We start from the raw sequence: 72,089 nt of genomic DNA, 5'->3' as shown, positions 1-72,089 counted from the left end.
AAATGACTGCTGGTCGTTGAAAAGAGTGGTCGAAAATTTGATAGAGCAAGGGAAAATAGTGCTAAGGGACGAGGAGATCCCGAATGTAACTAACAATCCATTACCTGCTCACAATAATGGGCCGCTGATCGGAATGATTTGTGAAGACAAAGAGTTCGACCCTGCTCTGAAAGCCATAATTGCCATTGTCGACATGGGAAAGAGGCCCGAAACGGACCAAAAACCAGAAAGGGGGGAAGAGGCCAAAGCTATAAAGAAAGTGCCTGAAAAGAAGGTGGAGAAGAAAGTGGTACCGGTAAAGGATGAAGTTCTTTACATACCACGAGGTCAAGCTGAGAAGACGCAGAACTTCGGAATCAAAAAGATAAAACCTATGTACGTGCCAAAAGGGGCCTATGTGGTCCGGGGGACGATTCAACCACCTCGGCCGAATGAGCCAGTGGTTATCGGACGCGTGCCACAAAAGTCAATGACCAACCCGTCCACAGTGCTGTGGAATTATCAAAAGACTTTGGTAATGTACAAAGGTAAAGAGGTCATGGGAGAACTTCCAGAAAATACTTTCATAGGAAGGTATTCAAATACTCAAGAACTGAACAACGCCACACAAAGGCGCTTCCCGCCAAAGAAGCCCGTGAGTGTTGAAGAAGCGGAAATGTTCTTCCAACAAATGAAAATGCCGGATTACGAAGTAATAGATCAACTGCGCAAGTACCCCGAGCAAGTGTCCATGCTATCATTATTGATGAGGTCAGCCGAGCATCAAAAGATCTTACTGAAGACCCTGAATGAAGCATATGTGCCAGTTGAAACCTCGGTTGAGCAATTAGAGCGGATGACAGAAAGATTCTTCGCCGTCAACCAAATCTCCTTCAGCAAGAACGATCTACCCTCGGAAGGAGCGGCACACAACAAGGCTTTGCATCTAACAGTTAAATGTGAAGACTATTATGTCAAACGGGTAATGTTGGATGGAGGCTCAGGCGTTGACATTTGCCCGCTCTCCACGCTGTAGAGAATGAAAATTGGGACCGAAAGAATCCGACCCAACAATGTCTGCGTAAGAGCTTTCGACGGTATCAAGAGAGATACCATGGGAGAAATAGACCTGTTATTGGTCATAGGACCCGTCGAATTTCAAGTAACCTTCCAGGTACTCGACATGGATACATCCTACAATTTTCTCCTTGGCAGACCTTGGATCCATGCGGCAGGAGCCGTGCCTTCCACTCTTCACCAGATGTTGAAGTTCGAGTACGAAGACCGAGAAATCGTGGTCCATGGGGAAGATGAGCATGCTATTTACCGGGACCCATCCATTCCATATCTGGAACCGAGAGAAGGGAGCGAACACACGGTCTATCAAGCTTTTGAGATTGTACTGGCAGAGCAGCACGAAGAGGGAATACCCTGCCCCCAGCCTTTCTTGTCTAACGCCTCGGTTATGGTGTCCAAAGAGATGATCCGGCACGGATTTAGGCCAGGGAAGGGGTTTGGACGAACCCTTCAGGGAATAACAGAACCCATTACCTTGCCAGTCACAAAGAAACCTTTTGGACTAGGTTTCAAATCTACTCCAGCAGACGAAGAGTGGGCAAAGAAAAGGAAAAATGAGGGTTGGAAGTTACCTCGACCACTGCCGGATTTGTATGCAACTTTCATCAGGCCAAGGTATGCTGAAGAAGAAGAGGATGAGGTCTTCACAGCTAAGGAAATCGAGGAGATATGTGGGGCGATGAGGGAAATGCTCTACGAGGTCCACATGGTTCAACCAGGTGAAGGCACAAGCACTGCTGAGATGCTGTACATGGGGCCGAACGCCCAACTCCAAAACTGGGAGGCCACGCCATTCCCGACTAGACGGAAGTCCGGGTAGACCTGTCCTGCCACCTTTCCTGTGTCACAAGTTATCTCTAAGACATAACTTGAGCGTTTTCTTCCTTTCAATTGTTGTTTTGAATTCTTAAGTTGTAAACATTGTCGTCTTCCAACTTTCCAAAGAAAAATAAAAAAAAATCATCATTGCTTTCCCATTCTTCCTTTTGTTCTGATTTTTGTTATTTTTCCTTTTACCTTTCTTTTCAGTTATAATAATGCGGCTATAAATATGACATACTCGCGGACTTCACGTCCAGATCACAATGAGTTATTTAACTGCGAATTAATTGTGAGCACGTGATTTTTGCTTCACACGACAATCGCTCCAAAAAGAAATAAAAAATATATAATTGGCCCCGCTGTACAATTTCGGATTTCTGTGCGGCACCTTGTGGATTTATTTGTGATTTTGGCCCATTCTTATTTATTTACTTTATTAAAATAAAGTTCAAAAAATATATATGTGTCCTGCGTAATTCAAACCGTAATTCGGTCATTAAATAGAAAATCGTGAATAGGCATTTTTCGTCCGTGATTTTGTTTGGTTTGACTTTACCGGTTTTGAAATACTTTAGTATGTGCGCAAATAATTATATTTGAGTGTGTATTTAATTTTAATTTGATTTTTTTTAGTTTTGTTTTAAAACAAATAAGAAAAGAAATAAAAAATAAAAAAAAAAAAAAAAAAGAGAGAAAGAAAAGGCCCTTCCGGACTTGGGCCAATTTGTTAAAATTGGCCCAACGAACTCAGCCCAAGCGGACAGCCCAAGCCACCAGTCCAAACAGCCCACCCCCAGGCCATGAAACGACGTAGTTTAACATCAAAGCTACGTCGTTTCGATGCCAACCCATCATAACCGTTTAAACCGAGCCGATCCAACGGTCCAAGATCAATCCCCATAACCCACCAATAAACCCGACCCGTCTCACCCGGACCGACCCTAACCCTTCACCCTTGGAACGACGTCGTTCCCTGTTAGCCGAAGGATCCTGGCCCTTCATCTCGTCTCATCCAACGGCCAGGATCCACTTGCCCACTAACTATATAAGTACATAACACTACCCTACCCCCCCTATCCAATACCCCGGCTGCTTCGTCTCCCCAAACGAACAGCCCTAAAACCCTAGCCGCCTCTGCATACTTCCGCCATGAAAGCCGGCGGCATGGATGCCGGTGACCTTCCCTTGAACACCATAGGACCCCCAGGCCATCCTGAACCCAAATCTACCAACCCCATGTTTCGAATCACCCCCCAGGTCCTCGAATCTTCATTCGAAGATTCGAGTCAAAACTCGATCTGACCCAACCAACCCCAGTTTTGTACCAGATACTCCCCAGACCCCCCTCGTGACCGAACCATACTTGGTTTGGTCCGAATCTAACCAGGGAAACATGAATCCCGGATCTGAGTTTTGGAACTTTGTAGTTCCTCGTCACTAGTTCATACCCGTTCGAGCCAAGAAATTAAGGTCCAAGGGACCTTAATCGAAGTGTTTCTCATCTGAGAAACACTTCGATTAAAGTCCGTTCAGCCTTAAGAAAGTCTGTCCAAGTCCGGTTCAAGGTTTCCGATTTTTCAGGATTTGAGGTGAGTCTGCCTTCTTCCCTTATTTGTTTGGTCCATGTGAGGGATTAGATGTCTGTTCATGTTTTGTGTCAATTTGTGTTTTGAATTTTTATCAACTTTTGTTCGTCCACTCTGTTTGAACATCTGTGTTTGTCTGAATCCTTCTCCTCCTATTCTGATACGGCATGCGTATTGGTTGTATTCCAATTTGTACTAACTAACTGATTCCTCGGATGCACCATTCTATTTTAATCAGTATAAGTCGAGTCATGTGTCCCATACTTCTGAATGTTTGATTTTCGGCTACGATTGTGTACGATAATGCTAATATAGTCGAGTCGACATGAGTCGTCAATTAGTTTCAACTATCTGAGCATAGCAAAGCGATTTGTTTCTGTCGAACATTTTTTTTTTTTTTTTTTGAATCAATTGAGAAACAATTTTGTTTACTTATAGCTGTTGATTTAGATCAGTAATGTAAAAGGGATGTTTGGTTAAAATGCTGAATTGGATGGCATGTGCACTCCTGCACAACATTTGCATTGGTGCACCTCATGTGCATTGGTGCTCCTCATGTGCTTTGTGCACAACCTGTGGCCTGCATAAAGGTCCTTGTTTGATTTTAAAATGTTTTGACAGCATATGCTATCCTACTGCCCATACTTGGCTTTAGTTTAAAGAAGTGTTTAAACCTTTTAAAAGTAAAATCTGCCAGGGAATGTTGATGGGGTTTAATATTTAATTAGCTAAAGTTTGGAATTGAAAATAGAAGGCACATGGGAAGGGTACTGGATTTCTGAAAACAGGCTGTTTAAAAAAGAGTAGGATAGGGACTTATAAAAGGGGGAGATATACAGAATAGATAGATAGAGACTGGACCTTGAGGGCTGAAAAGAAAATAAACACACACAGTGAGGAATTTCTGGGGAAAGAGAGCTGAATAGATAAGGGAAAAGAATATAGACATACTGTGAGGAGTTTGAAAAGGAGAGCTGAAATACATGCAAAATAGATACACATAGATAGAGGGAGATTAAGGGATAGAAGGGATACAACCAATAATCAGAAACTTTCTTCCTCCTATTGTTATTGGGTTTTTCAGTTGTTTCAATTTGTTCAAACCAATTCTGATCCTCTGAAATCTCAGTTGTGTCTATTAGTTGAGTGCTTTCATTGGTTTACTACTGTTTTGATCTATCTGGAATTCTGATTCTACTCCACTGGGTGCTGCTGTTATTTGGCCATTTGTTCTCTATTGGCCATAGTTGTATCACTGCACTCGAGCTTGTTTTCTTGCTGTATCGCTTTGTCTGCTGCTATTCTGCCCTGCTGCTACTGATAGTGCTGTGATTGCTGCTGCATTTTGTTGTCATCATACTCTGCTGACTTCCCCCTTTCCTCCAATTGTCAAATATTTCCAGGTACACAACCTCTGAAACTTTGTATGGTTGAAAGTTTGAAGTTGAAGCAGAAATAGAGAAAAGAACAGTTGTTCATGTTATAACATTGGTGTTAAAAATAGGTCGAATGATATTTGGGATTGTATATTTTACTGCAAACTGCAAATACTTTGTATAAACTAGCATACATTCTGTTTGAGATGGATTGTCAGATAGCATTGTTCAATAGTAATGACAGTATGACATAGACAACATGTTTTGATTTAGTATACATTCAGTTCAGTATAACACTTGTTTGGTTTAGTTATGACTGTATAACATAGAGTCATAGGCACTTGTATGTATTTTGCCTAGACCACTGAATCAACAAAATTGTGGTACTGGGTCCGGGATAAATGTATCCCAAACAAACTCCCATGCAGTCACATTAAGAGTCTGGCTATGAATGCCAGTTCTCCTGTCAGTTCATTCGCCCAATGCAGGTTCGATACTGAGTTTCGGTATAGATTGTTTGTCTCGAAATAATGTGATGATTGTTGAGAAAAACTAATAACCATTTTTTGAGTTCACTTAGTAGTAATTCCCCTGGTAAAACAGTCGATTTCGTTTATCAATTTCAAATAGGTTAAAGTGTTAAAAAATAGAACTTGGAGGTCATTAAACATAACTCAATATATGTTGTTAGTTTGTTTGCAATCTCATTTAACGAATTAATAAGTTATCCACTCGATGAAGACAAAGCATGCGGTAACCCCCACCTTATGAACAATCAATCAGGTAATCAAACAAGTTTAGTTTCGGCAAACATAATAAGGATTCAGTCCGTATTTGTCCAAACCCGCAAAATTCGGCATCATCCTTCTCTTTAAAGATAAATGTAGTAGAAATGTAGTCATTGTAGGGTACCCTTCTTAAATAATGAGACGAGCCTCGCCGAATAAAAATGCAAACTGCGGGGCCCTCAATAATTGATCACGATAAATACTTAGAATTTGGGAGGGACTGTTTAGAGAATTCCACTACCTTCCCCAAAGATAATAACGCGTTTAGACTCTTTAGGCGCGACTTTAAGTTAAAATATATTCTCAAATTCAGGTGCACATTGATGTGACCCAAATCCAAATCTCAGCGAAGTCAAGATGTGTTGACGATCACGGGTGCATTGATTGTGACGTGGTTCGAGACGCATCTTCACGACGTTGCAATTCTATAAAAATAAATGATAATGATAAAAGCGGTTTAAACTTAATGGGAGCACGCAAGTCATAACATGTATTTAAATCAGATATTTAGCCATTATAACAATTTAAGTGACCGTGCTAGAACCACGGGATCCGAGGGTGCCTAACACCTTCCCTCGGGTCAACAGAATTCCTTACTTAGAATTTCTGGTTCGCAGACTTCATTTGGAAGAGTCGAATATTTTCCTCGATTTGGGATTAAAGATAAACCGGTGACTTGGGACACCAAAAGCCAAACTTTTCCCAAGTGGCGACTCTGAATTAAATAAATAATCCCATTTCGAATATTGTCACTTAAATTGGAAAAACTCCACCCGCGCATCTAACCCCTCGGGACGGGGCGCGCAAAAAGGAGGTGTGACAGCTCTGGCGACTCTGCTGGGGGACTAATGGACCCAGAACCACTGGTTCAGGGTTCAAGAATTCGAGCTTAGAATAATTGTTATATTTGGCTTTATTATCTGATCTTTATTACATGTTTTTGCATAATGTGCTAAATGCTGTCTTTTACCGCTTTGATATTATCTGAACTGTATATAAACTGTGCCGAAACCCTTCTCCTCTTACCTCCGGGGAGAAGCTCGCTGGTCGAGACTCCCTATTCTGTTAATGTCAATACCTAAAATAAGAAAGAGGACGGACAAGTTACAAAGCCGGACGATCTCGCGGGTCCCCGGTACGTAGCCCCCTCCTCGACTCGAGTTGTCCGCTCGGGTACACGGTCTAGAACAAATACCAAGGTTTAAACCTAGTATAACGAAACTTCATGCCGGATCCCTAATAGGAACGCTTATTTGCATCACATTGCATTTGACTTAGGGGGACTCAACACCGGGGTTGGGTCCGTCTAGGACAGGCAACCTGAAATGGAAAGACCATCATGCTGCATTCCTATCTGTGTTATGCATTTATTTGCTTCGATTCCGCATGTCGACCGGTTCCTAAAAAAAAAAAAAAAAAAAAAAAAAAGGGGAAAGTAACAGCGTAGGGGAGATAATTACTTAATTTCGGAAAAATAAAACCAATGTCCAAGTAGTGTCAAAACCTTGCCGAAATTTTCTTAAAAAAAGAAGAAAAAAAAAAAAACTGTCTTGTTTATTGAGAGTCATTAAAAAAAAATTTTTATAAAAATCTTCTTTTATCACTTTCAAAATCAAAAAAAAGGGTATTTATTTTTAAAGTAAAAAAAAAAAAAATTCATAATTCAAAAAAATGTGTTGTTTCTTTCGTAGTACCCCTTTTATGAATTCAGACTAAAGGTCCAAATTTTTCCTAAAAAGAAATACAATATAATCTTTATCTCTTTTCAAAAATGTAAAAAAAAATACGCATTCTTGATTTCTAGGTTTATTCGATTTTTTCCCTATTTTACGATATCCCCGAACTACGCCGGTTTGATTCTCACCGGATGTGAGATACGTAGGCAACCCTCGTCGGGTTCAACCCCCATTTTGCTAAAATAGCCAAAATCAAAAAAAATATATGTTTCAAATTTTTAAAGAGTCATAAATAAGTCAGGTGATGCTGTTTTGACATGAATAGCCGAATGTTCCCGAAAGGGACGCCGGAAGGCTGACTTTGCATAAATGGCCACTTTTGGGTTTTGCTTAGCGTTTTTAGACCCACACAGCCTTAAAATCTTCGTCCCCGAAGTGCTTAAAGGCCGTATTCAAAGCTTGGTCCCCTTTGAAAAATATTTTGAGTCATTCATTTTTGTTAAAATCACCTTAATAAATGTGCAGGATGAGCACGATGCAAAATGAACATTTTTCAATAATGACCAAAATCCCTATCAAGTTACGGCTATGGTGGAATGATCTAGGTGTTGAAGGGCAAAGTGAGGTTAAGAAAAATCTGAAAGGTCTTATGGGTCTGTTGGAAATCCAGCCTCGGGGAGATATCATAAGAGCTTTGGTTACCTATTGGGACCCGGCGCACAATGTTTTCCATTTCCCTGATTTTGAGCTCACCCCAACTTTGGAAGAAATGGCCGGATACATCGGGAATACTGAACTTCCGTTGAGGGAAAAATACTTGGTCGCCCCAAGAGTCGTCACGGTACATCGGTTCCTGGATTCATTGAAAATACCTAGAACAGTCCACAACCCGGATCTAGCAGCCGGATTCTGTACTCCATGCTTCATATATGATAGATACGGTCACGAGGGGGGATTCAATAATCCAATCAACAGACTGTGCAGCAAAGGAGTTCGTCAGAAATGGGACGAGCACAGACGGGTGGCGTTCATGATAACGTTTCTGGGACTTCTGGTATTTCCCAGGAAAGATGGAAACATTGATTTGAAGATATCGGGGGTCGTCAGCACTTTACTCACGCAAAGTGACAGTACTCTCGCGCCTATGGTGGTATCCGACATCTTTCGAGCTCTCACAACTTGTAAAGCTGGGGGAAATTTCTTCGAAGGTTGTAACTTGCTCCTGCAGATATGGATGACCGAGCACCTTTGCCATCATTCCGAGATTTTGAGCCGTGGTTCCCCGGGTAAGACCCGCATAGAAGAATCTTACGCAAGAGCCAAAGAGATCAGTTTGCCCGAAGGAGTCCTGGCTTGGACCTCGTTCTTTCAAGCTCTTACTGCCAGCCAAATACAATGGAAGTTGGGATGGTTGCCCGTTGATGAGGTCTTATATATGTCAGCGACTAAAACTCATTTCTTGCTGATGGGGCTTAAGAGCATTCAACCTTACGCACCCGGCCGAGTTTTAAGACAGTTCGGAAAATGCCAGACAGTACCTCATGAGGAAGATCTAAGCACTCAAGCAATTGAGATAAGCCCTAGCGGACAGTTCCCAGAAGCAAAGATTCGCCAAATCTGGAATGAGGGTCAATATTTGAAATCAGATACTTGCGTGCGGGATCAAGCCAAAGGAGAAACGGCGCCAGGTTACCTTGCATGGTACAGAAGGGAACTCGAGCATGAAAGGCCAGCTAAGAGACCCCACATCCGGAATTTTACCGAATCATCACAAAAGCAGTGGGATTGGTTAGCAAAAGAAAGAGGCTATTGCACCGAAATCAGCGGGTTAAAGCAACAAGTGGAAAAATTGAAATATGAACACAACGTGCAAGTTGCTACCGATCTGGGAGAACGGAACAGGTTGATTCAAGAAAATGAAATGCTCAGAGCCCAGATCAAACAGATAAGGTTGGATGCAGATAGACAACCAAGGCGTCGATCGGACGAGCAGCTGATAAAAGGGCTAAAAGGTGAAATCAGGGAATGGCGAGATGGTTTGGAGAAATCTGAAAACATCATAGCAGAGCTCAAAGCACAGTGGGATACAAGAACGGATAAGCATCGCAGGTACCTGAATCGATTGGAAAGCGACCATGAGAAGACTGTTGCTAAGATAAAAAGAGAGATGGCTGCACTTGAGATCAAAACAGCTAATCAGGCCAAGGATTTCCAAATTGAGAGCAGATACTGGTATGACTCAATAGCCCAGATGAAGTTGGAAGTACGACGACTGAAGCATCAGCATGTACAAGATGCTCAAGTTTTCAAGATATGCAGCGATCAGACAAAACGCCTGCTCGTAGAGAAGAAGCAAACCAGAGATAGGATCAAGGCCATTGCCCATGCCATCACCAGACGATGCCTACGATGTGAGAACATGACCAGCGCTACCGTCCTCTCGGCAGTAATGGGTTATGTCAAGCAGACTATGCACGAGCTAGAGCAACTTGAGAGGGATCTCACGCCTAGGACCGCGGCGAGGCCGAACGACGCCCCGCGGAAACCAATTTTTAAAACCATAATGCATTCATAGGTCAAATCTGTATCTTAGCATCTTCTGCCTGTTTTGTCATCAGGGTGATTTTTAGTCTATTTTTTGAGTCTAGGTTTATTTCCAAAGTTTGCTTTTTCTTTTGCAAAATGTAGTTTGTAATAGACTGTTTCAATAATAAAGATTTTGTTTCTTTCACGTTCATTCGTGTTTTCGAACTACGTAATGATCTGATTCACGTGAGTATCGTGATACGTAGGCAATCCTCATCGGATCCGATCGCATTTTATTTTGCTACAAAATATATATATATAAAAGAAAAATAAATGAAAATAAGATAAAAAAAAAAAAAAAAGAAGAAAAAAAGAGGGGGAAATAAGAGGAAAATACCGGAATGACGCATGCTCTCGTAGCAGACATATAGTAATCCACTTAACTGTATAGGTACATCATGCCCAACGTGAGATTAACTATCTGTTATCTGCTACAAATTAACCGTGCGCTTGTCATTGAGCATGTTTCCAGGGTTTTTGAAAAGACGGTTGGTTTGGTGAAAGTCTGGCCTCGCACTCATACTTCACGAGGTCAAGGAGAGGTGTTCAACTACCTATTGTTAGGACCAGAAACAGTACTCACACCTACTTCACCAGGTCAAAAGGAAGTGTGGAAATGTCTTCGGAAATTCCATTGCAAACAGTCCCCGTCTCTGAGGAGAGCTCAATCTCAGCCGTCCTCACGCCTGAATCCGCAACTGCAGAAGAAAATAGAATCCTGCGGCTCCGCATGTTGGAAATGCTGGATGATTGGAACAATGGGAAAGAGCCGCCAAGTGTCGTCCCCGGATTCCCTGAATTATTCTCCAGGTCAGGTGGGACTTCTAATGTCCCCATAAATTACCCTGCTACCCCATTCGGGTACCCAGCTAACTCCGTTCTCTCCGCCGGATCACCTTCTGAGCCTCATCCCCGAATGTCGGCCACCGATGCAAGCATGAATATCTTTACTGCATCGCCTTGCCCAGCTACGGCACAGCCTGCCACATACAAGCCAAGCTTTGACTCATCCTCTTTTACATTCCAAGCACCATCGTTCTCAATGGAACCAACCAGGTTCGCTACCAACAATAATCCTCTACCGCCTCAGTGCGAACTCGCACCGGGACAGGAACAGAACCCCAGGATTGCAGAACAAAATGAGATTGCTAAGAGAATGAGAAGCCTTGAACAAAGTTTGAAGAATATGCAAGGTTTGAGCGGGCAAAAGAGCGTCTCTTACGCCGACCTGTGCATGTTCCCTCACGTGCACCTGCCGACGGGTTTCAAGACCCCCAAGTTCGAGAAATACGATGGGCACGGTGACCCCATTGCACACCTTAAAAAATACTGCAACCAATTGCGGGGAGCCGGCGGAAAGGAAGAACTGCTAATGGCGTATTTTGGGGAAAGCTTAGTAGGGATAGCTTCGGAATGGTATATGGATCAGGAAATGTCCCGATGGCATATATGGGATGATCTCGCCAGAGATTTTGTAAAGCAATTCCAGTATAACATCGACATTGCGCCAGACCGAAACTCTCTTTCGAATTTGAAGAAGAAGCCTTCGGAAAGTTTTAGAGAGTATGCTATCAAGTGGCGTGAACAGGCGTCGAGAGTAAAGCCTCCCATGGATGAAGTGGAAATGGTCACTACCTTTCTCCAGGCTCAAGAGTCTGACTATTTCCAAAACATGATGTCGGCCATGGGTAAGCCATTCGCGGAAGCAATCAAGATAGGAGAAATGGTAGAGAATGGGCTGAAAACGGGTCGGATTCTGAGTCAAGCAGCCCTAAGGGCAACCTCTCAGGCCATCCAAAGCGGGTCTGGAGGGACGACAAGGGGGAAGAAGAAGGAAGAAACGGCTATGGCAGCCTCTGAAGCAAGGGAGTATCGTCATCACAGGCCCCATTTTCCGGAAAGTGCCTCACAACACTACTACCCCCACTCAAATGCGGCATATGCTCATCAACCTTATATGGTCATGAATGCCCAACCTTATAACCATTCACCACAACAAGCCAACCGAGGCCCAGCTCCACCTCCCAGAAATCAGCCTCCTTACCGCAACCACTATAACCCACAACCCCCGCAAAATAACTACCGCCCCCAAGAGCCACCTCGACGGCGGACTTTCACGCCCATCGGTGAGCCATACTCGACTCTGTTCCCAAAGTTGGTTCAGTTGGGTTTCCTACAACCCATCCCTCAAACAAGGCAAAACCCGACATCTCCTTCTTACAAAGCCGGAGTCAGATGCGCCTATCATTCAGGGGCCGAGGGGCATGATACAAACGACTGCTGGTCATTGAAAAGAGTGGTCGAAAATTTGATAGAGCAGGGGAAGATAGTGCTAAGGGACGAAGAGATCCCAAATGTAACTAACAATCCATTGCCCGCTCACAATAACGGGCCGCTGATCGGCATGATTTGTGAAGACAAAGAGTTCGACCCTGCTTTGAAAGCCATAATTGCCATTGTCGACACAGCAAGGAGGCCTGAAATAGACCAGAAATCAGAAAGGGGGAAGGAGGCCAAAGCTGCAGAAAGCAAGCCCGAAAAGAAGGTGGAGAGGAAAGTAGTACCAGCAAAGGGTGGAGTTCTTTACATACCACGAGGTCAAGCCAAGAAGACGCAGAACTTCGGGATCAAAAAAGCAAAACCTATGTACGTGCCAAAAGGGGCCTATGTGGTCCGGGGGACGATTCAACCACCTCGGCTGAATGAGCCAGTGGTTATCGGACGCGTGCCACAAAAGCCAATGACCAACCCGTCCACAGTGCCGTGGAATTATCAAAAGACTTTGGTAACATATAAAGGTAAGGAGGTCAGGGAAGAACTTCCAGAAAATACTTTCGTTGGAGGGTACTCAAATACCCAAGAACTGAACAACGCCACACAAAGGCGCTTCCCTCCAAAGGAGCCTGTGAGTGTTGAAGAAGCGGAAGTATTCTTCAAACAGATGAAGATGCCGGATTACGAAGTGATAGACCAGCTGCGCAAGCACCCTGAGCAAGTGTCCATGCTGTCACTATTAATGAGGTCAACCGAGCATCAAAAGATCCTGTTGAAAACCCTGAATGAAGCATACGTACCGGTCGAAACCTCGGTGGAGCAACTAGAGCGGATGACAGAAAGATTCTTCGCCATCAACCAAATCTCCTTCAGCAAGAACGATCTACCCCCGGAAGGAGCCGCACACAACAAGGCATTGCATTTAACAGTCAAATGTGAGGACTACTATGTCAAGCGGGTGATGCTGGATGGGGGATCAGGTGTTGACATCTGCCCGCTCTCCACGCTGCAAAGAATGGAGATTGAGACCGGAAGAATCCGACCCAACAACGTCTGCGTGAGAGCTTTCGATGGTATCAAGAGAGACACCATGGGAGAAATAGACCTGTTGCTGGTCATAGGACCAGTCGAATCTCGAGTCACTTTCCAGGTGATAGACATGGACACATCGTACAATTTCCTCCTTGGCAGGCCTTGGATCCATGCGGCAGGAGCCGTGCCTTCTACTCTTCACCAGATGGTGAAGTTCGAGTATGAAGACCAAGAGATCGTGGTCCATGGAGAAGATGAACATGCCATTTATCGGGACCCATCTATCCCGTATCTTGAACCAAGAGAAGGGAGTGAGCATACGGTCTATCAAGCTTTCGAGGTGGTATTGGCAGAGCAGCACGAAGAGGGAGTACCTTGCCCCCAGCCTTTCTTGTCTAACGCTTCGGTTATGGTGGCCAAAGAAATGATCCGACACGGATTTAGGCCAGGGAAGGGGCTTGGACGAAATCTTCAGGGAACGACGGAACCCATTACTTTACCAGTCGTCAAGAAACCTTTTGGACTAGGTTTCAAACCTACTCCAGCAGACGAAAAATGGGCAAAGAAAAGGAGAAGTGAGGGCTGGAAGTTGCCTCGACCACTGCCGGATTTACATGCGACTTTTGTCAGGCCAGGGTACACTGAAGAAGAAGAAGATGAGGTCTTCACAGTTGAGGAAATCGAGGAAATATGTGGGGCAATGAGGGAAATGCTCTACGAGGTCCACATGGTTCAACCAGGCGAAGGCACGAGCACTGCTGAGATGATATACATGGGGCCAAACGCCAAGCTCCAAAACTGGGAGATCACGCCAGTCCCAACTAGACGGAAGTCCGGGTAGACCTGTCCTGCCACCTTTCCTGTATCACAAGTGATCTCCGGGACATAACTTGAACGTTTTCTTCTTTTCGTTTGTTATTCCGAATTCCTAGTTGTAAACGTTGTTGTCTTCCAATTTTCAAAAGAAAATAATAAAAAAAAATCATCATTGCTTTCCTATTCTTTCTTTCGTCCTGATTTTATTACTTTTCCTCTTATCTTCCTTTTCAGTCCTAATAATGCGGCTTTAAATATGACATGCTTGCGGACTTCACGCCCAGGTCACAATGAGCTATTTAATTGCGAATTAATGAATCCAGAACCAGAATATGATGCGGAAGAGGCTTTTAGGGAGATAAACCGAGAGTTGGAATATTTCGAGAATAAACCTAAGCCGAATCTGAATGACACTGAACCGGTAAATTTAGGAACCCCGGAAGAAATCCGGGAGACCAAGATAAGCATTCACACGGACAAGAAAACGCGAGAGGCGATAATTCAACTTCTTCTTGAATTTAAAGACGTGTTTGCTTGGTCATATGATGACATGCCGGGACTAGGTGTCGATCTAGTGGTTCACAAATTGCCGATTCATCCTGATTGTCCTCCGGTTCAACAAAAGCAACGAAAGTTCAAAACCGAGGTCAGTGACAAAATTAAAGAGGAGATCACCAAGCAACTGAAAACAGGAGTGATCCGGGTAGTCCAATACACAACATGGTTGGCGAATGTGGTTCCAGTACCGAAAAAGGACGGGAAAACTCGGGTATGTGTAGATTACCGAGATTTGAACAGAGCAAGTCCTAAAGATAATTTCCCGCTGCCCAACATCCACATCCTCGTTGACAATTGCGCCAAGCACGAGATACAGTCTTTCGTAGATTGTTACGCTGGGTATCATCAGGTATTGATGGATGAAGAGGATGCCGAGAAAACTGCCTTCACCACGCCTTGGGGCACCTACTGTTATCGGGTCATGCCATTTGGTTTAAAGAATGCTGGGGCTACTTACATGAGGGCCATGACCGCCATTTTCCATGACATGATGCATCAGGAAATAGAGGTGTACGTGGACGATGTTATAGTCAAGTCCAGGACGCAGGATAACCACATCCAAGACTTGAGGAAATTCTTCGAGAGGCTAAGGAAGTATGACTTGAAGCTAAATCCAGCCAAATGCGCTTTCGGAGTTCCGTCAGGTAAACTTTTGGGTTTCATCGTAAGCAGGAGAGGTATCGAGCTAGATCCGACTAAGATAAAATCTATCAAAGATCTACCTCCCCCAAGAACGAAGAAAGACGTGATGAGTCTTTTGGGCAGGCTGAACTACATCAGTCGGTTTATTGCCCAGCTGACAAGCACGTGTGAGCCCATATTCAAGTTGTTAAGGAAGGATGCGGCGATTAAGTGGACAACGGAGTGTCAAGAAGCCTTTGATAAAGTCAAAGAGTACCTTTCGAATCCCCCAGTCTTGGTCCCTCCCGAACCAGGAAGGCCACTTTTCTTGTATCTGACAGTCTTGGAGAACTCCTTCGGCTGCGTCCTGGGGCAACACGACGTGACCGGGAAGAGGGAACAGGCGATCTACTACCTGAGCAAGAAATTCACCAGCTACGAGGCCAAATACACTCTGTTGGAGAAGACATGCTGCGCTCTCACATGGGTTGCTCAAAAGCTGAGGCATTATCTCCAAGCCCACACTACATTCCTCATAAGCAGGTTGGATCCCTTGAAATATATATTTCAGAAACCAATGCCTACTGGGAGACTGGCTAAATGGCAAATCTTGCTTACGGAGTTCGACATAGTTTATATCACTCGCACGGCAATGAAAGCCCAGGCGTTAGCAGATCATTTGGCCGAAAACCCGGTCGATGAGGAATACCAGCCATTGGATACCTATTTTCCGGATGAAGAGGTAAACACCGTAGAAGCGATCTCGGAGGAAGCTCATGTTTGGAAGATGTTCTTTGACGGAGCCGTGAATGCCAAGGGTATAGGGATCGGGGCAATTTTGATCTCACCTGCCGGTCAGCACTATCCCGCCACAGCTAGACTTCGTTTCTTCTGCACAAATAATACAGCTGAATATGAAGCCTGCATTATGGGCATACATATGGCAATCGATCAGGATGTCGAAGACTTACTGATTATGGGAGACTCTGACCTGATCATCCGGCAAGTTCAAGGCGAATGGGAAACTCGGGATGTCAAACTTATCCCATACCGACAACATGTGGAGGACCTCAGCAAGCGCTTTAACTCAATAGAATTCAGGTATATTCCGAGGTTTCACAATGAACTGGCAGATGCACTTGCTACTCTGGCTTCTATGCTACCCTACCCGGGCAACGCCCACGTCGATCCTTTGGAAATCCAAATCAAGGAAAGACACGGTTACTGCTGTGTAATCGAGGCGGGATCAAATACGCAGCCTTGGTACCATGACATCAAGAAATTCTTGAAGACACAAGAATACCCCGAGCATGCAACTGGAGATCAAAAGAGGACCATTAGGCGACATGCAAGTGGTTTCTTTTTGAGCAGTGAATTGTTATATAAGAGGACTCCGGACCTCAATCTCTTAAGATGTGTCGATATCGAGGAAGCAAGAAAGATCATGCACGAAGTACACGCAGGTGTATGTGGACCTCACATGAACGGGTATGTCTTAGCGAAGAAGATCCTTAGAGCAGGTTATTACTGGATGACCATGGAAAAGGATTGCTTTAGCTTTGTCCGGAAGTGTCATCAGTGTCAGGTGCACGGTAATTTGATTCATGCACCTCCCACAGAACTGCATCCCATGTCCGCACCTTGGCCATTTGTCGCTTGGGGCATGGACGTCATTGGACCAATTGAACCAAAGGCTTCGAATGGACACAGGTTTATACTGGTTGCCATCGATTACTTCACAAAGTGGGTAGAGGCTGTCACTCTCAAGTCGGTCACCAAGAAAGCTGTAGTGGATTTTGTACACTCAAATCTTATCTGTCGCTTCGGTATTCCTGCGACTATCATTACAGATAATGCAGCAAACTTGAACAGTCACTTGATGGGAGATGTGTGCGAGCAATTCAAGATAACACACAGGAATTCCACTCCTTATCGGCCAAAAGCCAATGGTGCTGTAGAAGCTGCAAATAAAAACATCAAGAAGATTTTGAGGAAAACAATACAAAGTTCCCGACAGTGGCATGAGCAGTTACCTTTTGCGTTATTGGGGTATCGCACTACGGTGCGCACATCGGTGGGAGCGACTCCTTATCTTTTGGTTTATGGAACCGAGGCCGTAATACCGGCAGAGATAGAGATTCCTTCACTTCGAATCATTGTCGAAGCAGAAATCGAGGACAGCGAGTGGGTTAAGACTCGACTGGAGCAATTGACGTTGATTGATGAAAAGCGGATGGCTGCAGTTTGTCACGGACAGTTATACCAACGAAGGATGGCCCGTGCTTACAACAAGAAAGTCCGACCTCGGAATTTCGAAGTAGGACAATTGGTACTGAGGCGTATTCTGCCGCATCATGAAGAAGCAAGAGGAAAGTTTGCCCCAAATTGGAAAGGCCCATACATTGTGAGGAAGATACTGCCGCGGGGAGCATTGTATTTAGGTGATATCGAAGGAAATGACCCCGACACAGCAGTAAATGCAGATGCAGTCAAGAGGTACTACGTCTAAATCATACTCCGGTGGTCCTGACACATTCGAAAATGGCAAAGGTTTTATTCCCCACTGCTCCCTAAACACTACCCAATCCTCTCAAAAAAAAAAAAAAAAAAAAAAAAAACAAAACATTGATTGAGGCCTGAACTACGTTTGACTTGATTCCGAAAGGATACGTAGGCAGCCTCTCCCTGAGGTTCAGTCACACCAACAACAAAATCCCATTCACCCTGAAATTGAAAACCGGGGCATGTCAGACACTTGAGAAGTTTAGTATCAGCTACCTCTCTTCACCAGGCACAAGCCTTCAAATCAATTACCAAAGATGGTGGGAAACCAATAAGCATCACCAAAGGAAACCAGCACACCCTGAGTTGAGAGAAATAAAATGAGAGAGTCTCGGCGGTGAAAACCTTCGGGCACCACGAGGCGACGGGAGAAGAGAAACCAAAATGAGAGAGCTTGTTTAGTAAAAACTCGCAAAGAGTGCTATCGAGCAACGACAGGGAGAGAAATGAGAGAGGTCAGCCAGCGAAAACCCGCAAAGGGCGCTGTCGGCCGAAAAGGATGACGCCACCCCAAGAAAGTCTCGGCAGAATGCCACCAGTTTGGAATCACAGGTCCGTTTCTGGTTCAGGAAAACGCAAGCTCTTAGAAGGTCAGACGTCCAGTCCAAAGGGCATGTCATGTCATTTAAAGCCAACGTTATCTTCCTCAGATAAGTCTTTCTCTCCCCGAAAAGGGTATTTCTTTTCTGATTTGTTTTCCCCTGCTTTGTTTCTTTTCGAATCCCTTTTGCATTTTAACCCCGAGTTCAGGACACACCGGAAAGGGTAGGTGGCATGGTTTGTTTACACGGAATCCCGTCTCATGAAGGAAAGCACCTCATCTCGTTGATATGATTACCCAAGCATGATGAATCATGACGTTTGATGGTGTTCCGGAGAAAAGGAAAAGAGAGAAATCTTGAAATCTTCCCCAGCAAGTCCACCTTCGGACGAATCCCCACAGAGTCTCCCCCCTGTACAAATCCCAACAGAGTCTTGTACAATCTCCCACAGAATCCCCCCAAATTATAAAATTATAAAAAAAAAAAAAAAAAAAGGGAAAAAATGGAACCTCCCCAGCACATCCCAGCGGGTCCTTTTGTAGACATCCCCAACAAGCTTACCCCAACAAATCCTAGAAATCCCACTTTGAAATAAATCCCCAGCATGCCCATTGTACAAAATTCCCCACAAAGAATCCACTTTGTAAATATTCCCCACAAAGCTTCCCTTTTGTACAAATCCCCACAAAATACCTCCAATAAAATCCCCGTTGAGGACCTCCAAGCAAAACGGGACAACAAAAAAAAAAGAGCCTTACGAGGCAAATCATCACAGAATCTGGAAATACAAGCCTAAGCGGTCTAAAGGTTTCGCCATTCGAATCAAATCAATGGCGCGATTTCGCAACAGAAATATGAGATGCAACAAAGCAATTGGGAACGATCAAGGTCACCGAACCAACCGTCATTTCCGAACTAACAATTGTTCTTTATCTGAAAAGTTGAAACAGGTATAATCCAAGACAACCGTGCAAGAAGCAGGTGTCGCCCAAAGAGGAAGGTACAAGAAACATTTTGGCAATAAGGAATTCACTCGAAAGGTAAGCTTCCACGAAACTCCCTTTTATCTAAAACAAGAAAACTCAAAAATAGATCGTGTAGTATTCTCGAGCTTTATCCCCAGCCAGTCAGCATTAGGGTTTTAAACCCTAAACTGAACTTTTTCCTTTTAGCCAGCATTAGAGTTTTAAACTCTAAACTGAGCTTTTCCAATGCAATCAGCATTAGGGTTTTAAACCCTAAACTGAATTTTCCTTTTAGTCAGCATTAGGGTTTTAAACCCTAAACTGAACTTTTCCCTTTCAGCCAGCATTAGAGTTTTAAACTCTAAACTGAGCTTTTCCATGCAATCAGCATTAGGGTTTTAAACCCTAAACTGAATTTTCCTTTAGTCAGCATTAGGGTTTTAAAACCCTAAACTGAACTTTTCCCTTTCAGCCAGCATTAGAGTTTTAAACTCTAAACTGAGCTTTTCCATGCAATCAGCATTAGGGTTTTAAACCCTAAACTGAATTTTCCTTTAGTCAGCATTAGGGTTTTAAACCCTAAACTGAACTTTTTCCTTTTAGCCAGCATTAGAGTTTTAAACTCTAAACTGAGCTTTTCCAATGCAATCAGCATTAGGGTTTTAAACCCTAAACTGAATTTTCCTTTAGTCAGCATTAGGGTTTTAAACCCTAAACTGAACTTTTTCCTTTTAGCCAGCATTAGAGTTTTAAACTCTAAACTGAGCTTTTCCATGCAATCAGCATTAGGGCTTTAAACCCTAAACTGAATTTTCCTTTAGTCAGCATTAGGGTTTTAAACCCTAAACTGAACTTTTTCCTTTCAGCCAGCATTAGAGTTTTAAACTCTAAACTGAGCTTTTCCAATGCAATCAGCATTAGGGTTTTAAACCCTAAACTGAATTTTCCTTTTAGTCAGCATTAGGGTTTTAAACCCTAAACTGAACTTTTTCCTTTTAGCCAGCATTAGAGTTCTAAACTCTAAACTGAGCTCTTTCATGCAATCAGCATTAGGGTTTCAAAACCCTAAACTGAATTTTCCTTTTTAGTCAGCATTAGGGTTTTAAACTCTAAACTGAACTTTTTCCTTTCAGCCAGCATTGGAGTTTTAAACTCTAAACTGAGCTCTTTCATGCAATCAGCATTAGGGTTTTAAACCCTAAACTGAATTTTCCTTTTAGTCAGCATTAGGGTTTTAAACTCTAAACTGAACTTTTTCCTTTCAGCCAGCATTGGAGTTTTAAGCTCTAAACTGAGCTCTTTCATGCAATCAGCATTAGGGTTTTAAACCCTAAACTGAATTTTCCTTTTAGTCAGCATTAGGGTTTTAAAACCCTAAACTGAACTTTTTCCTTTCAGCCAGCATTAGAGTTTTAAACTCTAAACTGAGCTTTTTCATGCAATCAGCATTAGGGTTTTAAACCCTAAACTGAATTTTCCTTTTAGTCAGCATTAGGGTTTTAAACCCTAAACTGAACTTTTTCCTTTTAGCCAGCATTAGAGTTTTGAACTCTAAACTGAGCTTTTTAATGCAATCAGCATTAGGGTTTTAAACCCTAAACTGAATTTTCCTTTTAGTCAGCATTAGGGTTTTAAACCCTAAACTGAATTCTTCCTTTGTTCGGCGTTAGGGTTTTAAACCCTACACTGAACCTTTCCCCAGCTAGTCGATATTAGGGCTCCAACCCCGAACTGAGCACGCATATCCTCTTTCATCAATTTTATGAACTTCCTGGTGATTAATTAACGAAATTTTCCTAGTGAAACTGGGGCAGAAAATTTCGTTCGTTTGTTTTCTCCCGCAGGTCTGACCTCGAGCCACATGAATCGAAATGACCCACGAGATGAATCCCAGTTCGGAATCAAAGAAAAAAAAAAAAAAAAAAAGATGTCCCGAGATATCGGAGTAAATGCAAGGAGGATTGACTCCAACGTTTAATTAAGGGCTTGAACCCTGCCAATCGCGTCTCACTCAGTATCCCAGAGGTTAAACAAGTCGCTGCAACTCGCAAGCATCAAGATTCAGATCGGAGTCTACAAGCAGAATCAGCTAAGACCCAAGATCAAGTCGTAAAAGAATCATAGATAGGAATCTTGTAACTAGCAGTTGACATGCATATAAGTAGTTAGCTCAGTTTCCAATTTCCATTTGGTTGTAATAAGGCGGTCAGTAACGTAGCAGTGGCAACAGCAGCAGCAGTAGCAGCAAGCATTGCAATCCCATGTTAGTCCCAGCTACCAAAACCTCCCGAACTACATTGACCTGATTCCTGTTTAGCCCAGGATATGTAGGAAATCTTTGAAGCAAGATTCGGTCAGATCTTTCAAAAAAAATGCTTCATACGGAGTGGTCTATAGGCAAAAATCGCTCATACACGCTCACTTGATCTTTGCACGAAAACCCTTCGTGTTTCCGAACAAAGAGGGGCAGCTGTGAGCACGTGATTTTTGCTTCACACGACAATCGCTCCAAAAAGAAATAAAAAATATATAATTGGCCCCGCTGTACAATTTCGGATTTCTGTGCGGCACCTTGTGGATTTATTTGTGATTTTGGCCCATTCTTATTTATTTACTTTATTAAAATAAAGTTCAAAAAATATATATGTGTCCTGCGTAATTCAAACCGTAATTCGGTCATTAAATAGAAAATCGTGAATAGGCATTTTTCGTCCGTGATTTTGTTTGGTTTGACTTTACCGGTTTTGAAATACTTTAGTATGTGCGCAAATAATTATATTTGAGTGTGTATTTAATTTTAATTTGATTTTTTTTTAGTTTTGTTTTAAAACAAATAAGAAAAGAAATAAAAAATAAAAAAAAAATAAAAAAAAAAGAGAGAAAGAAAAGGCCCTTCCGGACTTGGGCCAATTTGTTAAAATTGGCCCAACGAACTCAGCCCAAGCGGACAGCCCAAGCCACCAGTCCAAACAGCCCACCCCCAGGCCATGAAACGACGTAGTTTAACATCAAAGCTACGTCGTTTCGATGCCAACCCATCATAACCGTTTAAACCGAGCCGATCCAACGGTCCAAGATCAATCCCCATAACCCACCAATAAACCCGACCCGTCTCACCCGGACCGACCCTAACCCTTCACCCTTGGAACGACGTCGTTCCCTGTTAGCCGAAGGATCCTGGCCCTTCATCTCGTCTCATCCAACGGCCAGGATCCACTTGCCCACTAACTATATAAGTACATAACACTACCCTACCCCCCCTATCCAATACCCCGGCTGCTTCGTCTCCCCAAACGAACAGCCCTAAAACCCTAGCCGCCTCTGCATACTTCCGCCATGAAAGCCGGCGGCATGGATGCCGGTGACCTTCCCTTGAACACCATAGGACCCCCAGGCCATCCTGAACCCAAATCTACCAACCCCATGTTTCGAATCACCCCCCAGGTCCTCGAATCTTCATTCGAAGATTCGAGTCAAAACTCGATCTGACCCAACCAACCCCAGTTTTGTACCAGATACTCCCCAGACCCCCCTCGTGACCGAACCATACTTGGTTTGGTCCGAATCTAACCAGGGAAACATGAATCCCGGATCTGAGTTTTGGAACTTTGTAGTTCCTCGTCACTAGTTCATACCCGTTCGAGCCAAGAAATTAAGGTCCAAGGGACCTTAATCGAAGTGTTTCTCATCTGAGAAACACTTCGATTAAAGTCCGTTCAGCCTTAAGAAAGTCTGTCCAAGTCCGGTTCAAGGTTTCCGATTTTTCAGGATTTGAGGTGAGTCTGCCTTCTTCCCTTATTTGTTTGGTCCATGTGAGGGATTAGATGTCTGTTCATGTTTTGTGTCAATTTGTGTTTTGAATTTTTATCAACTTTTGTTCGTCCACTCTGTTTGAACATCTGTGTTTGTCTGAATCCTTCTCCTCCTATTCTGATACGGCATGCGTATTGGTTGTATTCCAATTTGTACTAACTAACTGATTCCTCGGATGCACCATTCTATTTTAATCAGTATAAGTCGAGTCATGTGTCCCATACTTCTGAATGTTTGATTTTCGGCTACGATTGTGTACGATAATGCTAATATAGTCGAGTCGACATGAGTCGTCAATTAGTTTCAACTATCTGAGCATAGCAAAGCGATTTGTTTCTGTCGAACATTTTTTTTTTTTTTTTTTTGAATCAATTGAGAAACAATTTTGTTTACTTATAGCTGTTGATTTAGATCAGTAATGTAAAAGGGATGTTTGGTTAAAATGCTGAATTGGATGGCATGTGCACTCCTGCACAACATTTGCATTGGTGCACCTCATGTGCATTGGTGCTCCTCATGTGCTTTGTGCACAACCTGTGGCCTGCATAAAGGTCCTTGTTTGATTTTAAAATGTTTTGACAGCATATGCTATCCTACTGCCCATACTTGGCTTTAGTTTAAAGAAGTGTTTAAACCTTTTAAAAGTAAAATCTGCCAGGGAATGTTGATGGGGTTTAATATTTAATTAGCTAAAGTTTGGAATTGAAAATAGAAGGCACATGGGAAGGGTACTGGATTTCTGAAAACAGGCTGTTTAAAAAAGAGTAGGATAGGGACTTATAAAAGGGGGAGATATACAGAATAGATAGATAGAGACTGGACCTTGAGGGCTGAAAAGAAAATAAACACACACAGTGAGGAATTTCTGGGGAAAGAGAGCTGAATAGATAAGGGAAAAGAATATAGACATACTGTGAGGAGTTTGAAAAGGAGAGCTGAAATACATGCAAAATAGATACACATAGATAGAGGGAGATTAAGGGATAGAAGGGATACAACCAATAATCAGAAACTTTCTTCCTCCTATTGTTATTGGGTTTTTCAGTTGTTTCAATTTGTTCAAACCAATTCTGATCCTCTGAAATCTCAGTTGTGTCTATTAGTTGAGTGCTTTCATTGGTTTACTACTGTTTTGATCTATCTGGAATTCTGATTCTACTCCACTGGGTGCTGCTGTTATTTGGCCATTTGTTCTCTATTGGCCATAGTTGTATCACTGCACTCGAGCTTGTTTTCTTGCTGTATCGCTTTGTCTGCTGCTATTCTGCCCTGCTGCTACTGATAGTGCTGTGATTGCTGCTGCATTTTGTTGTCATCATACTCTGCTGACTTCCCCCTTTCCTCCAATTGTCAAATATTTCCAGGTACACAACCTCTGAAACTTTGTATGGTTGAAAGTTTGAAGTTGAAGCAGAAATAGAGAAAAGAACAGTTGTTCATGTTATAACATTGGTGTTAAAAATAGGTCGAATGATATTTGGGATTGTATATTTTACTGCAAACTGCAAATACTTTGTATAAACTAGCATACATTCTGTTTGAGATGGATTGTCAGATAGCATTGTTCAATAGTAATGACAGTATGACATAGACAACATGTTTTGATTTAGTATACATTCAGTTCAGTATAACACTTGTTTGGTTTAGTTATGACTGTATAACATAGAGTCATAGGCACTTGTATGTATTTTGCCTAGACCACTGAATCAACAAAATTGTGGTACTGGGTCCGGGATAAATGTATCCCAAACAAACTCCCATGCAGTCACATTAAGAGTCTGGCTATGAATGCCAGTTCTCCTGTCAGTTCATTCGCCCAATGCAGGTTCGATACTGAGTTTCGGTATAGATTGTTTGTCTCGAAATAATGTGATGATTGTTGAGAAAAACTAATAACCATTTTTTGAGTTCACTTAGTAGTAATTCCCCTGGTAAAACAGTCGATTTCGTTTATCAATTTCAAATAGGTTAAAGTGTTAAAAAATAGAACTTGGAGGTCATTAAACATAACTCAATATATGTTGTTAGTTTGTTTGCAATCTCATTTAACGAATTAATAAGTTATCCACTCGATGAAGACAAAGCATGCGGTAACCCCCACCTTATGAACAATCAATCAGGTAATCAAACAAGTTTAGTTTCGGCAAACATAATAAGGATTCAGTCCGTATTTGTCCAAACCCGCAAAATTCGGCATCATCCTTCTCTTTAAAGATAAATGTAGTAGAAATGTAGTCATTGTAGGGTACCCTTCTTAAATAATGAGACGAGCCTCGCCGAATAAAAATGCAAACTGCGGGGCCCTCAATAATTGATCACGATAAATACTTAGAATTTGGGAGGGACTGTTTAGAGAATTCCACTACCTTCCCCAAAGATAATAACGCGTTTAGACTCTTTAGGCGCGACTTTAAGTTAAAATATATTCTCAAATTCAGGTGCACATTGATGTGACCCAAATCCAAATCTCAGCGAAGTCAAGATGTGTTGACGATCACGGGTGCATTGATTGTGACGTGGTTCGAGACGCATCTTCACGACGTTGCAATTCTATAAAAATAAATGATAATGATAAAAGCGGTTTAAACTTAATGGGAGCACGCAAGTCATAACATGTATTTAAATCAGATATTTAGCCATTATAACAATTTAAGTGACCGTGCTAGAACCACGGGATCCGAGGGTGCCTAACACCTTCCCTCGGGTCAACAGAATTCCTTACTTAGAATTTCTGGTTCGCAGACTTCATTTGGAAGAGTCGAATATTTTCCTCGATTTGGGATTAAAGATAAACCGGTGACTTGGGACACCAAAAGCCAAACTTTTCCCAAGTGGCGACTCTGAATTAAATAAATAATCCCATTTCGAATATTGTCACTTAAATTGGAAAAACTCCACCCGCGCATCTAACCCCTCGGGACGGGGCGCGCAAAAAGGAGGTGTGACATTAATGAACCCAGAACCAGAATATGATGCGGAAGAGGCTTTTAGGGAGATAAACCGAGAGTTGGAATATTTCGAGAATAAACCTAAGCCAAATCTGAATGACACTGAACCGGTAAATTTAGGAACCCCGGAAGAAATCCGGGAGACCAAGATAAGCATTCACACGGACAAGAAAACGCGAGAGGCGATAATTCAACTTCTTTTTGAATTTAAAGACGTGTTTGCTTGGTCATATGATGACATGCCGGGGCTAGGTGTTGATCTAGTGGTTCATAAATTGCCGATTCATCCTGATTGTCCTCCAGTTCAACAAAAGCAACGAAAGTTCAAAACTGAGGTCAGTGACAAGATTAAAGAGGAGATCACCAAACAACTGAAAACGGGAGTGATTCGGGTAGTCCAATATACAACATGGTTGGCGAATGTGGTTCCAGTACCAAAGAAGGACGGGAAAACTCGAGTATGTGTAGATTACCGAGATTTGAACAGAGCAAGTCCTAAAGATAATTTCCCGCTGCCCAACATCCACATCCTCGTTGATAATTGCGCCAAACACGAGATACAGTCTTTTGTAGATTGTTATGCTGGGTATCATCAGGTATTGATGGATGAAGAGGACGCCGAGAAAACTGCCTTCACCACGCCTTGGGGCACCTACTGTTACCGGGTCATGCCATTTGGTTTGAAGAATGCTGGGGCTACTTACATGAGGGCCATGACTGCCATTTTTCATGACATGATGCATCAGGAAATAGAGGTGTATGTGGATGACGTGATAGTCAAGTCCAGGACGCAGGATAATCACATCCAAGACTTGAGGAAATTCTTCGAGAGGTTAAGGAAGTATGACTTGAAGCTAAACCCAGCTAAATGTGCTTTTGGAGTTCCGTCGGGCAAACGTTTAGGCTTCATCGTAAGCAGGAGAGGTATCGAGCTAGATCCAACTAAGATAAAATCCATCAGAGATCTGCCTCCCCCGAGAACAAAGAAAGACGTGATGAGTCTGTTGGGCAGGTTGAACTACATCAGTCGGTTTATTGCCCAGCTGACAAGCACGTGTGAGCCCATATTCAAGCTGTTAAGGAAAGATGCGGCGATTAAATGGACAACTGAGTGTCAAGAAGCCTTTGATAAAGTCAAAGAATACCTTTCGAATCCCCCGGTCTTGGTCCCTCCAGAACCGGGAAGGCCACTTTTCTTGTATCTAACAGTCTTGGAGAACTCTTTCGGCTGCGTCCTCGGGCAACACGATGTAACCGGAAAGAAGGAGCAAGCAATCTACTACTTGAGCAAGAAATTCACCGGCTACGAGGCCAAATACACTCTGCTGGAAAGGACATGTTGCGCTCTCACATGGGTTGCTCAAAAGCTGAGACATTATCTCCAAGCCCACACTACGTTCCTCATAAGCAGGTTGGATCCTTTGAAGTATATATTTCAGAAACCAATGCCTACTGGGAGACTGGCTAAATGGCAAATCTTGCTTACGGAATTCGACATAGTCTATGTCACTCGCACGACAATGAAAGCCCAGGCGCTAGCAGATCATTTGGCCGAAAATCCGGTCGATGAGGAATACCAGCCATTGGATACCTACTTTCCAGATGAAGAAGTAAACACCGTAGAAGTGGTCTCGGAGGAAGCTCATGTTTGGAAGATGTTCTTTGATGGAGCCGTGAACGCCAAGGGTGTAGGGATTGGGGCAATTTTGATCTCACCTTCTGGTCAGCATTATCCCGCCACAGCTAGACTGCGTTTCTTTTGCACAAATAATACAGCTGAGTATGAAGCCTGCATCATGGGCATGCATATGGCAATCGATCAGGATGTCGAAGACTTACTGATTATGGGAGATTCTGACCTGATTATCCGGCAAGCTCAAGGCGAATGGGAAACTCGGGATGTCAAACTTATCCCTTACCGACAGCATGTGGAGGACCTCAGCAAGCGCTTTACCTCAATAGAGTTCAGGTATATCCCGAGGTGTCACAATGAACTGGCAGATGCACTCGCTACTTTGGCTTCAATGCTACCCTACCCGGGCAACGCCCACGTCGATCCTTTGGAAATCCAAATCAAGGAAAGACACGGTTACTGCAATGTAATCGAGGCGGGATCAAATACGCAGCCTTGGTACCATGACATCAAGAGGTTCCTGAAGACACAAGAATACCCCGAGCACGCTACTGGAGATCAAAAGAGGACCATTAGGCGACATGCAAGTGGTTTCTTTCTGAGCGGTGAATTGTTGTATAAGAGGACCCCGGACCTCAATCTTCTAAGATGTGTCGATATCGAGGAGGCAAGAAAGATCATGCACGAAGTACACGCAGGTGTGTGCGGACCTCACATGAACGGGTATGTCTTAGCAAAGAAAATCCTTCGAGCAGGTTATTACTGGATGACCATGGAAAAGGATTGCTTTAGCTTCGTTCGGAAGTGTCATCAATGTCAGGTGCACGGTGATTTGATTCATGCACCTCCCACGGAGCTGCATCCCATGTCTGCACCTTGGCCATTTGTCGCCTGGGGCATGGACGTCATTGGACCAATCGAACCGAAGGCTTCGAATGGACACAGGTTTATATTGGTTGCCATCGATTACTTCACAAAATGGGTAGAAGTTGTCACTCTCAAGTCGGTCACTAAAAAAGCTGTAGTGGATTTTGTACACTCAAATCTTATCTGCCGTTTCGGTATTCCTGCGACTATCATTACAGATAATGCAGCAAACTTGAACAGTCACTTGATGGGAGATGTATGCGAGCAGTTCAAGATAACGCATAGGAATTCTACTCCTTATCGGCCGAAAGCCAATGGTGCTGTGGAAGCTGCAAATAAAAACATCAAGAAGATTTTGAGGAAAACGATCCAAAGTTCCCGACAGTGGCATGAGCAGTTACCTTTTGCATTATTGGGGTACCGCACTACGGTACGCACATCGGTGGGAGCGACTCCTTATCTTTTGGTTTATGGGACCGAGGCTGTAATACCGGCAGAGGTAGAAATTCCTTCGCTTCGAATCATTGTCGAAGCAGAAATCGAGGACAGCGAGTGGGTCAAGACTCGGTTAGAGCAATTGACGTTGATTGATGAAAAGCGAATGGCCGCAGTTTGTCACGGACAGTTATACCAACGAAGGATGGCCCGTGCTTACAACAAGAAAGTCCGACCCCGGAATTTCGAAGTAGGTCAGCTGGTACTAAGGCGTATTCTGCCGCATCATGAAGAAGCAAAAGGAAAGTTTGCCCCAAATTGGAAAGGCCCATACATCGTAAGGAAGATATTGCCGAGAGGAGCATTGTATTTAGGTGATATCGAAGGAAATGACCCCGACACAGCAGTAAATGCAGATGCAGTCAAGAGATACTACGTCTAGATCATACTCCTGTGGTCCTGACACATTTGAAAATGACGAAGATTTTATTCCCCACTACTCCCCAAACACTACCCAATTCTCTCTACAAACCTTTGAGCCGCTTACAAAAAAAAAACAAAACAAAAACATTGATTGAGTTGATTCCGAAAGGATACGTAGGCAGCCTCCCCCTGAGGTTCAGTCACACCAATAATAAAATCCCATTCACCCTGAAATTAAAACCGGGTCACGTCGAGCAGTTGAGAAGTTAGTATCGTCTACCTCTCTTTACCAAACACAAGCCTTCAAATCAGTTACCAAATATGGTGGGGAACCAATAAGCGTCGCAAATGGAGACCAGCACACTCTGAATTGAGAGAGATAAAATAAGAGAGTCTCGTCGGTGAAAACCTTCGGGCACCACGAGGCGACTGGAGTAGAGAAACCAAAATAAGAGAGCTTGTTTTAGTAAAAACTCACAAAGAGTGCTATCAAGCGATGACAGGAAGAGAAATGAGAGAGGTCAGCCAGCGAAAACCCACAAAGGGCGCTGTTGGCCGAAAAAGAATGACTCCACCCCAAGGAAGTCTCGACAAAGTTCCACCGGTTTGGAATCACAGATCCGTTCTGGTTCAGGGAAACGCAAGTTCATGGAAGGTCAGGCGTCCAGTCCAAAGAGCATGTCATGTCATTTAAAGCCAGCGTTATCTTCCTCAGATAAGTCTTTCTCGTCTCGAAAAGGACACTCCCTTCCTGAATTTTGTTTTCTCTTTTCTTTGTTTCTTTTCGAATCTTTTTATGATTTTAACCCCAAGTTCAGGATACACCGGAAAGGGCAGGTGGCAGGTTTGTTTGCACGGAATCCGGTTTCATGAAGGAAAACGCCTCATTTCATTGTTACTATTGCCCGAGCCTGATGAATCATGATGTGTGATGGTGTTTAAAGTAAAGAGGAAAAGAGAAATTTCCCCTCCAGCAAGTCCACTTTCAGATAAATCCCCACAGAATCTCCCTCTGTACAAATCCCCACAGAGTCTCCCTCGGTACAAATCCCCACAGAGTCTCTCCTTTTGTACAATCCCCACAGAGTTTCCCCAATCAAAAAAAATGGAATCTCCCCAGCACATCCCAGCGAGTCCCTTTGTAAAAATTCCCCAACAAGCTTACCCCAACAAATCCTAGAAAGCCCGCTTTGAAATAAATCCCCGGCATGCCCCATTGTACAAAAATCTACACAAAGAATCCACTTTGTAAATATTCCCCCATAGAGTTTCCTTTTGTACAAATCCCCGCAGAATACCTCCAATAAAATCCCCGTTGAGAACCTCCAAGCAAAACGGGACAAAAAAAAGAGAAAAAAAAGGGAAAAAAAAGGAGAGCCTTACGAGGCAAGTCATCACAGAATCTGGAAATACAATCCTGAGCAATCTAAAGGGTTCCGCCATTCGAATCAAATCAATGGCGGAACTTCGCAACAGAAATAGAAACGCAACAAAGCAACTGGGAACAATCAAGGTCACCGAACCGACCGTCATTTCCGAACTAACAATTGTTCTTTGTCTGAAAAGTTGAAACAGGTTTAATCCGAGACAACCGTGCAAGAAGCAAGTGTCGCCAAAAGGAGAAGGTACATGGGTACAAGAAACATTTTGGCAATAAGGAATTCACTCGAAAGGTAAGTTTCCACGAAACTCCCTTTTATCTTCTACTAAAACAAGAAAATTCAAAAAAAAGAGATCGTTTAGCATTCTCGAACTTTGTCCCCAGCCAGTCAGCATTAGGGTTTTAAACCCTAAACTGAACTTTTTTCCTTTAGTCAGCATTAGGGTTTTAAACCCTAAACTGATTTTTTTTTTCATTCAGCCAGCATTAGGGTTATTTTTTAAACCCTAAACTGAGCTTTTCCATGCAATCAGCATTAGGGTTTTAAACCCTAAACTGAATTTTTCCTTTAGTCAGCATTAGGGTTTTAAACCTTAAACTGAACTTTTTTCCTTTCAGCCAGCATTAGGGTTTTAAACCCTAAATTGAGCTCTTCCATGCAATCAGCATTAGGGTTTTAAACCCTAAACTGAATTTTTCCTTTAGTCAGCATTAGGGTTTTAAACCCTAAACTGAACTTTTTTCCTTTCAGCCAGCATTAGGGTTTTAAACCCTAAACTGAGCTTTTCCATGCAATCAGCATTAGGGTTTTAAACCCTAAACTGAATTTTTCCTTTAGTCAGCATTAGGGTTTTAAACCCTAAACTGAACTTTTTCCTTTCAGCCAGCATTAGGGTTTTAAACCCTAAACTGAGCTTTTCCATGCAATCAGCATTAGGGTTTTAAACCCTAAACTGAATTTTCCTTTTAGTCAGCATTAGGGTTTTAAACCCTAAACTGAACTTTTTCCATTCAGCCAGCATTAGGGTTTTAAACCCTAAACTGAGCTTTTCCATGCAATCAGCATTAGGGTTTTAAAACCCTAAACTGAATTTTCCTTTTAGTCAGCATTAGGGTTTTAAACCCTAAACTGAACTTTTTCCATTCAGCCAGCATTAGGGTTTTAAACCCTAAACTGAGCTTTTCCATGCAATCAGCATTAGGGTTTTAAACCCTAAACTGAATTTTCCTTTTAGTCAGCATTAGGGTTTTAAACCCTAAACTGAACTTTTTCCTTTCAGCCAGCATTAGGGTTTTAAACCCTAAACTGAGCTTTTCCATGCAATCAGCATTAGGGTTTTAAACCCTAAACTGAATTTTTCCTTTAGTCAGCATTAGGGTTTTAAACCCTAAACTGAACTTTTTTTCCTTTCAGCCAGCATTAGGGTTTTAAACCCTAAACTGAGCTTTTCCATGTAATCAGCATTAGGGTTTTAAACCCTAAACTGAATTTTTCTTTTAGTCAGCATTAGGGTTTTAAACCCTAAACTGAACTTTTTCCATTCAGCCAGCATTAGGGTTTTAAACCCTAAACTGAGCTTTTCCATGCAATCAGCATTAGGGTTTTAAACCCTAAACTGAATTTTCCATTTTAGTCAGCATTAGGGTTTTAAACCCTAAACTGAACTTTTTTCTTTCCAGCCAGCATTAGGGTTTTAAACCCTAAACTGAGCTTTTCCATGCAATCAGCATTAGGGTTTTAAAACCCTAAACTGAATTTTCCTTTTAGTCAGCATTAGGGTTTTAAACCCTAAACTGAACTTTTTCCATTCAGCCAGCATTAGGGTTTTAAACCCTAAACTGAGCTTTTTCATGCAATCAGCATTAGGGTTTTAAACCCTAAACTGAATTTTCCTTTTAGTCAGCATTAGGGTTTTAAACCCTAAACTGAACTTTTTCCATTCAGCCAGCATTAGGGTTTTAAACCCTAAACTGAGCTTTTCCATGCAATCAGCATTAGGGTTTTAAACCCTAAACTGAATTTTCCTTTTAGTCAGCATTAGGGTTTTAAACCCTAAACTGAACTTTTTCCTTTCAGCCAGCATTAGGGTTTTAAACCCTAAACTGAGCTTTTCCATGTAATCAGCATTAGGGTTTTAAACCCTAAACTGAATTTTCCTTTTAATCAGCATTAGGGTTTTAAACCCTAAACTGAACTTTTTCCATTCAGCCAGTATTAGGGTTTTAAACCCTAAACTGAGCTTTTCCATGCAATCAGCATTAGGGTTTTAAACCCTAAACTGAATTTTTCCTTTAGTCAGCATTAGGGTTTTAAACCCTAAACTGAACTTTTTTCCATTTAGCCAGCATTAGGGTTTTAAACCCTAAACTGAGCTTTTCCATGCAATCAGCATTAGGGTTTTAAACCCTAAACTGAATTTTTCCTTTAGTCAGCATTAGGGTTTTAAACCCTAAACTGAATTTTTCCTTTAGTCAGCATTAGGGTTTTAAACCCTAAACTGAATTCTTCCTTTGTTCGGCATTAGGGTTTTAAACCCTAAACTGAACCTTTCCCCAGCTAGTCGTTATTAGGGCTCCAGTCCTGAACTAAGCATTTTTATCTTCCTTCATCAATTTTGTGAACTTCCTGGCGAATAATTAACGAAATTTTCCTAGTGAAACTGGGGCAGAAAATTTCGTTCGTTTGTTTTCTCCCGCAGGTCTAACCTCGAACCACATGGATCGAAATAACCCACGAGATGAGTCCCAGCTCGGAATCAGAGAAGAAAAAGAAAAAAAAGAGATGTCCCGAGATATCGGAGTAAATGGAAGACAGATTGACTCCAACATTTGATTAAGGTCCTGAACCCTGCCAATCGCGTCTCACCCAGCATCCCGGAGATTAAACAAGTCGCCGCAACCCGCAAGCATCAAGATTCAGATCGGAGTCTACAAGCAGAATCAGCTAAGACCCAAGATCAAGTCGTAAAAGAATCATAGATAGGAATCTTGTAACTAGCAGTTGACATGCATATAAGTAGTTAGTTCAGTTTCCAATTTTCGTTTGGTTGTAATAAGGCGGTCAGTGACGCAGCAGTGACAACAGCAACAGCAGTAGCAGCAAGCATTGCAATCCCATGGTAGTCCCAGCTACCAAAACTTCCCGAACTACATTGACCTGATTCCTGTTTAGCCCAGGATATGTAGGAAATCTTTGAAGCAAGATTCGGTCAGATCTTTCAAAAAAAAAACATGCTTCATACGGAGTAGTCCATAGGCAAAAAGCGCTCATACACGCTCACTTCATCTTTGCACGAAAACTCTTCGTGTTTCCGAACAAAGAGGGGCAGCTGTGAGCACGTGATTTTTGTCTTGCGCGATAATCGCTCCAAAAGAATAAAAAAATAAAATAATAACAATTGGTCTTGCTGTACAATTTTTGGATTTCTGTACGGCACTTTGTTAATTACTTGTGACTTTTGCCCATTTTTATTTTTACTTAAAAAAAAATACAAAAAATGTGTGTGTCATGCATAATTCGAACCGTAATCCGGTTGTTAAATAGAAAATCATAAATAGGCATCCTCGTCCGTGATTTTGTTTTGTTTGATTTTACCTGTTTTGAAATATTTTAATGTGTGTGCAAATAATCGTATTTAAGTGTGTATCTAATTTTAATTTGATTTTTTGCTTAGGTTGTTTTTAAAATAAAGAAGAAAAAGAAATAAAAAATAATAAAAAAAAAATAATAATAAAAAAAATCTTCTTCTTCCGGACTTGGGCCAATTTTAAATAAATTGGCCCAAACAAACTCAGCCCAAAACCAGGCCTGCCCGGTCCACACCAGCTAAACACCCAGAGCGTCCAAACGACGTCGTGTTAATCCAGGTTGATCTGGGCCGTTGATCTCAAATTGATCAACGGTCAAGATCGATTCCCCATAACCCACTAAGGAACCCGACCCGTTTCCACCCGGACCAACCCAAACCCTTCACCCTTGAAACGACGCCGTTCCCTGTTAGGCGAAGGATCCTGGCCCTTCATCACATCTCATCCAACGGCCAGGATCCACCTACCCACTAACTATATAAGCCTGTAACCTTACCCTGCCCCCCTATCCAATACCCCAGCTTCCGTGTTCACCTTCTTCCTCATCAAACCCTAGAGCCGCCCCTGTACCCTTCACCATGAAAACTGGCGGCGCGGACGCCGGTGACCTCGCCCTTAACACCATAGAACCCCCTTGCCATCCGGAACACGGATCTGTTAACCACCTAGCTCGAATCCCTTCCCACCTTCTCGAATCTTCATTTGAAGATTCGAGTCGGAACCTGATCTACACCGATCTGCCCTAAATTCATACCAGACACTCCCCAGACCCCCTCGTGACCAAACCATACTTGGTTTGGTCCGAATCTGACCAGGGAAGCATGAATCCCGGATCTAGTTTTTGAACCTTAGGGTTCCTCGTCACTGGTCCGTGTCTTGTTCGAGCCAAAGAAATTAAGGTCTAATGGACCTTAATCGAGGTGTTTCTCGTCTGAGAAACACTTCGATTAAAGTCCGTTCAGCCTTAAGAAAGGTCTGTCCGAGTCCGAGTTAAGGTTTTGCTCTTTTGAGGTTTAAGGTGAGTTCTTTCTTTTCTTATTTGTTTTGGTTCATCTGATTGTTGTAAAGGTCTGTTCATGTTTTGTTTGTGTCCCCGAATTTTAGCAACTATGCCCTGACCACTTTGCCTGAACCTTTGTTGTTTGATTGAGTATCTTCTTCTACTTGTTATGATAGTATGTATGTATGTATTTGTTGTGCAATAATTGAGCTTCAAATGTTGACTGATCAATTGGTTCCTCGAGTACCACTTTGCTCAGTCAGTATAATTCGAATCATGTGTCGATACTATTAAATGTCTGATTTTTGGTTACGACTGTATATGTTATAACTAATATAGTCGAGTCGACAAATGTCGTCAATTAATTTCAGTAGTTCAAATGTTAACGATTGAACCTGTTGTTTGCTGCAACTTTGTTTGAATCAAAGTAAGAATCAAGTAGGGTCACTTATAGTTGCTATATTTGAATCTGAAAATAAAAGGTTAGATTGTTAGCTGCAATCTGAATTGATGCCATGTGCACTTGTGCACAGCATGTGCATTGTGCACAGCCTGGTTCCTGCATAAAGGGGCTTTTGATTTTAAAATAGTTTGACAGCATATGTTGTCAGATATATTCTGCTGCCCATACTTTCCTTTAGTTTAAGAAGTATTAAACCTTTTAAAGAATAAGTCTGACAGGGAATGTTGATGGGGGTTAATACTTAAATAACTAAGTGGAACTGAAAAGAAGAGACCACATGGGAGGGGTTTTTGGTTGTTGAACAGGCTGTGTTTAGTATGACTTTAGGCTTATAAAAGAAGAGGACTTCCATCAGTTTTAAAAAGACCTGGAGATAAGAGGAGGAGAGCTGAAATACATACAGATATATACATACAGACATAGAGAGACACAGACAGACAATATAGGAGGAGAGGAAAAGAATACCACCTGATGTTAGGAAAGGAGACAGAGGGAACTGGAAAAGATTTCTTTTAATAACTTCAGTATAATTTCAAAACTGAAGATTGATTTTGGATTTTGGAAAGAAAGGAGATAGAAGGTGGATATACAGAAAGCAGAAACTGTCTTCTTCTTCCTGCTAATTGTTCGATTCCCAGTTTGTTTAACCTGTTTCAAATAAGTGTTGATTTCCTCTCAAGTATCAGTTAGGTTTCTGCTGTTTGGTTCTTATTGGTTTGCTTTCTTTTGGAGTTAGACCGTTTGAATTCTGAGCCCACTCCTCTGCTTGTTGCTGTCATTTTTGTTGCCTCTTCCCATTGGCTATAACTGCATCTTGCATTGGGATTTTGTTACCTGCTGTTACTGCTGCTGCACTTGTTGCCATTGTTACTCTGCTGATTGCCCTCTTCTTCAATTGTCAAATATTTCCAGGTACACAACCTCTGAAACCATGTATTGTTGAAAGTTTGAAATTGAAGCAGAAATAAAGAAATGAACATCTGTTTATGTTATAACACTGGTATTCAAAATAGGTTGAATGTTAGTTGGGCATGTATTTGTTTAACTGCAAACTGCAAACATTCTGTATAAATTAACATATATTCTAAGTTGAGATGAACAAGTAGATAGCATTGGCTTGATAAATCAGATGTGTTTTAAAGCATGCAATCGTTAGCTTTGTTTCAGTTATGATATCATAACATAGAATCATAGCAAGCACATGTATGTATTTTTGCCTAGATCTCTGAACCATCGAATCTGCTACATTCGTTTCTATTTGACTTCAAGATAAGATGTACCCCAAACTAATTCTCTTGCAGCGTTACATTAACAAGGTAATAATGTATGCTGACCCTTCTACTGGACTACTTGTTTTCTACATAGTTTCGATATGAGCTTCAATATAGATTCATCGTTTCGAAATAACGGGACTACTTTTCTGAGTTCAATCAACAGTGGTTTTCCTAATAAACAACTAATTTCATTTATCAAGACCAAATGAGCTAGTTTTGCAATCCGAACTGGAAGGTCGTTTTTTAATGCAAATTTAGTGTACGTTATTAGTTTGCTTGCAATCCCCTTAGCAAATTAACAAAACTTATTCACTCCTTAAAGACGAGGCACGAGATTAATTCTCAGCTCATAAACAACCAATTAGGCAATCAAGCAATATTTGGATTCGTCATATATATTGGAGATTTAGTATGATAGTTGCTTAAACAAGTAAGTTCAGTATTTTTCTCTTTCATTTTTTAGAGACAAATGTATTAGAAATGTAGCCACTTTAGGATATCCTCTTCTAAAATAATGAGACGAGCCTCGCTAAATAAAAAATGCAAATTGCGGGGCCCTCAACAACTAATCATAATATTTAGAATTCAGGCTAGGCCGTTTAGTGAATCTCATGGCCTTCTCAAAAAATAATAACGCGTTAGACTCTTTAGGCGCGGCTTAATTAAATCATATTCTTAAATTCGGGTGCACATTGATGTGACCCAAATCCAAATCTCAACGAAGTCAAAATGTGTTGACGATCACGGGCGCATTGATTGTGACGTGGTTCGAGATGCATTTTCACGACGTTGCAATTCTATAAAATGAATGATAATGATAAAAGCGGTTTAAACTTAATAAAAGCACATAAGTCACAACATGTATTTAAATCAGATATTTAGCCATTATAACAATTTAAGCGACCGTGCTAGAACCACGTGATTCGAGGGTGCCTAACACCTTCCCTCGGGTCAACAGAATTCCTTACTTAGAATTTCTGGTTCGCAGACTTCATTTGGAAAATTCAAAAATTTCCTCGATTCGGGATCCAAGATAAACCGGTGACTTGGGACACCAAAAACCAAACCTTTCCCAAGTGGCGACTCTGAATCAAATAAATAATCCCATTTCGAATATTGTCACTTAAATTGGAAAAACTCTCCTCGCGCATTTAACCCCTCGGGGCGGGGCGCGCAAAAAGGAGGTGTGACAATAAGGCCACAAAAAAGAATGAGAAGTATTGAGCTGGTTTGGAGCTCCGTTTCACAACCAAAACGTAAGTTTATAACCTGGTTGGTTGTACATGATAGATTACTTACAAAGAAAAGATTGAAATGACTACAAATTCATGTTGAGAATATGATTGTCCAACGGGATGGATTGGCCCGATCCCGTCCCCACCCCGGTCTTGTCCCGGTCCCGTCCCGTCTTAGCCCACTTTCTCTCGAACGGGACTAGGCCCATAGTCAACGAGACACGGGCTGCCCATTTCATCCCAGTAGGCCGACCCATTAACGTCCCGTCCCATCCCGTCTGGGCCGCCAGCCCGCAACTTCTTTTGTTGAAAAAGAGTCGTTGGCCAACGACATTCTTTGCAAAATTAGCCATTGCCAACGGCTATAAACGACATTTTTGCCTCCCCCCTCCCCCCAAAACTTTAATTTAACCCCAAAGCTTATTAAATTACAAATTAACCTATTTTTAACTATAAATACGCCGTCCTTCTTCGTTTTCCCCACAAAAATTAATCGTTCTCTCACAAATCTCTTAGTTTCTTAATAATTTATTAAGTTTTAAGTTTATTAAATAAGTCAAAAACTAGCCGTTGCAAACTTTAAAAACTTAGTCATTGTCAACTTTAAAAAAATAACCGTTACTATCTATAAAAAATTTGTCGCTGCCAAATTTAATGCTTAAATAATTATTTTTTTCACTTAGGGCCCACGAACCGTTCCGTCCCGTCCTGCCCCATCCTGTTTTTTAGTGGGATGGGATGAACCTACTGGGTCGTCCTGCTTATCCCATACTGTTAAGGCCCGTCCCGCTACTGTCTCGATTAAATGTCGTCCCGTCCCGATTATTTGGTCTTGTCCCTTTGGACAGCCTTAGTTGAGAATGATCACTGTTGCTTGTGTGATCAATTGGCTAAGGAATCATCTCATCTATTTGCTGCAGTTGGCCAAGGAAACTTAGAGCAGAAATACTATATTAGGCAGTAGTTTAGATTCCGGAAGGTGATATACAACAAACACTAAGCAGAATCAAGAACAAGCACTGGAATCAATTCAAAAAAGAGCTTGTAGCAGCTCCATGGATTGCAGGAATATACCATGTTTGGAAAGCTAGAAACTAAAAAGTGTTGTCATGGATTATTTCAAAAACTTCTTGTATAGTTAGCTTCGTTGGAGGCCTATCTCTCATAGTACCCTTCAAGGAAGGTGGCTATGGAATTTAGGTGCTATGTAAATATATTAGAGTTTGTTGTTAATGGATATTTGTTTACCCGAGAAACAATACAGTTGAATTTATACGTAATTTCTAGACAAGTGAATTAATTTGATCCTGAAATAATAAGATGATTGAAGAAATATATAGCACTTGCCTTGATAGGAAGACGAAATAACAGAAATAAAGATTCTGGTGATGAAGCCTCCGGGCGCAATAGTGATAAGAAAAATAATAAGGACAGAAAAATAAGAAGATAATATTGTATAGAGCTTTTTGTAGATTGTCGTATTAGTTTTCCAGACTATATATTTTTCTTACAATGATAACACATCTCATTATTTATAGCTAGGTCCAAGGGAAGAAGTCCTAGTATCGTGCCTTTTAATGTCAATTATGAGGGTCATTGATGAAAATATAGCGGTAAACATAAATGTCAAGTTCCTTGTAATGGGCAACATATTTAATGCTTTGAAATATTCTCCACTAAATGCTACCGGGCGAAGAGTATTTATTGCATCCTTATGAACGTTATCCTTTTTGGTGACAGACGGAACAGTTGACTTCGATTCTGGTTATCCCCATCTGAAGTTCCACCTGTTCCTATTTTGAGCGGCTATATAACACTGCATATTTTATCCTGTACAATATTTACATAGTTACAAAAAACAAAATGAAAAAAGAAGATAACACTAAGTTCGAGGTGAAAGGAGCAAATTGGGAACAGACTAAGGGCTTAAAGACAGTTTTAATTCGTGATACGAAAACTAGGACCCTAAAATAAAGAAAGAATGATAGGGATGAATTACCAACTTTCCCTTTTCTTTTGTGTTTTGTTCATTTTTCCTTTTTTGGAATTAACCAACAAATTCTGGAAATATGAGAAGGGAGAATATCTTTCCACAACATATAAAAATCCGATTCAGTTAAATAACTACAAATTTCCAAAATGATAAAGTGTGGTAAATTTTATTATGCATTAAAAAACAAATAAAAAAAGGTTTTTAGTTTCTGATATTTCTTCACTATATATATTTGGTGCTAAAATGAAAGTTTCTGACAAGTAAATCAATTCATGGAATTAATTAAATCACTATCCCACACCATCAATAAAACAAATAGAATAAAAATCCACTGCATAAAGTGTCGGCAATTGCAGTGAAAGTTCAACGATAATGACCTCATGTTTACCTTAAATGTCGTTAGTTACAACAAATTACTGCTAAGAGTAGTTTAATTTCATTCGTAAACCAACTTTATTCTCTTTAAAAATCAGCTGTCGATTAAACAAATAATAAGTCATATCACAAAAAAAAAAAAAAATATCTGGTACTAAATCAGGATTACTCTATTTGTTTTTTTATTGCAGTATAGTCTAGATTGGTGTTTTGTTAATTTTCTACTATTACAGTGACACAATATTCTATGAATACTCCATTACTACTACTAGTTACATCTCACCCACTTTTATTATTTTCTTTGCATTTGGATTATGGGGTAACTTTAATTGGCGAAAAAACCAAGAATATTATTGTGCAGTGTGTTACATAGAAACAATAAAAAACCTCTGACCTCTGAATTCTAGGCTTATGTCTTCCAAAGAATAGAATCATCCATCTACTTTTCTCTCTCTCTCTCTCTCTCTCTCTCTCTATTACATCCCGCAATCTTCGCAAGTTTGAGGTATTTTTCTTGATTTTTTTTGTTAAAGTTTATTTTACACTCTTTTATCTCCCACTGATGGGAGCTTTCAATCAGTTGTAAATCTAATGACCTGAAATGGGTATCATCTGAATCGGTTGATGCAGAGATTTTTGCAGTAAAGTTCCTTTTTTTGGGGGGGGGGGTGCTTGAAAATGGAATTTCGTGTATTTGTTTATGTGAATTGCAGAATTCTTACTTGCTTGATCACTGAGGTTCTTTAGCTGATCATTCTTGGTTTTAATTTTTTCTCCTTTTTTCATCTTTTCGGTTTAGCCGTGTTTGACACTGTTATATGAACGATTGCTTTGCTTCTCATTAAAGAATTAGGCTGATAACAACTATATTCCTTTTTTTTTGGGGGGGGGGGTGTAGGAGGGGATGTTTAGCTGTATTTTTAGTGCTTTTTTTGAAATATCCCTTGCTTTTAATTAGGATATCAATCACAAACTAGTTGGAGTTGGTAATATGAATTTTCGCTATCAATGTTTTGCGCAATGTAGTCAATATTGTGAGATTCAACATAAATTAACTAGCTTTATGTTGACTCAATCTACTGCAACTGGTAGTGTAAGCTTATGTAGGATCCAAAGTTCACACTAGGAGAGTTTAAGATTAAGGATAAAGAAAATACTTTTCTGTAATCCCTGAAAATTGTAGTATCCATTTCTTTTGTTACCCCATAGGATCTGGTGTTTTCAAAGTAAGTTTTTGCAATTGGTTGGGTGCTGGGTAGCTTGATTATCCCAAAGATGTATTTTTTTTTTCTCATCTGACTTCTCCGTTTTGCACGCTCTTATGTCGAATTTAATCTGAAAGCCCTTTTTTCATATACCCCACCTGTGCAAGTCATCCTTTCTCATTCTTCCGAAACTGCAATTTTGCAAAAATTATGTTTCACTCGAGGTAGACCATCCATCTATTTATATATCAGTCCTTATCTCATAGTTGTTCTTTACTTTACAGGTGACAAGCAGCGATACTTTTTAAAAAATTTCTTCTTAAGATCTTGGTCAAGAAGGGCATCAACTCGTTCAGGATTTCCTGAAGAGGGAGGGTGCCCAATTACATTTCTTCTTCATCTGCCTGCTGAAGCTCCTCTATCAATTTCCTTTGCTTATTCCCAAGTTCCTATTGCCTCAATCATGAGAGTTGGAGGATTTCCAGTGATACGTGTGGAACGTTTTTGAGTAATCGACATTGATTGAAGACAGCATCATGGGTGCAGTTTGTTGCTGCTTGCGAGATGAATGCGAAGATTTTGCCAATCCAAACAGCTCAATGTATAGGAACTGTTTATGCCTTCGATCATTTGTTCAAAACTTCTTCCACGTGGTATGCTTTTTCCGCTGTTGTACAATCTTCTTCTTTTCTCTGCTTACCAGTATTTCACCCCGCTGCAATTAACCTTTCAGTACATCCAATTCATAACTGATCTCACTGTTTATTTTTTTTTGAATATTCAACCTCTGTGTCCACTGATCTAATTAAGAGTGGTTCAAATTGAACGTGTTATCATTGTATTGTCGAATTTTTAGCAGCATTTTGATATGTGAACTGATAAGGTGGCTTGAGCAGAGAGACTTAGGATCATTTTCTTTGACTTCGTGTGAAATAGAACTGCACTGATTTTGTAGCTACAGTTAATTAGCTTGGTGGCAGTTTGTTCGCAAAAGCTCAAGAAGACGGTAGCCAACTCCTACTGTTAGGAAGAAATCGCATAAATTCGGAAAGCCTTGTCCATAAGACTCCTTCATGGCTTTGCAAAGACTTCACTGGCAATGAGACAACTTTATGATTCTCTGTGACTGTTCATCAAAAGTTCATGAATGGAACATGAAGAATTACATACTGCAAAATCATTTCAGTATTTATTATCTAGACTTAAATATGTAAACCCATTATCTTACAGCAATAATAATCACTCTCCTTCATTTGCCATAGAATTTAGAGCACTCCATCTTTTCTTGTGCAGTATACATCATTGTTTCACAGAGGAGAACAACATGCCATTCTTTCATCAACTCAAGGTACAACATCTTTGAGTTCTACAGCATCCCTTGATAACTCACTATCTGATATATACCGCTCTCCTCCGAGACCACTTCCTTATGATGCCGATCCCAGATACTTCCGCTTGCAACGAGATGGACTAGTCTCAAGAAGGGAGAAAGGATCAAGTCACTCGCTTGAGGAAGCTGAACCACTACGAAGAAGTGATATTGATGATGAATCCGAATCTCTGAGTACGGGTAATAAATGGAAGGAGTCTGCATGTGAAGAAGGATCAAAAGAATACAATTCCAAATCGTTGAAAATCTCAACAGCTAAAACAACTACTGAATTTACTCAAATTTGTTATTCTTCAGAAGATGAAGATGTCTGCCCGACATGTCTCGAAGGTAGGTCATGCTTCAGGTGTTTTCTGATCCATCTTATTGCACTTCATTACAGAGTTATCTATGCACTCCATCTTATTGCACTTCATTGCAGAGTAATCTATGCTTCAGATGTTTTCTAATCCATCTTATTGCACTTCATTACAGAGTCATCTATGCACTCCATCTGCTAAAATAACTGTAAAACATTTCCACATCTCGCCCTCTTCCCTCTAGTATCATAGGTAGACAGTATTCTTTCTAGCGGGCAATAGGAAAAATAGTACAGTAGTCGCTCCTATAATTTGGGTCTTCTTAAACAGTTTGGTTTCCATTAAATAGTTTAGTTAACTGTTTACCAAAATTCAGGAATATCTTGACTATTAATTTCATGTTCTTGATGATACTCTCTGTTTCAGAATATACAGAAGAAAACCCAAAAATAATGACAAAATGCTCTCACCATTTCCACTTGGGTTGCATATATGAGTGGATGGAGAGAAGTGACAACTGTCCAGTATGTGGCAAGGTAATTATGATATCCTTTGCATTATATAGCTACCAAATAGATGTTTTTGTTTGACTTTGTGTTGATGTTGAGCTTGCCCTTTATATGCTACTGTACTGGAAGCAATTACCAAAACCTTCTGGGGAAAAGTATTCATGTGTTATTTTCTGTAGCAGTATTAACTGATGTGGTTAACGATTTACTGTGCTTTCATAACCTCTCAACAACCGCATTAATAAATTTGACAAAATTACAGTAATGTATACATTAACATTTTATGTTGCTCAGCTAAAGGAAGTAACTAAATTAGTGGGCTTCATTTTCCTTATGGTAGAGTACGAACTAGGACATGGATAACTTGGGAAGGAGGGGGCGCATACGCCATGCTTTACCGTTATACCATAAACTTGCCAAGACTACCCAATATTCCCCGCTATTGCTACTCTCCTGCTTTTTCTCCCTGTAATTTTTTCTTGGGTGTTTGTTCAATATGTGCTTTGCTATCCGTCCCATGAGTGCTTACCCGTAGGCAAACAAAATAGTGGAAGGCTGCTAGAATCATGCGGGTCAGTCATCCATTGGGAAGATAGGAAATTTTGTCACTTCCCTTTGAGCTGAAGGCTGAACATGGCTCTAGTTTGTGATAACTTTGTGGTCCATGGCTCTAGTTTGTGATAACCTAAAATCTTGTGTGTGTTTTTCATTTATGTGATTGCGGCTGTTTCCTTTAGGAGAATGAGGAACCAGAGGTTGTAACATACAATTTTTAATGTTTAATCTTATAGAAGATAATCCTGGTATAATGCCATTAGAAGGTGTTATAATGGTTATCATTTGGAGGGTTAGTCATCATTAAATTTAACTCAGCCACCAAGCAAGTGCCAAAAGGAAAAGATTAACTTATATAAATGATTATACTTTGGCTTTTGAAGAATGGCGTCATAAATATTACGTCTGACCGTGATGAATATCGTATTCCCTGTGCTTGCTCTCCCACAGTGAGTAAAATTTCATTTTTAAGAAACAAAACCCGTGTTTGGTGTGGTTCAAAAACATACCATTGAAGTATTAGTTTGACGCTTGAATTGGCTTTAAGTGGTCTAAATGTGTGGTAGAACTTTACAAAATCAGCTTTTGCTATCACCTCTAGTGATCAGTTGTCTAGAGATATGAATTTCTGAAATTCATAATTTATATTATTGCCTTGTCAATGAAGTTATAGTAACTTCACATTTAAATGGTCTGGAAATGATTAAAGCTCTTATTTGGTAGTTAGCGGGCTGCTTTGCAATTTGGCTGAAGCATAGTATAAATCAAGTTGTCTTTCAATTCTGCACCTTTTGTATGCAAATTTTAAAAGCATTTCTCCAAGTGGGCGGGTTGATAAGTGACGAATCACTGTAACTCTTCCTTGCCCTTGATTAAAAAATAAACAGAAAATACATCCGGGAAGAGTGAGAATCAAAATGGAAATAAGAGTAATTTGGAAGTTCATAGATAGTAAAATCGATTCAAGAATCCGTATCATCTTTTGTCATACAGTAAACTTTTAAGGGTGGAAATGATATTTCCCTTCTACCTTCTATCTATTGTTTGCTTAAACATTGCTTAAACATCAGAAGACATCTAGGAAATTAATGGAAAGATAATTATGGTGAGGAGCTGAGTATTTGAGAGCATGAGAAGTTGTTCCATCTCTCTAAGAACCTCTCTTCTTATTCGATGTAGATTTTGATGTTTCAAAGTGTCGTTAAGTAAATTTCATTACATTCATATGTATATAACACATTATAGTATATGAATATTCTAATTAAATGACCTCTTTGCTTTGTAGGTAATGTTATTCGATGAGACGCCATGATCATTGCTCTCAAAAGGCTCCGGTCGTGGATGAAACCAGCCAGAGATGAGGGCAATAACTAATAAACCAGAAAAACTAATGTAAAGTCATTGTGAATATCCATCCAGCTAAACGTGTGACCCTACTACATCAGTAAAAATGAAACTAGTGTTAATATAAACTCTGTTTGGGACTTAAAGAGTTCATATTGATCATTGATGCAACAAAAAGCAGTTTTCAAAGCACTGTATGTAATCTTGTTTTGATTTGATGAATGATTTATCACCTTATATAGCACATTGGTCTTACTTTCACATCTACCATATCAATGTTGGTACAGTTGTCTGTAAAATGGTGCATCACTACACTATCATTTATAATCTTCTCTTCCTCGCTCTAATTGAAACCTTATTCTTGAATACCAGACATTCAGCACGATCACAACTTGAAGAAATAAGTCTTTCGTTGAAGAAATAAGACTTTCACGAATTTAAATGAATTATGTGTCAATGGTGATTACTTTGAGCATTATTATGTTCAAGATTCAAAAGAAACACAAATTATATTAGGATGATAGTAGAATTTTACTACATTAAGAATCTTAGTTATACGGCAGAATTCTCTCGACCTTTTTGGAAAATGGAACACGAGTGATAGTGCAAGATAATCAAGTTATCACAAATACTTATTATGGAGTCCCATTCAATGGCGGGTCAAGGACCTAAAGCCAAATTTAAATGAGAGGCATTTTTTTATGTATTTTTTGTTTATAACATAGTACTTTTATAAGATATAAAGTCTTCAAATTCACATAAACATCTGAAGGGTAAATTTATATTATGCATGATTAATTCAAGTTAATAAGATGTAAGTTATGTGTTCGCAATATGTTATCTTGGGTTTTGTCGTAAATTATTATTTACTAATATGAATATTTGAGTAGTTTAATTCAAAGTTTTAAAAATATTTTCACTATTAAAAAGTATCAGTATTTCTAATTTTCTTAATAAAGATTTTGTATTTTTTTCTAGGAATTTTAATGTTGTCTAAGCTAAAATAATATCAAAAAATGTATTAAAATTTTTTGGGGCCCCAAAAGTTTGGGGGCCTAAAGCAAAAGCTTTATTATCTTCCCCTGAGCCACTCCTACGGGTGTCAATGGTTCCATTCAGCCAGTTATTTTATAAAATTTGTACCATACTAATTTTTTGATTACTCTATTATGTATAACCAAAATTAGACTTTCTGAAACATTCCAAATTTATAGTATATGAATATTCTTTCTAATTAAATGATCATTCTGCAGGTTCACCGACAAAAACCTTGTTACGACTTCTCATTCCTCTGGTAAAGTTGAATTTGTACGTGGTTCATAGACAAGCGAATCGATTTGATCCCAAAATAATAAATAAATTAAATAAAAATATAAGGCTTAGCATTGAAATCGAGATAAGACAGCAGATAGCTTGGTTCCGAGAGCAGAGATTCCGAAGGCAATAATAAGAATATCAATAAACGAGAAATAAAGTGTTATTCAGCTTAGAATAATTTGTAGCATAAGTTTGTTAGAAAATTCATGTCCTTACAATGGCCATTGAATCACTATTTATAGTTGCACCTAAGGAACAAGGTTCTAGCATCAAGCCCTTCTTAAATGACAATTATGGGGGCCATTAAAGAATGTGTAACGGCAGGCTATGAATGCCAAAATTCTCTATAACGGACTGTGTATTTAATACTGCAGAATATTTTTCATTGAATGCTATCGGGTGATACACATTTGTTTGTCTTCATTAGCAATATTTTTTTGGGGGCTTCCCGGTGTCAACCGATGCTGCTTCCCCCGATCTTGATTTCCACCTGTATCGCTTTTCGTCTGTCTCCAAATCCACGTGTCGCTCCATTATACGAGTATTTAATATGAACCGATTTTACCCTATACAGATAGTTCCCCTGCTTTCCGGTGGCACATCTTTGTGTCATCAGGAAATTGGTGAATCTACCTTTCTTGGCGGGAAATTTTATGACTTCCCCTGAAAAGTTTTTGACGCTTGATTAGATGCACGTCTCTCCGCATTTAATGCCCCGAACACGCGTCACTCCATGATTTAGTAATACTTTCGCTGGTTCTCGAGGTAATCATGGCCACGATTTTAGTCGCCTATTCCTTTACTTATACGCCTTATTTTTCTTCTTTTACACTTCATAATTTTTCGAACTCTTTCGACTTCTTTTACTCAACTTTCTCTTGCTTTTACTCTTCCTTAACCTTCTTCTTTAAAGAATTCTTACTTCCTTCTATTAACCATGGCCTCCTCCTCCAGGAACTCCGGCTCTTCAAAAAACAAAAAAAGTACCGATGATGTTGCCCCTCCTACGGTGAGCACCATTATTCCCAGAAGGTTCAATACACCTAAGGATTTCGAAGAGAAGTTCCCTTATGCTAACTCGCACACATGGGTTGTAGGTGTGTATCCTTCTTCCACTGTCCTTCTACAATTCCTGCTATAAAGAAGGATTGGGGTTGCCATGATTTGAACATCATTGCTCCTGATCTGGCAGAGTGAGTAACCTTCCCTAAAAAGGGTTTTACGTACATTTACACGTACCCCTTCACTTTGGGCCCACTCTCGTTGGGCGGGGGACTTGACCCTGTAATCTTGGAGTTTTGCTTTCGTTATCAAGTCTGTTTGGTGCAGGTGAGTCCTTTTGTGTGGCGGACGATAGCCTGTTTTCGATGAATATGCCAAGAGACGGGGGAAGAGCTCTCCCTAGCTCGAATAATGAACCTTTACTCCCCCAAGATTTTCCTTGGCGGAGTGATAAGCTTTAGCAAACATAGTCACCATGCTTTGCTCACCAGCATGGATGATGACAACGATCGTGGATGGATGGAGCGGTTCGTTGTAGTTTCCACCATTGATATCATCCCGTACACAACTTCATCCTTCCTTGAGTTATGGATTCATACACGTAAGTTCAACGTCTGTTTTTTCTCTGATTAAAGGTTGTTTCATGTTGTTACTGATCCCTTTCCATTATTTCAGCAACTCGGTGGACACCACCAAGGGTTGAAGTCTTGGACTAGTGGGTCCAGGAGATTTTTGATATTACCACGCCTGAGACCCACCGATGAAAAGAACCGGCCCTCAAATACGGGTGGAAGGCCAAAAATCATGGTAAGTTGATTCTTGAACTAATCTTGTTTTTACCTCACGTATAAGAAAATTGGCTAACTTCTCTTTCATTTGAATTCAGGTCTTCCGCAGGGCTCTGTTACCGTACCCGAGGAGGACGTTTTGATTGATCCCACAGATGCGGCGAGGTTGCTGTAGGAGGATTTCAACTGAATAGGCGCCATCTCGAAGTCCCCGGCCGGAGAACAAGCAACAAAAATGCGACATTCCTCTACGGAAGAGGGTAAAAATAAAAGGGTGAAGAACGTTGCGCCGAGCCAGCCACAACCACTGTGGTGATTGAAGATAATGGGGGGAGCCAGTGATGAAGGGGCTTCCCTATAGAGGAGACGATGACCTTCATCAGCTCAACAAAATGCTCAATCTGAAGAGCTAATAAGACCAACCGATGACGACGTCCAAGCGCTCTAAGGAAAGTGTGATATAGTGGAGGATGCCAATTCTCGCTTCCGAGCCCCAATCGCTGCTCCTAGTACTATGAGGCTGGGTACCAGGCCTCTTCCGTCTTTGGGAGCAACCAATAACTATCACTGCTTTTGCTGCAACTACTTCTCAACCCACAACGCCATCAACTTCATCTCCTTCTTCCCTAGCCATGCCTTCACCACAAGTAACTGTTACATCATCCCCACTAGCCGCAGACACCCGAGAGGAGGATGTCCCCCTTCCCCAGTCCCCAGACCATGGGAATTTGAGGTATAACTATTCGCCCCCTCTGTAGATCCTCAAAAGAGGAGGAACGTATCCCTCTCGATCTCTACCAAGTACCATCTGCTGTCCCAGCTGGTGGAACTTGCCAATTACCTGAAGTCGCTGGCTTCAAAGAAAGATATGAAAAAAATAAACTCTCTTTCGGGGGAGTGTATGGTAAACAATGCCATGCACAAAGCAGCAATGGCATGATATTTTTTCCTCTTATTGCTTCTTCTTGTCTTGTTATGACAGGATTTATGATTTGAGTTTTTGCTTTGCAGGCTAACTTCCTTGCTTCCGAGGACCATCAAAAGTTGATCCTCGATAAAGAAAAACTCACGTCCGAGCGGGATCAACTATTGGCCGAGCGGGATCAAATTGTTGCCCGCCTCCCGACATTGGAAGCACAAGCTGCCAAAACAGTTGAGTTGGAGGTTCGGTTGCAGCAGAGTGAGTATCCAAAATGTTGTTCTTTCCGTTGCTGAGCGTGAGGCTGCCTCTACTGAGAAGTTGAATAATTTGGAGGTAGCCTTGAACTCCAAAGCTGAAGAAGTTATTACTGATGAGGAGAAGCATGCTTAGATGGAAGATGAGTATAAGAGGGTCATGAAGCACAATAAAGTTTATAACTCCACTATCTGTGACCTTGATCTCAGCCTTCAGGCCGCAAGATCCCAGCAGAATAGCCTTTTGACCGAGGTTGATCAGCCTAAGTCAGAGCTTTATCACCGAGCATATTCCCTCATTATTGAAAAAACATATTCTATGTATAGAATGAGGAGAAAAATCCTGGAAGAGTCCAAAGCAAGCGTCATTGATTTTGATGCCGAGATCGCTAAGGCTCGTGAGCTGGAATCAACTGCCCAAAGGGGCCTCCCGGTTCAACCTGATGCAACTAACTCTTCCGGTTCCGATTTCAAGTTCTCGGGAACTGAAGAAGAACTTGAAGGGGGTGATGATGGAGGTCAAGATCCCAAGTCGGCGGCAGATCTGCCTACTTCTCTTACGGGCGCAGATGCTTCTCTTCCCCCGGGTTTTGGGGATGCAGTAGTTTAGTTTTTTGCTTTCTTTCCCCTTTATTTTTCGTTTTATACTTTTACACTTGTGCTGTTTGGCACGTTTGTTATATAAAAGTGCTTCTTTTGTTTAAGCATTGCGCACATTTTTCTTTTTGTGTCGAGGGATACAAGGCTTCGGGTGCATTTTTCCTTGATAGTATTTGGGTTCGAGGAACAAATTTTTCTGGAACTAACCCTTTACTTTGAGGGTTTCATAAGAGAGGGACCTCTTATGTTTACGGTGCTCTTAAAGAGCACGTCTCTTTTCATTTCGGCACTAGCATTTGAAGTACTTGATTAACTTTCAAATGATAAAATTAATTCATCATTTTGACAAGAAACAAGATAAAAATGAAAGGACTTTATTTTATTCTTCCATTTTCAAAAGTACATAAGCATTCGTTGTGCTGAAAAAATTGCGGTTGCTTGTGGATAACTTATACAACTTGTTTCTAGGGGATTGGTCGTGCAGTCCCCAGTCCCAATGATACTTCTTTGTTCCCGGTTTCTCGTAGTCCCGATTTATGTGGCAGTCGGGTTGTCGTATTCTCATATCATTCCCCCAGGTGTTCGGATGTGAAGAATGCAAATTGGAATACTAGAAGTCTTACTCCTTTGATGATTCCACTAGTGAATGGTTGGATAATCTTTGGTCTGATAGCAAGATTCATTTCCCGTTAGGAACTTTGCTACCAAGAAAAAGATTATCTAACCACCCCCAGTGGTGAATGGACACTCGTGAACGGTTGGGTAGCTTTGGTTTGATAGCAAGCTTTGTTTCCTGATAACAAATTTGCTATCAAGCAAAAGGCTATCTAACCATCCCGTAGTAGTTCATTGTTTCCATGCCTTGTCGCTTGAAGGTCTTATTTATGCTGATGGTGCTTCCTTTGTAGCTTTCCGTTGTAACCTTGTTAAAAACCTTGACAGAAAAACCCAATTGGGAAAAAATCTGGATGAGGAGAAAAAGAGTGCAGCACATACTTTTAATATAGGCGGTGCTCATCAGCAATAATACCTTTTGAGGTGTGCCACATTCTAGTTGCTAGGAGATTTTACTCCGTCTTAATTTTCCAGTTCATATGATCCTTTCTCGGTGATAGCTAAACCTGGTAGGGGCCTTCCCATATCGAACCCAGCTTGCATGTGTTGAGCTCTAAGGTGTTTTGAGTCACTTTTCTTAAAATCAAGTCTCCCACTTTGAAATAACGGAGATTGGCTCTTCGATTATAATATCTTTTCATTCTTTGTTTCTGGGTCGCGATCCTTATATGCACTAAGTCCCTGTGTTCGTCAAGTAGCTCCAATATAATCAACAAAGCTTCGTTGTTTGCTTCCTCGTCCGCCCGGAAATATCTCATGGTAAGTTTTCCCACTTCCACCGTGATCAGGGCTTTCGCTCTATACACAAGAGAGAAAGGCGTCTCTTTTGTGCTCAATTTGGCTGTTGTTCGGTACGCCCATAGTACTCCCGGTAACTCTTTGGCCCATTTGCCTTTGGATGCTTCCAATCTCTTTTTGAGATTTTGAATAATCACTGTATTTGTTGATTCCGCTTGGCCGTTTGCGCTCGGGTGGTATGGCGAAGATGTGATTCTTTTGCTGTTCAAATCTTCAAGGATTTTGGTGAACTTTGTGCCTATAAATTGTGGCCCGTTGTCGCAGGCTATTTCCTTTGATGTTATGAATATTCTCCCATAGGAAATTGACCCTTCACGCTCGCTATTTTTCTGGTAGGGACCTGCTTCAACTCGTTTAGAAAAGTAATCAGTCAAAATCAAAAGAAACCTTACCTTACTGGGAGCTGGCGGCAGCGGACCGACTATGTCCATCCCCCATTTCATAAAGGGTCAAGGCGACAATACTGAATGCAGTAGTTCTGCCGGTTGATGCACCAACGGTGCATGGCGTTGACACGTGTCACATTTATGAAATATGCCTTAGCGTCTTGTTCCATCCGAGGCTAGTAATATCCTTCCCTAAATAACTTTAACACTAACAAGTCCGCACTATAGTAATTTCCAAAAATTCCTTTGTGAACTTCTTTCATGATGTAATTAGCGTCAGAGGCTCCTAAGCATCGGCCAACGAGCCTTGGAAAGACTTCCTATATAATTAGCCTCCCCTAAAGCAGTAACGAGATGCTTTGGTACGGAATACTCAGGATGCCTTTAGGTCTTCGGGAAGTTTGCCATGCTCAAGATAGTCGATGATCTCATTTCTCCATTCCCAGACAAAATTGGTCGTGTTTACTTCATAATAACCATCCACATCCAATACCGAATGCATAAGTTGCACGACCATACCGGAGTTTGATCCCTTCATTTTCGTGGACGAGCCTAGATTGGCCAGTGTATCTGCTTCCACATTTTCTTCTCTTGGGCTGTGGGTGATTGACCATTCCCTGAATCGTGCAAGCAAAGTCTGGACTTTCACCACATATTGTTGCATGAATTCCTCTTTGGTGTCGAAGATCCCGTATACCCAATTTACTACTAGTTAAGAATTGCATTTGATTTCAATGACCTTGGAGTCCAGTCCCCGGGCCAATTCAAGTCCTGTAATCAAAGCCTCATTCTCGACTTCATTGTTAGTCAAGGGAACAATTCTTATGGCCTACCTCAGGGTTCTTTCGAGGGAATAATTAGTACTACCCCAAGCCCGGATCCTTTCACGTTGGAAGCTCCGTCGGTGAACAAGGTCCAGACTCCCGATGTTATTTTCGACGCCATCACTGCTTCCTTGGTGGCCAAATGCAGCAGTTCGGGACTGAAATTGACCACAAAGTCGGCTAAAACTTGTGACTTGATCGTAATCCTGGGTTTATACTCTATGTAAAATTCACTCATTTTGATAGCCCATATGGCCAGTCGACCTGAAAGTTCGGGTTTGTGAAGGATATTTCACAGGGGAAAGGTTGTCACCATGGCTATCGTGTCGCTTTAAAAATAAATCCCAAGCTTTCGAGTAGCGACAACGAGAGCTAAGGCTAATTTTTTGAGGTGTGGGTAGCGAGTTTTCGCTCCCGCTAAAATTTATTAACATAATAAATAGGGGATTGCGTAACTTTTTCTTCACGGACTAAAACGGCCCTTATCGCTACCTCCGAGACCGCTAAGTAAATCAACAACTCTTCGCCTTCCTTTGGTTTCGATAGAACGGATAGCTCGATAAATACATTTCCAAATCTTTCAAAACATGTTGGCATTCCAGAGTCCATTCAAAGTTATTCTTCTTTTTCAGTAGTGAGAAGAAGTGATGACATTTTTCTAAAGACCGGGAAATGAACCTGCTTAAAACGGCTAGTCTCCATGTTAACCTTTGAACCTCTTTCACATTTGATAGCTGATTGGGAATGTCCTTCATGGCATTAATTTTATCGGGATTGACTTCAATTCCCCTTTGTGACACCAGGAACCCCAAGAACTTGTCGGAGCTGACTCCGAATGCATACTTTTCGGGGTTAAGCTTCATGTTGTGCCTCCTTAGGATGTCAAAGGTTTCTTTGAGGTGCTTCAGATGACCTGCATTCAAAGACTTATCCAGCATATCATCTATGTAAACCTCTATTGTTTTCCCTATTTGTTTTTTGAACATTTTATTTACAAGCCTCTGATAAGCGGCTCCGGCGTTCTTAAATCCGAAAGGCATCATATTATAGCAATATGTGCTAAAGTTCATGACGAATGAAGTCTTCTTCTGATCCTCCGAGTTCATTTTGATTTGGCTGTACACGAAATACGCATCGAGGAAATGCATCAACTCGTGCCTGGCTATCGCATCAATTATTTGATTAATGTTTGTCAATGGGAATAAGTCTTTTGGGCACGCCTTATTCAGATCCTTATAATCTACGCACATGTTTATTATTCTTTTTCGGAAATACCTTTCGAACAATACGACTTGTTCGAGCTCTTCTGATGTGGATTTGGTTGCGTCTGTTTTTCCTCATACTTGGAAATATCTTGGCCCTTGATACGATCCTGACGACTCCTCCCCTTTGTCGACTTCGTTCGGCTCGGGAGTAGGCGTCGGCTCCTATAATTGCTATGTTGCATGCTCCTTCTCTTTACTACTAGAAACCGAGATTGCGTTCATCTCCCTTGCCGCCGGTTGGTCTCTCCTTATTTTTTTTAATTCCATCGGGAGTTGGGAATTTCAGAAGTTGATGGTATATTGATGGCACATCCTTTGTCTCGTGCAGCCATGGCCTTCCAAGAAAAATGTTATAGCCCATGTCTCCATCTACTACTTAAAACAGGGTCGTCTTGATGACCTATTTGGCGTTTGTGGGCAGCAGGATCTCCCCTCAGGTTGTCAAACTTGCTAAGTTGAACCCAACGAAGAGCTTTGTGGCTTGAATAATGCTTCCGGTTAGCTTGTCTTGCTCTAGCACTCTCCATTAGATAATATTGGTTGTACTTCCTAGGTCGACCAAAACACGTTTAATTTTAATATCTAAAACATTAAGAGAAATTATCAGGGCATCGTTGTGCAGTAGTAGGAGTCCACATGTGTCCTCCTTCGTGAAGGTGATATCATCCTCTGTGACTTCCAGGAGTCTCTTGCTATGGGTCACTAATAACTTTATCTATTTGTTGCCGAAAAGGTTATACCATTAATATCGTTCCCTCCGAAAATTATGTTGATCGTTAGACGAGGAGGATATTCTCCTGCTTTTGAGGGTTTCGCATTATCCTGGTTGTGGACGTAGTTACTCTTAGCCCGATCGCTTAAATATTCTCTGAGATAGTTATTTTTCAACAAAGCCGCCACCTCCTCACGTAGATTTTGGCAATCCCCAGTATGGTGGCCATTAGTCCCATGATACTCACACCATAGATTAGGATCTCTCTGACTTTTTATCCTGCAACGATCTGTTATTCCAGCCACGATCCACTCTTCTATCGGTAGCGAACCTATCCACTGATCAAAAACCTTTGTCGTGTCCTTCGGCCTTTTCGTAAGGCAAAAACTAACCTCTAGAAGACCGTCGATCTGCATCAAAATCATCCTCCAACTTTTCCTTATTCTTCTATCGGTTCTGACCCTTGGTTGATGCCGGAAAATCGAGTTGGTCATCCTGTATTATTATCTTCGATTCGTAGCGGTTGTAGACATCTGCCTATGTTGTCGCCTGGAACTCGAGCAAACTTTCTTTCAATTTCTGGGAAGCATAGTAACTCCTCGGATTTATCCCTTTAGTAAATGCCTCAGTTGCCCATTCATCCGATAAGGCCGGTAGAAGCATCATTTCCTTCTGAAATCTGGTCACAAACTCTCGCAGCAGTTCAGACTCTCCTTGAGCAATTCTGAATATGTCGGCCTTTTGGTCATGTACCTTCCTTGCCCCGGCATGGGCCTTTATAAAAGAATATGCGAACATCTCGAAGGAATCTATCAAATGTTCGAGTAGAAGTGAATACCATGCCAAGGCCTCCTTTGTGAGGCTCTCCTCGAACTTCTTCAGCAAGAATGAATCAATCTCGTGCGGAGCTAAGTCATTTCCTTTCACCGCCATTATGTAGGTGGTAATGTGCTCCTGAGGATCCGAAGTCTCATCATATTTTCGCATGTCTGGCATTTCAAACCGCTTCGGTATTAACTCTAGTGTCGTGCTTGGTTTGAACGGCAACTGGTTGTACTTCCTTGAGTCCGGCCCTTTCAACACTGGCGGTGCGCCCGGGATTTGATCGATTCGGGCATTTATTTCCCTCACAAACCGTATAAGTTCGGTTTTAAAGGGATCATTCATGTTATTGTTACCAGATCCGTTGCCATTCCTCCTAGCCCCGTCGAAGCCGACCTCACCCCTCGAAGTGTTGTTATCAACCCTTTGTGTTGTTTTGTTTGCGGGAGCACTAAGAGGAATCGAACCTCTTTCATTCGCATTTTTGGAAGGACTGAGTCATGACCTAATCTTGTCATGAGAGATGGCCCATAATAGCCCTTTGTTGCTCCTTTAGAATTCTCACCGTTTCCACAATAACATCTTTAGGAGTTGTCTCTCAAACGTGTTATGGATATTGCCCACCATGGACCGGTGTGGCTACGTCTTCCTCTTTGCGTGTATCACTGATTGAACCTTCGTGTCGATGGGTATTTCCTTGTGCCTTAACGTTGTATGTAATATTGACATCGTTATCTGCCATTTTCTTACGATTTTTGCTTAGAAACAAAGAATTAAACAGGTTAGTAATAGATGTAAGGATCAACTCAGTTACGCAACTGTCTAAGCCCCACGGTGGGTTCCAAACTATTCATTCGTGAAATGGTACAGTTGAATTTATACGTGGTTTATAGACAAGCAAATTGATTTGATCCCAAAATGATAAATAAATTAAATAAAAATATAAGACTGAATGTTAAAATCGAGATAAGACAATAGATAGCTTGGTTCTGAAAGCAGAGCTTCCGAAGGCAATAATAAGAATATCAATAGACGAGAAATAAAGTGTTATTGAGCTTAGAATAATGTGTAGCATAAGTTTGTCATAAAATTTGTGTCTTTACAATGGCTGTTGAAATCACTATTTATAGTTGCACCTAGGGAACAAGGTCCTATGATCAAGCCCCTTTTAAATGACAATTATGGAGGCCATTAAAGAATGTGTAATGGCAAGCTATGAATGCCAAAATTCTCTATAACGGACTATGTATTTAATACTGCAGAATATTCTTCATTTAATGCTACCGGGTGGCAGACATTCGTTTGTCTTCATTAGCAATATTCCTTTCGGGGGCTTTCCGGTATCAACCGAAGTTGCTGCCCCCGGTCTTGGTTTCTGCATGTATCGCTTTCTGTCTGTCTCCCTTTAATATGAACCGATTTTACTTTACATACACGCGCGCGCACACATATATATATAGTGCCGAATGCACAGATCTCCTCCCAGCAATTAAAATGAAAAAAGGCAACTACAATTAATTCACGGTTTGATAAATTAATTGATTAAGGAGCAGCCTCCTTAAAATAGTCCCATAGGGATCTAGTTACCGAGAGAATGATTTTAATTCTTAATCCCATATATCTTAATTCTTCATCTTGATTTTTTGTATTTTTGCAAGTTAATTAGGATCTTTTGCTCCTTAGTTATTGATTAGGGAAAAAACTATAGTATTCTAGAATATTTAAAGACAATGTTCTTGAACTTTGCTCGGAAAAAATTATCAGCAATAAAAAAATTTTGTACTCCATATCAGCGACACATTTAGTATTAACTCTGAAAAAATCATAGTAGCGAAGAATCTTTGGATTTTTGAAAGTGCTTTAGAAAAATTATACTATCGAAGAATATTGACATTATAAGTTCTGATTTGGAGAAAAAACATAATAATGAAGAAGGTTTGGACTGTACCTCAATCTTTTGACTGTATTTTGGCATCCTTGTTTGCCCACACCTATACAATTAGATTAGGATTCGTAGAAGCTAGTAAGGGTCAAATATGTAAGAATAAGACGTAAATGATAAATATTAAAGTTAAAAAGCATTACAGACCGGCAATTATGGAGGGAATACCAATATTTCCTGAAACAGTGGGCAAGGAAGGGTGTTCTTCGGACGTCTTCATTGGCATCAAAGGAAACAGAATTTGTGTAATCATAGAGAGAACGTTTTTATTTTTTTGCTTCCCCCAAATAAGAAATAGACAAAAAAAAAGGGTAGATGTAGATGAGGCTATAGGAATTAATTCATAAAGTTAGAGGTATGAGGAAATTGAAATAGGAAAACGGTGTTGAAAGTTTACAGAATATTTGTTTGATGAAAAGAAACGGTGTGGGAAGAAGGGAAATTGAATAGGGAAAATGGAGTTGAAAGTTTACAGAAGGTTGGTTTGATGAAAAGAAGCAGTTCTGTAATTTCAGGTTTAAAAGGAATTAGATTCCATGCAGTCTAAAAGGAGTTAGTCCCTTGATGTTATTAAATTACCCAATAGCATATTCATCTTGGTCCACAAAATATCACTTCGATTATTAAATTTGTTAACAGAAGAAATACACAGTGACATGCATTAAAAATCAAGATGAAGAATTAAGATATATATATTGCAGCAATAAATTTTTACAGGTGCACACTCTGGTTATTTTTCTTCAATATTAGTTCAAAAAGTGCGCGGTATATTATTGAATTTGAAAATGATTTTTTAATAGCATAAGCTTAGATAGAAGAGATAAATTTTTCTTTGCTTGGAGACAAGACTTCATTCCCATACTAACACATAGCATAAAAAAAATAGAATAATATCGTATGAATTATTTTTGTCTTTCTGGTCATAGAAATTGATTTAAAGAGGAAAAAAAGTATTTTTTTTTTGGATTGAGTGTCACCCCTTTCAAGGAGGAAGATACGTGTTCAATCCAATTTTGATATTGATTTGCTTTTGCTGAACCATATTATATATTTAATATTTAGCTAACTAAGAAGCTGATTTTAAGCAAGACGAAAATTTTATATATCCATTAAGCCCAAATTATTTAATCTTTAATGCCCAACCTAAACTATTTACTTTTCTACCTATGCGGTCCCGACTATTTACCCGGCCCACCCATTAGCTATTTGCTTCTCAGTGTCCTCAGAATCCAGCCGATTCGTCTGCAATGATGATACTTGTGTTCTGTATGATCACAAAAAGGTCATCAAGAAGAAGAATAAGCATAAGCTAAAGTTGAGGACCCCTTTTTCTCTCTTTCTTTCCCTAAAAGGAGAAAAGAGTGGAGTAAGGGAAGCGAAAGACACTGTACCGACTGAAAGGTACATAGTTGCTTTACCGATAGCGAGAGGATTGAGAAAAGCTACAGCGCAGGAAGAGCATAGGGAGAGGATGAAGGCTTAGTTAGTGCTTGTGGAAAGGCTGAGGTACGATAGCGAGAGCAAGAAAACTCCTGCGCTTACGCTTGCTATTCCAAATTGGAATGGAGAATGACTTCGGGACAAAAATAAAAGAGAAAGAAAAAGCCTTCTTCTTCTCAATACCAATACCTAAAGCTCACTGAACTTGAGCTATCGTAATTCTGTTTTCGCAATCCCTCTCCCCTTTCCCTATCGGTGGAGCAACTGCGTACCTCTATAGAGCTTTCTAATGCGTTTTCTGGACATCATATGATCGTTCTTTCTTAAACGTAGTTTTATCCGTAACAAGATGCCTATTCTCTTTAGGGATAGGTAGCTTAGCATACCTGGCAAGATACTTTAGCCAAGGTATAGACCGGGAGTACTTACTCATAGGTTGCTTGACTTCGTGCCTATCACATCACAGCTTATCCCTTTAAAGGCGAAAGCCCGGCCTCCCCCTCCAGCATCTGCTCTCTAGTTAAGTAAGGTGAAAACATCGATTGAATTAGTAGAAAACTTCCTTAGTTAGAAGGTAAGATGATCCTAGAGGCAAAGCCTTGGATTCAATTCCAATTCTCCCCTCCGTCCTGCGTTGGAAAAACCTCTACTCTACCCCTATGTTTGTATGCCCCTATGTCCGTGCAAGCAGTGGCCCCTTGGCGTTATAGTTACTCTTCCTTTCATATGTCCTATCTTTAATTTTTATATTTGAAATTTTGTGTCTTCGATCACCCAATGGTTTATAATTTTCTTTGGTGAAAAATTTCTAACATTGATTCAAAGTGGGTGTTATTAAATATTGCTTATACTACCTTCTGGAAGTTCATACTAAAATTTGATTGCATTTGGAGCTGATATGAGGTGATTGAGATCGAATTTTTCAGTTAAAAATTGAAGAAGAACACAGTTACCCAATAATATACCGCTACAGTATATAATATATTGCAACGATATACTATAATAATCGATGTACACGATTATCTAACAGTAGACTGCTACGGTAACAATATACTATATAAGTATATAGCTATACTGCAACTGTATACTGTTATAGTGTACAATATATTATAATGATATACTGTAATAATATGCAATGTACTGCAACAAATATACAGTAATAGTATATAATATACCATAATAGTATACAATATGATATAACGGTATGTCGTAATAAATAAGTCATTTTTTTTTACAAAATTCCAACTAGATCCTTGCAAATGTTTTCTTAAATGAATTTTTTGATGGAGTTCCATGAAAATAGTATTCATTGTATAAGAAGTAGGTGTCGAAAGATGTAAAATAGTAATATACCTATTTGGTATATTTAAATTAATTTAGAAAAGGAAGAGGAAATAAAGAAAATAAAGAAAAGGATAGAAAAAAGAGAAAAAATAAAAGAAAAGAAAGGAGCCCAAATTGAGTGTGGAACCAGATTATTTCAAAATAATAAAGTAAAGAATAATATGATTTAAAAAACAAAAAAAAAGGCAATTAGTTTAATTAGTTTGATTTTTATGGGTAAAGCTATAAAACTCCCAATTTTATATAGAACCAATGATCAAATCTCTTTTCCCATTTTAATTAACTCTTGAAAATGAAAGAAACGAAAGAAAAAAGAAACGTTTGTTAAATGTCGTACCTTTAATTGAAAATTAATTTAAGAAACTTTTTAGTGTGGAAAAAAACAAATGGCTCCTCTAATCATATAGAGTGTCAAGTCACTGGTCTTTGTTACACCCCATATTTTGGTACGTGGAAGTACGTCATAAGTAAATTGATATAAGCTCGAAAATGAGATGTTATATTCCGCGTTTTCGTACTTTAAATTTCGTCGTAAGTTAATCGACGTAAATTCGGGAATGAGATTATTTAAGGATTATAAGTATTACGTTATTTCAAACAAGTGATAAGTAAATTCGTAAAGGTGTGAGGGTAAGCAAATCGAAGAAGATGAGTTTCGTCAAAGTTTGACATTTTGGGATAAAATACGGTCCAAGCTATAATACCCGGTATTTATGGATTAGTACCATACGAGGTACCACATGACCATGATAGTAAGGTGTACAAAGTGTGTTAAAAGTGAGTAGTATTTTAAGTAATTTGAAATAATTCCTAATTACGTAAATAATTATTGGTTATGGGGAATTAACCAACTAATTAAGGAAATAAGTGGGCAATTATTGAATAAGGATTTAATCCTTAACGTGGCAGCCCACAAAGTCACAAAAATGTAACTATTAAAGCTCACCTATATATGTGGCATAATAAGAGTAATAGTGACTTAGTCCTACAAAGAGTGGGTCATTCTATTTAATAAAGACTTCTAACATAAATCATTAAAATATATTTTATATTTGCAATTTGAAGAGATTGGCAATTCAAGGTTCAAGCTACCAGTATGCTAAAGTTAGTCCTCCTAGGGGCGGCAATATGGATTATTTATATCCTAAAGGTAGGCCAAGAGATACTAGTGATTATGGTCATTCATATGAACGGACTAGTTTGCTTGAACATGCAGTACTTGACAAAAGGCATGCTCGGGCACCTATTCTTTTGGAACCCCTTAGAGAGAATATTGTTGATGCCGAGTTTCCTCGAAGAGATGTCATTAACAGCAGTTCATGGGATCACCATTCATTCAATAAACAATCAGTTTCAAAGAACTTTCTTGATTGAAAGCAAACGGATGAAGCTTCAAATACGTATTTACAATTCTAAGAAATTTTCAATGAAGATATACTGTGTAATCGTAACGGGATTTTGCGATTCTAAAAATGCACGGTACAACATTTCCCAAGAATATCATACGGATTTTTCCTTACTCCATATATGTTAAGGCCAAACCCTTCTTTTATTTTGGCATGATCTCGTAATTACATAAGTTTAATAATGAGGCATAAAGAGAAATTCATATTTCTGAATTTATGTACATTTCCTAGTCTCATAAGTTACAGTATCCTCCCTTATCAAGACTTCATATTCAATTGAGTATTATTTTCTTCCAGTCAAGAGAGCAGAGAGTCTACATACAGTATTACAGTATTTTCACTACCATCAAGCTATAATCGATGGGCAGACCCCTATTAGGCAACCTCAGATTAGATGGTAAGATATATACCGAGAGTCGAGCGCCTATGAGCGAGCCTACTACGGCAGAGTAATTATATATACCGAGCCTTATAAGACAGGACAACTATTTTACTTACTATATTGAGAGAGTCGAGTCAGTATCAGCAAGTGAGCATATCTTTAGATTATCTTTGACTCCCAGTTACTTCCAGTTATTATATTATCAGTTCAGTTTTAGCTTTCAGTATATTATCTTACATACTTGGTACATTATTTCGTATTGACGTCCCTTTTCTGGAGGTGATGCATTTCATGCGTGCAGGCTCAGACAGACAGACAGGTAGACCTCAACATTAGGTGTTGCCCGAGTTCAGCTTGATCGGTAAGCTCCATGCCCTTCGGAGTTGCCGGGTCTAGAGCTTTATGTACATCTTGTGTATATATGTATATATGTTATGAGTAAGTCGGGGCTTTGTTCCGATCATAATATATCCATCAGAAGAGTCTTGTAGACATATCTTGTTAGTTAGTGCAGTATGTTGGGCTTGTAGGCCTTTTATGTATATTTTGTTGGTTTGCCAGCTATAGTAGTTATGACGGCCTTGTCAGCCCAGTATTATATTGATGTTTAGTCAACGTTCGCAAATTGTTTTGTAATGTGGCCCATGGCCAAAGTATGACATTATATGTTCAAAGTCTCTTAGTCGCAAGTCGGTACGCAAGGATAGGTGAGGCACTGGGTGTCGGTCTCGTCCCCCAGGTTCGGGACGTTACAAAAGTGGTATCAGAGCATTTCTGTCCTAGGAAGTCTACAAGTCATGTCTAGTAGAGTCTTGTTTATGGGTGTGTAGTGTACCACACTTATAAGTAAGAGGCTACAGAGCATTTAGGACTGTCACTCTTTCTTCTTACTCTAGATCTTGTGGTAGAGCTCAGTTGTAAGAATTCAAACTATTAAACTCTATTTTATTCGTAATAAGACGATACCTACTGTAAGCACGTGATTTTTGCCCCATATGAGAAATACTCCCAAAAAATTCAAAATAACATGATTTTCCTTGGTGTGCAATTTTGTGATATTTTTGAATAATCATTTGTATTTTTCTGTGCATGTTTATTTGTTAAATTAATAAAAAATATAAAAATATGTCGCATTTTGCATGTAGGATTTAATTCTACAATTTTTAGCAATTAAGTTTGTTTACAAAAAAATTAAAAATTACAAAAATAGGCATCTTTTGCATTTTTAGCATTTAACGTCCAAATATACAATTTTATGCTTAATTATTGATTAATTGTGCGTTAATTGTTATTGGGAGTTAATTTGCGCTTTTATAACTTAATTTAGTTCTTAATAATAATTTAAGTATTCTTATAATTTAGTTTTAGAAAAATAAAAGAAGAAAAGATAACAAAAATACAAAGAAAAATCGGATTAGGCCACTTCTTCAAATTTCAACCTCAGGCCCAAATAATTGCCCAAACTTCCCCATAACCCGGTCCACTTCAAACCGGGTCGACCCGGTCCGCCCCGTCAACCCAAATACCCAACACCCTTTCTTCATTTTGTCAAAACACAAAACAAAACAAAAAAATAAAAATAAAAAACAAAAACCCTAAAAACTAAGAAAGCATTCGCCCCCCACACCCATTTTTGCTCTTTCTTCTCCAAAATCTCAAAGACCCCATCCATGGCTGCCCTCGTTACTTCCCTTCCACCTCACGACCAGCTTCTTCTCCTTCACGCCACTGCTGCTCCTTCTGCGTCACCATCCATCGTGACTTCATCTTCGTCGTTCGACGTCAAACTCGAGTTTGAGCTCGACGTCCATGGCTGCCCTCAACCGCACGTCCAAATAGACCAGTGGTTCAAGCTTTATCTTCTCCGACCATGGATGACCCAGCTGCGTCTTCATCTCCTTCGTCAAAGCTCAAAACTTGCTCGACATCCATGGTTGCCAACGCTGCGTCGACTGCTTCTTCAGTTGGTGCTGCTGCTTCATCTTCTTCTTTGTCCCCGTCGTTCGACCTCCAGCAGCCCCGCGCGTTCACAGTTTCTGCGTCACCTCCGAGCTGCTGCTGCCATGTTTGCTGCTGGACGTTGTTGCCTTACTTCATCTTCTTCAGCTTGAGCATCGCCATGGCCAAGCTATCTCCGAGCTGCTGCCTCACCTTCATCTTCTCCACGTAACATGGCTGCTGCCCTCGTCACTGTTACTGCTCCGGCAACCGCCACTGTTTCAGCAGCGATGATGGACCATTGTTTTAGCAGCGATGATGCTACTGTAGCTGTTGCGACTCCATACGACCATCTTCTCCGAGTTCGTCGTAGTTTGGTCGAGCTTTGGTCGAGGTTTGTCGAAACAGTCCGTATATTATTTCGTGTCGATCCGGTTAGTAGATTTTAAGTTTTATTTTGTCCGTATTTTGTTTTGATATTTCTCGAATCTAAAAAACGGCAAATGTTTGTTGTTCATGTCTATGGTTAGATATTTGATTTTTTGTTTTGTTCATGTTCATATGTTTTGTTAAATTAATTTTCAGATTTCAAATGGAAGTTAATTAGTTGTTTTTCATGTTTATTTCATGTTTGTATTATTGTTTAGGTAAATATTTGTTAGTTTAATGTTTGTTAGATTCAAATTGAAATTTAATTCAATTTGTTTCATGTTGTTATGTATTTTCCAGAAATTATTAATGTTGTTTGAGTCATGTGAATCCGTCATGTTTTGTTGCTTAAAAAATAGATTTAGTTCATGTTCATCTTTGTTTGAAGTTCATGTTTAAATCCAGTGATTTAATGTGAGTTTATGTTTGTTTGTAATTTGTTGATTTAATTTGAATCATGCATATTGTTGTTTGTATTGTTGTCTCTTTGTTCATCCATTCATGATCTAAATTAACCAGGATTGGTTCCCGATATGGTTGATTTATTTCCATTAATTTTGAGTTGTGTTGTTCATCGTGTTCATATAATTGTTGTTGAAGATTGTTGAGAAATTGGTCATCTTGACTATATTTTGGTCAAATTATGATTAATTGAATGTTTAGAGCTGATTGGGGTAATTTGGTAAATTGTATTGCATTCGGGGGTAGATTTGTAATTGCAATAAGGTCGGATGGGTAGTTTGGTAATTGAACATTATTTTGATTCTTTATGTTAAGCATGGGTGACAAAATATAATGGGTTGGGGTTTTTGATGTACTTGTTTAATATAATGGGGGACAAGACAAATTATAATGGGTTGGGAATATTGTATTTATTTAATGTAGGCATGGGGGACAAAGTTTAAAATAAAGAAGACATTTAATAGTGGGGACAAAGCATGCCATTGGGGGAATAATTTGGGGTTGGGAATTGAAGACTTGTCTTGCTATATATATAGGGTCATTTGACACATTTTGAGGAGAAGATTTGAGAGAAAAAGGTGGGACGGGAATTAGGACTAGGACTTGAACATTGAGGAAAAAAAGGTTGAACATTATTGAGAGATTATTATTGGGAGAATATTTTGGAGAGTAATACATTCTGGAAAATTTCAAGAGTGTCAGAGAGTAAAAGAGAAAGACAACTTGAACTTCTACCTGAATAATTTCCGGTTGCTTTTCTCGAGTGTTATTCAAAAAATCATTAAACCACTGCATCTTGTCTCCGTCTCTCTTTTGCTTGACTGTGATTGCACTGTGGTCTTGTTGAGTTTTCAATCTGTTACTGGGTTATTCTACTGGTTGTTACTGGTTTGCGGTGTTGCTGAATCTGCTGTTGCTGTGGTATTATTACTGCTGACTCCTGCTTCGTTTCTTCTTGTATTGCCATTTCCAGGTACACATTTGTACACTCTCGGCTTGAAGCGAAATGAAATATTAATCAGACTTTGTTCCTGTTGAATCCCTCCTGTTTAGATTTGTGTTTGAATATAATTTTCTTTTCTCTGTATTAAGATGTAGTCGATTTATTAATGAGTAAGGGGGTTGCATATGTATAACTTCCTCATCTAATAATATTAGTTCAAATTAATCAAAGTTGTTTCGATATTATTATCTGTCTCATGTTCTAGTATTATTGAATAATAGAATATAGAATGAAAGCAGTTTTCCTTTGTACAAACTCGATCGCAATTTTCTATTCACATTAGCCGTAACTTAATAACTAATAAGTTACGTTTTCAGCATGTAATTAATTGAGAAATTTTATTTTATTTTTAGAGACAAACTTAATAGAAAAACGTAGTCATTATAGGTTTATCCTTTAAAATAAAAATGAGACGAGCCTCGCTAAATAAATCACACATCGCCGGGGCCCTCAATAAAATACATAACCATTGACTAGACTTTGAATTTGGCCGTTTAATGAACCTTCACGGCCTCTTCCTAAAATAACAATACGTTAGTCTCTTTAGGACGCGCCTTAATAAACCTTACCTTCTTAAACTCGGGTGCACATTTATGTGACCCAAATCCAAATCTCAACGGAGTCGAAATGTGTCTCTAATCACGGGTACATTGATTGTGACGTGGTTCGAGATGCGTGTCCATGACGTTGCAAATTCCTTTTGAAAAATAAGAACGAGATGAGCCTCGCCGAATAAAAATACAAAATTGCGGGGCCCTCAGTAAATACTTGTTTTAAATTTTCTTAGACTTCGGGATGGACCGTTTAGCAAAATTCCACGGCCCTACCCAAAGTAGATGATACGCTAGTCGCTTTAGGCGCGTATTTAATAATGTTATCTTCCTAAACTTGGGTGCACATTTATGTGACCCAAATCCAAATCTCAACAGAGTTGAAATACGCCAACAACCACGGGTGCATTGATGTGACGTGGTTCGAGATGTGTTTTCACGATGTTGCAATTCTTGATAAAAATAACAATAAATGATAAAAGCGGTTAAAATATAAAATTTGCACATAAGTTCATATTTGTATAAAATCAGATAATCAAGCCGAATATAATAGTTGAGCGACCGTGCTAGAACCACGGAACTCGGGAATGCCTAACACCTTCTCCCGGGTTAACAGAATTCCTTATCCGGATTTCTGGTACGCAGACTGTAATATGGAGTCATTCTTTTCCTCGATTCGGGATTAAAATTGGTGACTTGGGACACCCTAAATCTCCCAAGTGGCGACTCTGAAATAAATAAACAAATCTCGTTTCGATTGTCCTTTAATTGGAAAAAACTCCCTTGTACCCTCTCGGGTACGGAAAAAAGGAGGTGTGACAGCTCTGGCGACTCTGCTGGGGATGCGACCCAGAATCTCTGGTTCAGGGTTAGAATTCGAGCTTAGATAAATTGTTATATTTGGTTTTATCTGATTTTTACATATTTGAGCCTAATGTGCTAAATGCTGCTTTTACCGCTTTGATATTATTTGAACTGTACATATGAAACTGTGCTGAAACCTTTCTCTTCTTACCTCCGGGGAGAAGCTCGCTGGTCGAGGCTCCCTATTCTGTTAGTGTCAATACCTGAAATAAGAAAGAGGACGGATAAGTTACGAAGCCGGATGGCCTTTTGGTTCCCGGTAAGTTGCCCCCTCCTCGGCTCGAGTTGTTCGCTCGGGTAAGCCAGGTCTAGAACAAATACCCAGGTTATGAACTTAGAATAACTCAGCTTCATGTCGGATCCCTAGTAGGAACGTTTATTTGCATCATGTGTATTTGACTTAGGGGACTCAACACAGGGGTTGGGTCCGTCTAGGACAAGCAACCTGAAAATAATAGACCATCTTATGGCATCCTATGTGCTACCTGTTGTATTTATTCAAGGGTGAATGGGTCATTTGGCGGACCAATGATAGTTGGGGACAAAGGGCACTCCTTATCATGCTGATCACATTAAATAAGAAAGTTACACGATTTTTTAGACAAGCATGCTATTATGTTAATTAAGCACATGGGGAACATTGTGGAATTCAAGAAGCCTTGGTATTCCACATGTCCCCCATGCTTCATTTTTGGAAAAAGCACATGGGGACCATTTGTGGAATCCAAGAAGTCTTGGAATTCCCCATGTCCCCCATGCTTCATTTTTGGGAAAAAGTACATGGGGGACATTTGTGGAATCCAATAAGTCTTGAAATTCCCTATGTCCCCCATGCCACATTTGTGAAAATAATAACAAAATAATAATAAATAAAAAAGAGCATTGAAAAATTCAAAAAGATTTTGTATATTGTCATCATTTTCCACAAATTAGAAAATCGTGAAAAAGAGGAGGAAATAACAGTGTAGAGATACAACTACTTATTTTTAGAAAAAAAAAACAATGTCCAAGTAGTGTCGAAACTCTGCCAAAATTTTGAAAAAAAAAGAAGAAAGGAAGGAATGTTTTATGTTTTACGTTAATTTGTTCGTTTGTTATGAATGAAAAATAATAGTCTATTTGATTGTTATAAAAAAAAATAGAAAATGGAAAATGGTCCTCTCAAAAATAGTTTATTTGCCAGAACTACGCGGGTTTGATTCTCACCGGATGTGAGATACGTAGGCAACCTTCATCGGGTCCAACCCCACCTTTTGCTAAAAAGCCAAAAACAAATAAATAATAATAAAAAAAAAATATATGTCAAATTTTAATTTTGTCGTAAAGAAGTCGGGTGATGCTGTTTTGTCAAAAATAGCTGAAGGTTCCCGAAAGGGAAGCCGGAGGGCTGACTTTGCATAAACTATCACCTTTTGGGTCATTGTTTTGGATTTGGTCCAATTGGCCCACACAGCCTTAAAAATCTTCATCCCTGAGGCGTTGAAAGGCTGTGTTTGCAATATTGAGTTTTCTATTTTTGAAAAAAATGATAAAAAGAGTCATAAATAAGTCAGGTGATGTTGTTTTGTCATAAATAGCCGAATGTTCCCGAAAGGGACGCCGGAAGGCTGACTTGGCATAAACAGTCACCTTTTGGGTCATGTTTAGGATTTTTGGTCTAGTTGACCCACACAGCCTTATAAATCTTCGTCCCCGAGGCGCTGAAGGGCCGTGTTTGCAACACCAGGTTTTTATTGTAATTTGAAAAAAAAAAGTCAGCGGTCAGGTGAATACCGTTTGAATTTTGTCATAATAAGCCGAGCCAGCTTCGGCCGCGTCTTAAACCGTTCCTGCCGAAATAGCCTTAGAGTATCTTTCAGTTGTCGAAAGGTTATTTTCGTAAAAGAACGGACAAGTTTGTAAAGTGTCAAAAAATAATCTTCCCCGGCCTCAAAATTCATGTGAGATTTGCAAAAAAATAACCATTTGGTTGCATTTGTCAAACGAGAAAAGGAACTGGCCGTTTGTTTTTTAGTTTTTAAATATTTTGATTAGAGTATGCGGGTTATTTGATTTTTAAGTTTGTAGGTCATCTTTGAACCTTTGAAACCCAGTTTGTTTTATTATGAAAACTGATAATTCCAAAAAAAATGCCTCATTGTTGTTACCTTTCATTTGGTCCGAACTACGCAAGGTCTGATTCATGCGGGGTCATGATACGTAGGCAATCTCCATAAGATTCGACCACAACAAAAAAAAAGCAAAAAAAAGAGAATGCAAAAAAAAAGAGAATGAAAAAAATGAAAAAAATGAAAAACAAAAAATGAAGAGAAAAGAAAAAAGAATGAAAAAAAAATCGAAAAAAAGATGTTGTTAATAATGAGGACCGACTGAGTCTATTCTAACCTGTTTGTTTCGCAAAGAAAGTTAAGATGGTTGGTTTGTGGTAAGCCGGACAATGACACTCAGAATCCTTTACTTGCACCTCATGATACACACTCTGCGGGATCAGGCCTGATAACAGAAGCACTCGAATCCTACTGAGAACTTGTTTACGGATGTTGATGATATTGAAGCTGGTAATGGTCTTGGCAGTATTGATGCGAAGCTCAGTGGCTAAGATGCCAGTTTTGATAAAATGGGAGGACGCTCCGTTCCTTGGTTAGCAAGAAAGAGGCATTCGGTGGCTTATTTTGTTGTCATTTCTGTTGTTCGGATTATTAGGATTGTAATTCGGATATTGTCTTGTATCAAACCTTCTTATCTTTCCATTTCGTCATAGCGGTCTGTTTAAGTTTTGTCCAGTTTGTTTTAGGATTTTGTTCTGGATTTGTTTTGTTTGTTTTGTTATTCAAACCATTTCGCCAGTAGTCTAATACAAAATCCGGTCCTTTATTATTTCCATTCATATTTTTGTTTAGTCCTTTTGTCATTTTGTTCAGCGCCGATTCTAGTAACATGACATGCGCACATAGTTCGGGCCTAATCTTAAAAGTTAATCATAAAACCCTGGGAAGGTGATCAAAGCATTTAAAGGAAATAAGAACGGTTTGAGCCCGAGTCATGTGGAACTGGGGCAAGTAAAACATAAGGAAAACCGTTAAAAGCAAGATTCACCTTTCTTGATAATGAGAGTTAGAGTGTCGCCCAACGGTGCTTTAGAAGTGACAAATGAAAAAGCAAATATGAATATGATTGTCAAGACCAACACCATCGGAAGAGACTACAAATCTATGGTCAATTGTGTTGTTTGCACTTGGCATGTTTTGAAGACTGGAATGACGAAGGCATTTTGTTCTGCTACCTAAACACTTTATCCTTCGTTACCCCTTTTGAGCCTTATTTATTTTTATTTCATACCCCTCATTCGGAATCGGTAACAACAGGTTAGAAACACAAAACATGGAAGATAAAAAGAAAAAAAAAGAAAAGAAAACAACAAAATGAGAAAAGAAAAAGAGAAAAGAAAAATGATAACAAAAAGCAAAAAAAGGAAAGTCAAATGAAAAAGAGGAATTGGGAACTACGTTTGACCTGATTCCTCAAAGAGGATACGTAGGCGCTTCACGGCTCGGTCATAGTTTTGAAAAAATGAAAAAAAATCAATTAAGATATCCCCAAGCAAGAAACTGGGGCAAAGGTTGCGTTTGTTGCAAATAAATCTAATTCCAAAGGTTGTAACTAATAACCCACAATTAATGCATTTTTTGAGCCTTTAATACCCTTTTTTCTAGCCCTATCCAAAACCTACATTACGGTCCAAAGAAAGACCTTCTGATCAGTCTTCAAAAGATGCCAAGTCAGATAAATGAAGAGTCTTACCGGCGAACCTAACATTCTGTTCCACAACAGAAGGGACTCTAATCTCCAGCAGAAAGAGTCATACCGGCGACACTCCAAATCCCCAGCTGGGAAGTGATACAAATGAGAGAGTCTTATCGGTGAAAACCTTCACGGGCACCATAAGGCGGTGAAAGCTGAGAGAAAAACCAAAAATGAGAGAGACTTGATAGTGAAAACCCTTCGGGCACTACAAATCGAATAGGATTGAGAA

General features: G+C 40.2%; 1 protein-coding gene across 1 annotated transcript; it reads left to right on the top strand.

Annotated features, from left to right (window-relative positions):
- The first annotated feature begins 40,991 nt into the window (after nt 1–40,991).
- Nucleotides 40,992–46,251, top strand: LOC104227530 (E3 ubiquitin-protein ligase At3g02290-like). Its single transcript, XM_009779789.2, has 5 exons — nt 40,992–41,193; nt 42,178–42,546; nt 43,187–43,613; nt 44,009–44,118; nt 45,932–46,251. Exons 2-5 carry the CDS (start codon nt 42,430–42,432, stop codon nt 45,956–45,958), a joined length of 681 nt encoding a protein of 226 aa, XP_009778091.1. The 5' UTR covers nt 40,992–41,193; nt 42,178–42,429; the 3' UTR covers nt 45,959–46,251.
- Nucleotides 46,252–72,089: the final 25,838 nt, after the last annotated feature.

The sequence above is a fragment of the Nicotiana sylvestris genome, chromosome 2, assembly GCF_000393655.2.
Source record: "Nicotiana sylvestris chromosome 2, ASM39365v2, whole genome shotgun sequence".
In the NCBI taxonomy this organism is placed as follows: Eukaryota; Viridiplantae; Streptophyta; class Magnoliopsida; order Solanales; family Solanaceae; genus Nicotiana; species Nicotiana sylvestris.
This window is presented reverse-complemented; position numbering and strand designations above follow the sequence as displayed.

What these genes read in the sequence shown, in the direction of transcription:
- LOC104227530 (XM_009779789.2), top strand. Translation starts at nt 42,430, where the DNA reads ATGGGTGCAGTTTGTTGCTGCTTGCGAGATGAATGCGAAGATTTTGCC. An exon ending in CTGCCCGACATGTCTCGAAG is followed by an intron (nt 43,614 to 44,008) that starts GTAGGTCATGCT and finishes TCTCTGTTTCAG; the next exon opens with AATATACAGAAGAAAACCCA. An exon ending in ACTGTCCAGTATGTGGCAAG is followed by an intron (nt 44,119 to 45,931) that starts GTAATTATGATA and finishes TTTGCTTTGTAG; the next exon opens with GTAATGTTATTCGATGAGAC.